The 60948-nt window shown below is 35.7% G+C and overlaps 1 long non-coding RNA gene across 1 annotated transcript; it reads left to right on the top strand.

Annotated features, from left to right (window-relative positions):
* The first annotated feature begins 22012 nt into the window (after window positions 1-22012).
* On the top strand, window positions 22013-29916 carry LOC145740159 (uncharacterized). Its single transcript, XR_014181361.1, has 2 exons — window positions 22013-22120; window positions 29313-29916. It is a non-coding gene; the product is annotated as an uncharacterized LOC145740159 (long non-coding RNA).
* The last annotated feature ends 31032 nt before the right edge of the window (window positions 29917-60948 follow it).

Below are 60948 nucleotides of genomic sequence, written 5' to 3'. Positions count from 1 at the left end.
TTTACAGGTGCATTACGACACTTTGTTGTTTTTTTTCTCTCCCTTGCATGTATAAGTGAGCATTGTTTCCTATTAAAACGAACACTTTGAGCAGAGTAATTTCGGAATAAAGCGTTTTTTTTTTTAATTCAGTTCAGCCCCGCTAATTTCATTACAAAGGAATAGCTCCGGTTCTTCCTCTAATTACCGGGGTTAATTTATATTTTAATTACCGGCAGTACGTACGTGCTAAAAATGTGGCCTCAACTAGACCGAGATAATTTATAGGGCTGCCTGGGTTTATCAAAATTACGGCCGACAATTAAGGTGTCACTGGTTTTGTTTCTGTTTTATTCCAAAGCTAAATTCTCGTTTTTTTCTGCCGCTAATTAACTGCCAGTGAATAAACGCGCTTTTGAAGCTGTAAATAGGATTGTTTTCTTCTTTTTAGTGACTCAGAATGCTTGACTATGTTCGCAAGTTTGGTTTTTTGCGTAATTGTCTTCAATTTCCAATTTTGTAACCACAGCAGATATAGGCTCAAGAATGAAGATTTAACAATTTTAAGGTTCCAGTTCAACTTTTATGTTCCAATCAAAAAGTAAATCAGCAAGAGAAAGTTGTATGTTTTGATGTTGCAAAAGTCTTTGGATTCTTCTTGTAGAGTCAGAAAAGCAGTACCCTTTGGTGGTCTTTGAGGTCTTAATCCAAAGGTCTTTATCTAGTGTTACCTTTGCTGTTGTCAGATCCACTTTAACATCCTTTGTCTTTTATGCTTTATCTGGTCTGCAACCAAAAATGCAAGTAAAAATTAACGAAGATACGAAAACAAACAAAATCAAATTAAATCGAGGAGTAAGTCAAGGGAATACAATATCGCCAAAGCTTTTCACTTTGGTTCTGGAAGACGGAAAAATTTAAAAACATTCCAAAACACTATAGAAACTCCAAATTGACTTCCTGGGAAGGAAAAAGTAGGTCAAAGCTGGTTCCGGATAGCACAAGACCGGCAGAAGTGGAAGAGACACGGAGAGGCCTATGTCCAAAAACAGATGGAAGAAAGCTGAAGAAGAAGAAGAACAAGAAAACGCTTTATTTGGGATAGTTAGTGCTGTCTTACCCGGAAACATAAACAAAGTTCTTCTCTAGTGGTTTTTATTAAGGAAACTGGGCTACTGTCGCAATCACAATAAAGAGCAATAGCGTTATCGCAAGTAACAACACCATCATCATCAAGGTATCTTACATATAACCTTTAAAATATTTTAATGTTTTTTGAATCTATTAAAATATGTAGTTATTACAAGTTTGGCTTTTTTCAGGATTTATCATCTCAAGTCAAGCTTTTATTCTACCTGACCCTAATTATTATGTTGTAAACGAAAAAATTGTAGACAAAAAAAACGACGGCATGAATGAATAATAATTGATCTAACTGAGAGGATATGTGTCCAATTACAGGTATTACAGAATATTGACTAATAGTGTCGTTGTCCACGACATCTCTTTTTCAATAATACAAGTTTTTTGTAACTTTGACTAAAAGAAAGAACAGTGATGTACTTTATGGTTTCTGGAAAGGACTGTCCTTAAAGGAGTACTGATTAAAACAGTTTTACTCCATTACCACATGAGACTGAATTATTTGAGTTATCGACTGAATGATGGAATGGGGAGACGGGAAAAGTGAAGAAGTAAAAAAAGAGGAAGACGATTTTAGAAATATTTTGTGATGAAAGTAGTTACGTCAACGTTGTGTAAGGAAAATCATTCCAAGTGAAAAGTTCAAAAAGAACCAACAGCAAAGAATGAGAAACACCAAAATAGAAAAAGTTGGTTCTGCACAAAAAGTACTACAACTTAAGTGAAAAATGTTTTGATAATCAAAGAGTAGAAAAGCATTTTCAGGTATGATTTAACTTCCCAATTTGATGTATTTAAAATCTATTGTATTGGATTAGGAGTCATTAATGAACCAGTGAAGGAAAAATCAGTGGTTAAGGAAGTTGTTGTATTGTGTAACTTATCCAAATGTGAAGAAATTGTAATTTTTAATAGTTGAATCTGTGGATGAAGTCACTGAAACTGATAAAAAAAATATCGGTCAAGATGTAGAAAGTGCATCTCTGATTGAATCTCTTCCTGACTGTATACTGACTGTTCATATTTTACTCAATAGCTCTCTAACTATCTAACTCTGTTAATTTTCATCGGATAGTTTAAATTAGAATTTTCCTATACTGTAATTCTAACAATTTTTGTCAGTTTTAGCGTCAGAATGCCACTTTTGACACAGTTAGTTAGATGAACGACGTAAAGCGGAGTTCGGATAAGCTTTAAGTGCGGAAAAACTATTTTGCGCACGTGTTAGGAACAATATTTTTTCTACGGATAAAATAACTATATATTTTGTTTTTAATTTTAAATCTTTATTGACAATTTAAAGTGTGCGCAAAATAGCTTCTAACTACTAAACTAAAATAACTGCAATTTTCATGATACTTGATTGTTTTTCAACGTTTTGACCTGGTAATTTAACTAGATTAACTGAAAATGGTCCAGTAAGCAAATTTTCATTACATTTTACTTTTTTCAATTATATTACGTAAATAAAATCGAGTAGAATGACTGCAAACGGTCTAGTAAGTCAATTATCATAAAATTTTACTGTTTTTCAAGGTTTTAGCCTTGCTACTGTCAATAAATTGCCGGTTAAATCAATTTTTAATATATTTGAATTTTTTTTTAGCCTTTTCACGTTGAAAATTGACTCGTACGACTGAAAACAACAAGTTTTCAGTCATTTGAGGTCGATTTTCATGATATTTGGCTGTTTTTTTCACGTTTTGATCTTAAAAATTTACTAGAATGACTGGAAATAGAACATTAAATCATTGTTCATAACATTGGACAAATTTCTTTAATGTGTTTTGTAGCATTAAAACAATTTTTACAAGTGATTGACATATCCAGTCAATTTTCAAAATACTGCATATTTGATAATTTAAACTATGCTGTCGGGCCAAATTTGACAGAGGCAGCTATTGAGAAATATATAAATCACAGAGTTTCAGAAAAGTACGTTTTCCACTAAACATTCGATTATTGTCTTTGAGAAATGTTTGAGATCGTCAAAGAAAAAGAAATAATGAAGAAGAAGGACCCAAATTGTAATTTAATTATTGCCTGTTAATTGAACTAGATACCGATAAAACCGATTTCAGTACTACATTATGGAAGAGGAGAAATCGGGAAACTGGAACTAGTAATAATTTAAGTTTCTCCATTACAACTTCCACGAAAAGAAGTAATAAATAATTTTTGCAGATCAACAACCTGTATAGTTGATTTCACTTTTAGCTTTCCTTAGTTAGCAGTGAATCAAGATTAATGGTAAGATACATAAAAATCAATAAATTACCCAGACTTGAAACCACTTATAACTTAAACCACTATTTTAATGGGTTTTGCCATAGGAATTGAGCATAGTTTAATATAAAAATTAACCAAAACGACATCTTTGTTACTAAACAAATCAAAAAAACTACGCATGTAATTATTCCTAATTGCACAAATACTAAACAAATTCCAACACATACTATGGCAGTAAAATTAAACGTAAGCATGAAATAATTGAATCAATCGCGCTACTTGGCAACTTAGCAGGTGTTGGCAAATTTAATTTATAACATATCCGAGTTGATTACATTTACAACTTTTTCCATGACATTATGTTTGATAGGAAATCCATCCAGGCTATTTCCATAACGGCCGGAGCACGAAACTAATTTGTAAAATCGTATTAATAATCCTGGACGTTTTACAAAAATGAAACTGTTCCCGACAATTTGTCATTCCATACAAAATGGTTCATTTGCCGGTGTCGCGCTTCAGTGTATAGACAAACATACACTCGAAGATTTAATTGCAAATAAAAAATGATTTATTACGTTTACGGGGAGGTAGGAACAGCTGTTGAAACATGTAAAACAATGCCAAAAAGGGGAGACATTAAAGTGAACACAGTGTCTTGATCTGTTTCGTTTTCGGCGACTAAAATTGTTGCGGGATTAGCAGTCATCTCGTAATCACTGCGTGACTAATTGAGACATCCTGTACAAGTCTGGTGTGAAGTAAAAAAAACGCTATATCAAAGGCGACGTGCTTACAACGAAAGTCGTGACTTAAGCCTTGAAATTTTGTCCCCATTTATAGACTGGTACACAAACACGTGTTATTAAGGATTCAAACTCAATTTTCTGAGGGTGTATAAAATATGCATTCGACTGCACCAGAAATTTTAAAATGATATTATGCTCCCCCTTTTCCCCGGTGGGGGTAGAGAGGGTCATTAGCGCGACATTCCCTCATAAAAAAGGGGGACCATATCAGGCTAACGACCATATTATTGCGCCTATCTGCACGCGTTTGGGGTTGGAGATAATAAAAAAAATGGATAACGGGATTAAGCAGAGCACCCTCTCTCTGCCCAGATATAACGGTCCTATGGGCATTTTCAAGGCGTAAGTAGTTTTAAAAGATCATTATTATAATGAAACACTTCTGATGTGTTAGTTCTTCTTCATATACTGTCTTCCATGATCAAGGTTGGCGATCAGTTCCCCAAACGCTTTCCTATCTCTTGCAACAGAACAGCTGATCAACACTGAGGTTTATCCATTCTCTGATGTTCCTCTGCCAAGTATTCTTTTTTCTTGCTGTGCTATTAATGCTATCTTAATTAACTACCATAATTGCTGTATCGTCTGCAAACCTTATGTTATTTTGTCCCTCCAGGGCTCTCACTTTTGCTTATCCACAGTGCTTTCTGAAATATTATAGCTACTAAACTGTAGTGAGGTTCTTAGAATTAAACAAAGTTCAAGAGATGATGTTATTTATTAGACGTTTCGAGGCTGACCTCCTGCGAAGTTCTCTTCTTTTATAACCCTTAAATCATCAGTAGCATTGTCTCGTTTCAGCCGGGATCTCTACAGATTCTCGAAACTGTAAAACCTTGTGTTTGGTATAAGAGTGAATGAGGAGAGGTCTAAGGGTGGGGAGGGAGAGAAAGGTTTGAGTTGTACCTCAAACGCTTCTACCAGACATTCCACTCAGGTTTCCCAAAAGAGGATGCAGGTTTCGCGCCAAAAGGTTTGTTTTCCAGAACTTCTAGAGATGCCTGTTGAAACGAGGCAATGCTGCTGACAGTATAAGAGCTATAAAAGGAGAGAAAGTCGCAGGGTATTCTGGCTTTTCTATGTTGCACTACTGATAAAGAGGCCTCTCGGCCTCAAAATGTCTAATAAATAACATCATCTCTTCAACTTTGTTTAATTGTGGACCACATCCCAAGAGCCACACTGCAGTTTCAAATAACGGGTCCAACGTACCAAACGTAGCACATATTAGCTGTTAATACACACTGGACAATTGTGAAGACAGCACCCAGCCTTGTCTAACTCTTCTTTGAATTTCTATCGGGTTTGCAAGATAATGCTCCTAAGTAATGTAGTTCTTCATTGTTCCAGGAGATAATCGAAAAATTTCCCAAAGGAACAAGTGTTGTTTTGAAGCAGCTTTTTGGATTTAGTATAAGTTTTTGATCAGACTAATATCTTTGGGATCTAGGTTTATGCTTTTTAGTGCTTGGATCAGCTTACCGTGTAGAAAGCTTCTTGGTAATCTATTTAACATATGAATACTCTTTTATTACATTTTCTTGTGTAATATAACCGTCATTGCAAACAATTTTAGTAAATAATTTGCTTATAGACACTTTTTATCATCCGTTATTTTCATTAGTTCAGCTGGACTTTCATCTGACCCCGTAACTCTACCACTTTTGGAATTTTAAAATAATTTTTGAATCTTGATTTCAGTATTTCTGTATGAGTTGGCGCAATTTACAAGTATTTTCGTCTCTATTATCTGCAAATAAGTCTTTTATGTATTCTTCTCGTGTTCTTCTTTTGTCTTCTTCTGATAACTAAAGTTCTCCATTTAAATTTCTGATTAACAGTCATTTTGGCAACGTCGAAAAGCTCAAGAAGTTTTTAATTCTTGTGGTTAGAAAAACTTGGACCACTTTGACAAGCTGAACTAGCTATGACGTTTAATGACAGGCTTAGAGTCACCTGACAACTGTTGACAAAACGCAGTGCCGTAAAACTGACAAAAACTGGTTCCATGAAGCTTACAGTGCAACTTCTCAAATAAGCACATCTATTTGGCATTCTATACTTACTACTCAGCTTACTGGTGAGTGCGTCTTGACAGTTATGACATCTGTCACCTGAGTCAACTGTCAAATTTGGCTATATGGAGCTTTAACCAAAACTTCCAGTAATTCCTCAAATCATCAACTATTTCTAATTTTATAGTTTCAGGTCACTGGTGAACGAGTTTTGACAGTTATGACAGGAGTCACGTGACGTAAGAAAAGTAAAAAAGTGTTTTTTAAAGTCAGAACTATCAACTTTGGCTCCATGAAGCTGTAAAAACTATACACTGTGGTTCCTCCAAGAAATACATTTGCTTGGCATTTTATAATTTTGAGAGAGTCAAAATTCCATTGCCTGAATTGTTGTTTTTGATGTGCATTTATTAGCATTTTCGTCATCATTCTCCTAAAAATTCCTTAATTGGCATTTTCTCGAAAAATAAATGTCTGAGAATCCCCCAGCTGTGCTTACATAAACTTTTTTCTTCCGGCTCCAAGGACCATGTTTACCCTGTGGTTAAGAAATAGCATAACTTAAAAAACATCTTAAGATAGTGTTTAGACCTAACCATAGAGGGTCAAACATATTGGGTTAATAACATATTACTTCTAGAAGAAGAGAATTATAGAGGAAGTATGATCACTAAATATGGGATACCGAATGGGACAGAATAAAAGAATCAGCATGGTATGCTACGCCGATGACGTAGCTATTTTCGCGGAAACGGAGGACGATCTACAGAGACAACTACACAAATTCTGCCACGTCTACCTTTGCTAAAGATCCCGTAAGATGTAAGCTGGTAGTTCAGGACAAAATTATCGAGCAAGTCTCACAATTCAAATATCTGGGTATGGATCTGTCGAGTTATCACGACCCAGTGAAGGACCTAAGAAGCCATATCAACAAAGCGACTGCCATGTCAGGCTGCTTAAGGCAGATAATATGGGCGAACGAATACATGCGAAAGGATAGCAAGGTCAGGATGTATAAGACTTACTTCTTAGATCAGCCCAATCATGACATACGGAATAGGAACAAGAGAAGACACCAACAAAACGAAAAGAATGCTTCGAGTAGCCGAAATGAAAACGCTCAGGACTATAATGGGAAAAACAAGAATAGTCCGAATTAGGAACACTGACATTAGTGAACAATGTGGAGTGCAAGACATCGTAAGATGGGGGAGACAAAGAAAAAGATATTGGTATGATCACGTGAGAAGAATGGAGGAGGGAAGACTGCCACGCATCGCACTTGAAGGGAAATCAATAGAGAAAAGAGCACCCGGAAGACCACCTAAGATATAGGAAGGACAGCTGGCAGTCCACCTCCCAGGAACTGATCCAGAGGAACGTGCAAAACTAACAGATCGCGAGATCTTAAATATGAATAAGAAGAACAACTTCTAGAAGTTTGAAACCTTTTTAGAAGTTTTAAAGATTTTTGGTATGTAGGCATTTATTTCTATAATTTCTAATCAAATTCTAACAGGTACTCCTTCTGTATTAGTCGAATTTATTGCAAAGAACAACAAAATTAATTTAAAATGAAAACTTCACTTGCCACCCGGTAATTAATAGGTGTCCAATTAAAAATTATTATTGTCCTATAAACCTAGGGAACAACATCATCATTTAGATGTACGGTAACAGGCAAACTATGTGAAGTAATAATTTTGCAACCCTTTTTCTACGTAACTTATCCCTGTTGCGTGCGTTTACAACGCACGCGAAACGACCGCGGCCGTATATCACGGGCGCCGTTTACACCTTCAGGTGACCGGTTGTCAAATAGATAATATTTTGATAAATTGGTCCCACTTACGGCGTTAAATTCGATCATGCATTTCGTGAGGTGTTGCGAAAAGATCGGCGCAACGCGTTTATACCGAGTAATCGAAACCATCAGTCATACGGTCAATCTATTTGGGTCGGTCGCCTTAACGGAAAATATTTTAATTAGGGTTTTGTCGGTGATGTAAGGTGAGGCAGTAGCCTCGATGACGAGGCCTAAAACTGTTGCCTTTTGTTTCCAAAGTTGGTGAAGCCAAGTGTAACCCGTAAGCGTTTTAACCTCTAATCTAGTCAAAGATGCTGACGACCAGCAGCTTTGATCGGCTGCTTTTAAAAGATAGATTCTAAAAAAGGTATTTTTATATTTTTGACAAACTATCCGACTAGCTTCCTACTGGTATTATAATTAATGGCCAAGTTCTCAATAAGTTGGAATACGCTGACGACACAGCCATTATTGCAGACAGCCCAGAAGCACTACAGCGATTAATAAATACCGAAAGACCCTTCCCTATGAAAGAAAGGTAATGGTAATAAGCAAAATCTCCAAAAAGTATGATAAACTCATCCAACAGGTTTCCAAATTCAGATACCTGGGAAGCTGGATAATCAAATATGGAGGTTATATCTGCTATGCGAAATCTAATATGTAATCAAAGCTTCAAGTTTAAAAATGCGGTATCGTTTTGTAAAAGGGTACGTCTTTTCTGTGCTGTTATATGGTGTCCAGATATGGACATCTTCAATAAACTGGAAGCCTTAGAGATGTGGGTTTATAGAATATTTCTTAAAATACCTGGAACGGATCACATCAACAACAACGAAGAACCAGAGACAGAAAACTTGTACAAATCATTTAGGGTAGAAATGCCTCCTACCTTAAGTATATTTTTCGCAATGTCAAGTATATTTCTGAAGCTAATAATGGAAGGCTAGAGAGAGTGGAAAAGAGACAGGGACAAAAAAAACACTCATGGCTTCAGAATATTAGAGATTGGACTGGCCTAGATGCTCACACACTATTTAGTTCAAGATCCAGATGAGTTTGCCAGGATTGTTGCCATCATCCATTCCTAATCACAACTAGTGATAAAACAGACTATAGTTACATCTCTCTCTAATCGTTTAATTCATCGGTTGAAGTGTCGTGATATTATGTATATCGTCTATGTTATGGTGATTGTGATTTCTTTCCATTTATATTTGTCTGTAATGCACGTCATGTTGCCCTGCAGTGAATTTCCTGTTAAAATGCTTCACGTCCATCCATCGCCTCCTAGGTCTCGTGCCTGTCCTTTTTCAAAATTGTCATCCTTTCTCCTGCTCACATCACAAGTTCGTCTAATGTTCCTCTAGTTATTGCATTATTGTTAATAATTATATGTATTTTTCAAAATAATGATGAATATTGATACAACAAAAGCCTAAAGTCACTTTCTAGAGCTGGGAACTTATATATCCCGACGCGTGCCCCCCAGAGGGCTTAAAGCACCCCCAAACGCGAATTAAAACAGAATAAACACGGGTTAAGGGACTAAATTGCCGCGAGCTAAACATACAGCTTACCGAGCAAATCTCTTCTATTCGAAGGCGACATGTAGTTTTAGATATTGCTCGTATACACTGCTCTCGCCCTGACTTGCCTTATCATAACTTTCCATCATCACAAAATTACCACCAAAATCCTTCTCCGCATCCTTTCTAACTACAAACAACATCAAACCGTCCTCAATCCGAAGGACTTATGGACAATCCAAGCCGGAGGGATGATTTCAGTCGGTGTGGAGTGTAGGTGCAAACTACACACATTGCAGAATAATGTGGGGTTAAAGTTAATCAAAGCAAATTACGTTTCGAATTTAAGCCTCAAAGGCCCGGAGCGTTATGGAGTTTTCGGGTTCAATCTGTGTGTGTGTGCGGCTTTGGGAGGAAACTTTGTTAATAAATTATTGTTTTTTCGGAGGGGACAAAAATAGAGTATTGGGAACTTTAGTTGTTAAATTGGATCAATATGCTGCAGTGCGGATGATTTGTTTTATTCATCCGTCCGAGTGTACGAAAACAGTGTAACCGTAACCGCGGAATAATGTTCTTATTTTCAACTAAAACCTGTAGAGGTACAAAAAGCCAAACTAAACATATCATCCAGAAAAGGTCTGGGAGATTTTTTTTTGATACACTAAAGACGGTTTTGTCTCTGGAGTATACAACAATGAAATAATCAAAATAACATTTGCTAAACAGAGAGGCTTGCAATGAAAAATCTGATAAAAGAATTGAACTAACTTCTTCTGTAGAACAAAGATTTGGTCAAAACCACACTGTCCACAAGAGTCTCAGCAATACCTAAATGCCACCCAACCAAAGCATAATAAGCAGATTTCAGTAGTCAAAATGACCCACCCAGCTTGGACAGCGAAACAAACAATTGAGGAAGTTCTTAAACGCGTTAACAGATTCTTTGAAATCGTCAAAAAGATGAAAATGGCATATCTAGGGCACATCATACGAAGTGACAGATACTGGTTCTTCTGTGGAAAGAAGAGGAATTGGAAGAACGAAAATGATATGGCTGCGAAATATGAGACAGTGGACAGAGATACATGATGTGCAGTCGCAGATACACCGTAAGAACAGAAAAGCGATGGAAAATGTTCATTGGAAACATCCATTAGTGGATCTGTATTGGAAGAAGAAGAATAAAGTGTATGCTCATATTACAAAACAGAAGCCAGAGTTATGTTTGCCGCTTACATACAAATTCCAGACAATTCAAAATCTCTACCTCAATTAAAAAAGCTTTCTACATTTCTCTTTTCCATGTTTGACAATGCTCATACACCTTGATAAGTTTATGGTCGATGAGAAAATAAAGATTTGCAGTTCTAGGTTTCTTGCAAAAAGGGAGTTATTATTCTTGACCTTCTTTGTTGTTTAAACTACTTAATCATGCACATAGATGATCAGCAAACAACTAGTACAGTTTGGGCAATTACTCAAGCTTTTAAAGGTCAAAGTGCACCTACTGCCAGGAGACTACTTCAAACATATCCTACAGGTAATAGGAAAGTCAGCAGTCAATTTCTCATCGTACTCATTACGAACTGACATTCGACTAATAATTACCCCTAGGTTAATCGACTCGGCTACTTAACTACCGCAGAAATTAGACCGGTCCCGATTAACTTAAGAAAAGACGAAGAGATAAGATCCATTTCCTGCAACTTCTCATCTTTCATAGCCGACGTAACCGCAGCAAGTAATCCCGAAGGAGGAATTCAATAGCTCCGAACGGTTGCGGGGCAAATAAATCATCCATACGCTCTCACTAACACTGAACAGTAACATCGAACCTATATTTAGGCAAATACCCTAGGGCCTGCCTAATATAAGACGATTAACCAGTTATGGCAGCATCAAATTCGCCCCGTCTTAATATTTTACAAACTATTTGGTGGCTGCCCGAGGGCTTCCAGTTAATCTAATAGGGAGCTCGAAAGCGTTTAGGGGGAGTTTTCGAACTCACAATTTGGATCTGTTTCAGGAATACGATAGACTATTCAATGATTTTTAATATTAGTATCAATTGGAAACTGTCAAAAACGAATAGAAATACTAGAGAACATAATTTGTCTTGCGTGCGAAAAACTGGATTGAATTAAACATTTATAGAAATCTAAAGAAACCTTTGTCTAAAATCTGCTGGACATTTCCATTTCTGGACAATGATTGTGATTTCAGTAGAGGAAAGATGCAAAGTTGGTAAATTTGATTCCGCAAAGAAAGCTCGTGTGTAGCAAATAGTTGTGTGTTGGAAGGTTATCCAGAATTCCTATATCACAGAGGATGGATGCTTGGTGAACTTCAATAGTAATTCATCCAGGAACCTTGTATTAACCAACTGCTGGATTGAAAACCCCAAACTTTTCAGTTGATTTCTGTTGATCAAAGAAGTCTACCATCTGCAACTGCCAAAGATTTTACCTGTTAAATCTAGTAAAACTAGTAAGGGAAGAAACTTATTGCCCATGAAAAGATGTATGTGGGTAATGTAGCTGGAAAGCCGAAGAAGTAGTTTTCCTAACTTATTCTGCTCACAAAAGAGGCATAAATAAAGTTTAGTGCTGGTAAAATGAGCAATTCGATTTTACTGAGGAAAATAATAACAAGACGAAGAGCCAGACTGCAGATCTCACTGAAACTTCAACTTTTGGTCACTGAAACTGAAACAAAACTTGTTCTGACTTTGAGACACTTTCCAAAGATTACAAATCTATAATTTTTTGCAACAATCTCATATCGTGATATATAGTTATTATTCTTCGCCGGCGGCCAAATATCGAAATAAGAGGTCAGAAAGCTAATTTACTTGTCTCCTTGGCCATAATGGATTTTCGATTTGCAAGGGTTCCTCATTTATTTTTCGATTAAACTATTGATATTTTACCTTGGTACCTGCACGAGATCGTATTACAGATTAAATTAGGTTTTGCGTAATCTGAACAAACAGTTTTTTTTCCATCGTTACCTAATATTACGTTGAGTGGATTTTTCAGCGGAACAAAACCAAACGTAATATAAACCCAGGGGCATTTTTCCTTTTGAAGGAGATTTTTCATTGTCAATCGAATTTTGCCGGTAATACGTTCGCGTGCAATACACACACACGAGTGCAAATCCTAGAGGAACATCATATACGAGGAGGGAGAACGGAATTTCCATCATTTTCACGGGAAAAATGCATTAGGAAGTCGTTCCGTCGAGATAAAAAATGGATTACGTTTTCATCGAGGACGTACGGAATGTCGACGACAAGACGTGTTTGTTTTCTATTTTCCAACTTCGATTCGGCGACGGATTTGTTGTGCTTTTGAAGGCAGTCAACGTGAGGAATATTGAAAATAATTGCATGGATTTTCCAAGATACAGATTTATTTTATCAGCAGCTGACATATGTCAAACTTTACGAAAAATAGCAAATAGCTTTTATTTAAAACAAATTAATCATCATCATCAGAACCACAGAACCTCTGACTCTTCTCCAAGGTATTTGTAGGTTTAATTAAGTTACAAAAAAATGTTTATATTAACTTCCTTCTTATTAATCCTTGCTGTAGTTTGTCAAATTTTGGCTGGAAAGCCATATGATAACCTTCTCTCTACAGCTTCTTCACATTCAATATTATCCTCATCTCATGTGTTGGTTAGGAATTTCCGTGGTGAGAAATGTGTTCCTTCCAGGATTTGCTATAAAATTTGCTAATGGCAAAGAATGTGCTCACATTCTACATTAATTCAAATAACTTCCTCAAAGAAAATGGACATATTGGTAAATTTCCACTTTACTTATACTTTATGTACTCTAAAACATTCAATATCATTTCTGCATCAAACAAGCAGACCACAATTATTGTTCCATGTGTATTCACAGCTAATATTTTTTAGAAAGCACTATGGAGAAGAACGGAAGGTGTGAGCATTGATAAATAATATCAGGTTTGCAGACGATACAACCATTCTGGCAGAGACTATAGAAGAACTGCTATTCACAGCCATTACATTTTCTTCTTTATCCCAAGGAACACTTTTCATTTGAAAACTAACATTGGTCTTGTCAAGCCTTGCTCATTTCCATAAATTATTTAACTGCTAAGTATGATTTTATTTACAGCTATTTCAAGCATCTCCTTAGCTATCCTTATGATGATTTTTGATACCAACGAATCTTCTCTTCTTTTAGTTAAAAAAACACTGTTTTTAGTGTTAAATAAATGTAAAATACACAAAGACCAGTCAATTTTAAACCTCCGACAACAAATTAACAACTACATTAGCATAAAAGCGAACCGAAAACAATTTTTCCGTCAACGGATTCATTATCTTGTGCAGCCATTCGTCGGCAAGTTTTCTTCGTTTCTTCTTGCCACGAATGTTCACCGGGCTTCGCCTCGGAATTTACGGCCAACAACAAAAACCTCATAGTCGGAATAACAATTATATAAAATAATTATACGTTTGCTAAGCCGGTATTTTATTTAATCTTCGCCAGCACCAAGATCGCCCGTAGATAAAGCGGTCTTGCTGTTGGGGCATTGCACAGATAAATCAATGGGGACTTGCTAAAGAAGCGTATGTAACTATATTAAATAAATCCAATTTAATCTTTGCTGATAAAGATAGAGGCAGAGGCTTTTCTAGAATATTCTTGAATAATTATGTTGATATTTTCAGTTTTATAGTTAGTAAAACTTGTTTAAAACGTCATACATATTAGTTTTCCATGCATTTCGTGTATGATGTTTGCAGTGAAGATAATAGGAAAACAAAATTAAAACCAACAAAATCAAGAGAATATAAATGTTTGACAGAAAAAGATAAATAACTAATATGTTAGCACAAATTCTTGTGAAACTGTAGTAATTCGGTATAATTTTCCATAAAGGTTAACTTTCCCTAAAATTACATAGAAACTTGGCATAAGACGGTTACTTCTTGCGTTTACGTGACCATGCAAAACCATTACTAGTTACGATCTTTAAGTATATATTTTCAATGAAAGGTAGACAGTTTTGTAGTACTTTTAGGATGGACTGTGTCAGAAGAGTCACAAATTTGTTGTACAAACAAGAGTATAAGAAGAAAATGTATAAATATACTTAAAACTAGACTGCGAGCCTATAAGTATGATGAATACCTTTTTAAAACACAGGATGTTTCCAAAATATATAAGGCATATAAGTCACTTTTTGTATGAACAAACTTTGTGACGAAGAGAGAATGGTTTTAGCGGTATTGTGGGATTTCACAAAGCCATTTGACTGCGTGAATTGCTACATGATGTGCGGGGTATTATATTCGAACAAACTTGACAAAGAGACTGCAAAGCAAAGCTTCTCAGGAGGAGGAAACTGCTGATGAGAATGCCAAATAGGTTTCTAACTATCTTAGCTCAAAGCTCTAACAATCTAATACTGAAGTTGGAAACGATTTTGGTTTTTGAAGGTCTTGCAGTATTTTTTCTGAATCTCTACAACCGTCTTAATTTAATTTACCAAATTTACAAAGGTGTCGTTGTCGTGTTGTTGTGTCAACTGGCTTTTCGTGTTGCAAGCTCAGAATTGCATTACAAATGTCACGTGAAGTGTATTCTACAATTTCAGCATTTACAACTGTTTAAATTCAATTTACCAAATGTTCAAGTTTTAAACTACTTTTGAAAAGTCACGTGACTAATTTTGACAGGTGTCAACTGGCCTTTACAGTGTTGCAAGCTCAGAATTGCATTACAAATGTCACGTGAAGTGTATTTTACAATTTCAGCATTTACAACTGTTTAAATTCAATTTACCAAATGTTCAAGTTTTAAACTACTTTTGAAAAGTCACGTGACTAATTTTGACAGGTGTCAACTGGCCTTTACAGTGTTGCAAGCTCAGAATTGCATTACCAAAGTCACGTAAAGTGTATTTTACTATTTCAGCTTTTACAACTGTTTAAATTCAATTTACCAAATGTTTAACTTTTAAACTACTTTTGAAAAGTCACGTGACTTATTTTGACAGGTGTCAACTAGTCGTTACAGTGTTGCAAGTCCAAAATTGCTTTGTCAAAGTTACTTGACGTGTATCTTTCCATTTCAGCTTTTACAGCTGTCTAAATTTTATTTACCATATTTTCAATGTTCAAACTAATTTTAAAAGTCACGTGACTGATTTGGACAGGTGTCAGTTGGCCTTTACGGTGTTGCAAACTCAGAATTGCATTATCAATGTCACGTGAAGTGTATTTTACAATTTCAGCTTTTACAACTCTTTAAATTCATTTTACCAATTGATCAACTTTTAAACTACTTTTGAAAAGTCACGTGACTAATTTTGACAGGTGTCAACTGGCCGTTACAATGTTGCAAATCCAAAATTGCTTTGTCAAAGTTACTTGACGTGTATCTTTCAACTTCAGCTTTTGCAACTGTCTAAATTTTATTTACCAGATTTTCAACGTTCAAACTAATTTTAAAAGTCACGTGACTGATTTGGACAGGTGTCAGCGGGACTTTACAGTGTTGCAAACTCAGAATTTCATTCACGTAAAGTGTATTTGACAATTTCAGCTTTTACAACTCTTTAACTTCATTTTACAAATTGTTTAATGTTTAAACAAGTTTTGAAAAGTCACGTGACTAATTTTGACAGGTGTCAACTGGCCGTTACAGTGTTGCAAGTCCAAAATTGCTTTGTCAAAGTTTCTTGACGTGTATCTTTCAATTTCAGCTATTACAACTGTCTACATTTAATTTACGACATTTTCAACGTTGAAACTACATTTCAAAAGTCACATGACTGATTTGGACAGGTGTCAATTGGCCTTTACGGTGTTGCAAGCTTAGATTTGCGCTACTAATGTCACGTGAAGTGTATTTTACAATTTCAGTTTTTACAACTGTCTACATTTAATTTACTACATTTTCAACGTTGAAACTACATTTCAGAAGTCAGATGTGATTTGGACAGGTGTCAATTGGCCTTTACAATGTTGCAAGCTCAGGATTTTATTATCAATGTCACGTGACGTGTATTTTATAATTTCAGCTTTTACAACTACTGTCTATATTAATTATTATTTTTTTGTGGTCATGTGGTGGTTTTGTCAGGTGTCAACTGGCCTTTACAGTGTTGCAAGTTCAAAATTGATTTTTGTTTTTTTACAGAACTGACTGCTTTTAGGGCCAGTGATCCAATTTAGATGTTTGGAGTCTTCTTATTGTGAGTATGATGCATGACAAGTTGGACAAGTACAATGACAAATTTGACAGTAGTAATGACAAGTTTGACTACTAAAAAAAATCTACTTTTATTGTCAGGAAAAATTTTCATTTATGGAGTAATTTTTTGGTAAATTTCCAAGAATGCAACGCAAATGTCAAAAACATTAATTGACAAGTAACATGTAATATGTGTAAGACAACAGTAATGCCAAGTCCACAAAAACCATGCAATTATTAAGACTACAAACTTGCTTGAAGTCATTTGAAACTTATAATTACCTTATTTTTCAGTATTAAAGTGTCTCAAAAATTAAAATTAGGATCTTTTAACATTTATGCAATGTATGAGACAAATATATAAGACTTTAGGGACACTAATTGGTTAATTTTTGCCTTCCTATCTTACGAAGTTAAGAAGGAGGGTTCTTAAGACTTCTCTCTACTATAACCTACAATAATTACAACCTCAAAAGTTACACTTTGAAACTTTAATCAGCCGCTTCCAACGCTAAACAAAGACCATCAGAACGAGTATGCAAGGCGCCCACATCAATTGGAGCCCTTAATAGCCTTCTTGGGTGATTCTCCATGTTTCGGTTTCACATTACCGACTAATCACATAAGATAAAATATAGGAGAACCACCCCTCGAACTATTTAGATAACAAGTGCTCCCAAGCAACAAGCCCACTTATATTTTCTTGGAGCTTCTTGAGCCCTCATTAGGGACGTTTCATTTTGCCTAAGAGTCTTGTTTCCCTTATGGCAAATTTAAGGACACTGAAAAGAGGAAAAATACCATTTTGATTAGCGTAAATTTCATATTAAAATTCATTTTGCATGTATAACGTAACCGGTTCGATGCAATTAACAATGTTTACGTGGGTGACATTATCTCGTTGTAGGATCGGGACAAAAGGGGCTTTCCCTTTTTTAAAGCTGGTTGAGTGTGTGCATTATTTTACTTTGCAAGACCGGTTAAAATGGATTGTTATGACACCGGTGAAGTGTTAAGGAATTTTTCTGCAGACAAAAAACAACCAAAAAAACCACCAAGTTAATCAGTATTCCGAATACAGAAAAATAAACAAAGCACCTGTACTGTTGTATTATTCAAACTAGGCGTGTGCCCCCTGTCTAATCACATTAACATCCTTACAATTATACTGGGTGGTCTGTGAAAAAATTCGGGTTTACTGACTTGCAGCATTAGCTTGCGGCTAGACTAACCACCCTGTATCTTCGAATGCTAATGACCCTTTTCAAAGGTAAACAGGTCTCCTCCCATATAATTGCATTGTCCGAGGAGTTATTCCGTCCAGAAAGCAATTATTAATATATTATTATTGGTATCAGTGATACATTATTCACACGACGGCCATTGTATGGTAATAACACGGGAACTGTCGATGCGCAATCGAGATTTTTTATGACTATGCTTATAAAGTGGTTTTTTCCAACTTTTGACTGTAGAATCACGTCCACCACATGATCAAATTTAGTAGAACTAAATTCAAAGTGTTTATAAGTTATTTTCTTCAATTATTCTATTGTAACCTAATATTCAATGAATTTTAGTCACTTGTCAACCATATGTTTTAATTAAACAATTTTTGTTCGTATTGATCGATTTCCATTTTATTTACATACAAGTACAAAGGAAATATCTGTCAAGTTATGTAAAAAGTTTTGATAGAAACTATTGCACTAATATACAGGGTGTTTTCAATTTCAAAGATTACTTACTTTTTAACATCCTGTGTAAGAATTAAAGTGTTCCGTAACGTCCCAACTGTCAAATTTGGCTCTATGGAGCTTCAAACACAACTTACAATGCAATTTCTCAAACAAACACATCTATTTGACATTTTATACTTTCAGGTCACTGCTGAGTAAGTTTTGACAGTTATGACAGTTGTAACGTGACGCAAGCAAAGTATTAAAGTGTTCCGTAACATGCCAACTGTCAAATTCGGCTCTATGGAGCTTTAAATACCACTTCCAGTCAAATTCCTCAAAGAAACACATCTATTTGACATTTTATACTTTCAGGACACTGCTGAGTGAGTTTTGACAGTTATGACAGCTAAAACGTGACGCAAACTGTCTATTAAAATGTTCCGTAACGTCCCAACTGTCAAATTTGGCTCTATGGAGTCTTAAACACAACTTACAATGCAGTTCCTCAAAGAAACACATTTATTTGACATTTTATACTTTCAGGTCACTGCTGAGTGAGATTTGGTAGTTATGACAGCTATAACGTGACGCAAGCTATCTATTAAAGTGTTCCGTAACGTCCCAACTGTCAAATTTGGCTCTATGGAGCTTCAAACACAACTTACAATGCAATTTCTCAAACAAACACATCTATTTGACATTTTATACTGTCAGGTCACTGCTGAGTGAGGTTTGACAGTTATGACAGTTGTAACGTGACGCAAGCAAAGTATTAAAGTGTTCCGTAACATGCCAACTGTCAAATTTGGCTATATAAAACTTTTTAAACACAACTTACAATGCAATTCCTCAAAGAAACACATCTATTTGACATTTTATACTTTTAGGTCACTGCTGAGTGAGTTTTGACAGTTATGACAGGTGAAACGTGACGCAAGCAAATTATTAAACTGTTCCGTAACATGCCAACTGTCAAATTTGGCTTTATAAAGCAGTAAACACAACTTACAATGCAATTCCTCAAAGAAGCACTTCTTTTTGACATTTTATACTTTTAGGTCCCTGCTGAGTGAGTTTTGACAATTATGACAGCTGTAATGTTAAAAAAAACACCCTGTATATATACTAAAATTTTGATAATTTTTCCTTTTAAAGTATTTTGTCGTGAAATAAATGAATGCCAAGAATGAAACCTAGTGAAGCAATTAAGATTTCTTTGCAGTAAGTTTTGGCTTATCTTCTTAGTAAACAAGGACTAACAAAAGTAAGTAAGTTGTCCATATAACAACAGATATAATAATAAAACTTATATTCTTGAAAATTGATTTTTGATTAATAAACTCTTTTAAATTTAGAAAAAAGTTTTCTTATTAACATAACTCTAGTAAAAAGTATATAAATGATGTTTTAGATTAATATCTATCCATTGTTCTAATTAATAAATGGTTGTTTCCATCAGGGTCTGACTAGCCAAAACTAGTAAACATGTTAGACATGTTGTACTATGAAAAACTTATTAAAAGTTAACAAAAAGTTTACATTACTCTGGAAAAAAGAGAAAATAACTCCGAAACCCTTTGAGGACCAACTAAAAATAGTCTAAAATGTGTAAAGAACACCTTTCATAAACCGCTTAAAAGGTGAACATTTTTAGACTTTCTCTAACATCTTTAGACCCTGTGCAACATTTTTTGACTTTCCAAATCATTTCCAAAATATTAGCACAAAGTCTTAGTATACAACAACAATTCAAGTTTTAATTTCAATCCTTATGCTTTTAATGCTTTTTGGAGTTAAAATTGTCGCCCCAGATCGGTTTTTTTCGAAAATATCCTGACGTTTTCACTTGACAAATACTTCTTTTATGTACGTAACCAGCTTTTAGATTGCTGCTTTTTCTTGACCAATCTAGACTACGAAACAGGGCTCAAAATTAAATTTGTTTCAATCACATATTAGTTCCAAACATTTTTATTATACAATTTATCATTCGGCACTTCTCTAGGATATTAACAACTTTACGACACACAAATAATCTGGACGTTTATCGTCCGTCTTTATTTATGCATCTGGAGATATTCCAAGTGGTGTATCATTAAGGTGAGAGGCGAGAATGTGTCGGATTTATTGGAGTTTAAAATTACAAATTTTGAAGTCGGGTTTCTCCGAGTTATTTGGCAATATTCCACTTTTCAGCGTGTGCTAAAATGTGTGTTATTTGCCGCTTTGCCTGAATTTATAATCGTTGAATGTTTTTATAGTACAAACAGGAGTTTGTTACTTGTTGACTGTAGAAAAGTTTACAGGTAAATACACACATATTATTGTTCAATAAATTAAGTTTGTTTATGCATTATAAGACAGAACATAACTTTACAAAGCATATATCGTCTGACGGCCTAAACATGAAAACTAATCAAATCCCTGTGGATCCCCGCAAATAAAGCAAGGTTAATCATGCAGGATGTGGAGTTAGTACATAATGAAACAATGTTCCTAATGGATTACAGATAAACGTATCCAAATCCCGTCAAATATCAGGTAAATTCCATGTCTAAAGGCTGATGGTTAAGCTGCTAGTGAACAGCAACTACTCTAGTTTTAAATGACAATCTAAAATCTTTTCACGTAGTTTCCGGCAAAGGGCCAAGATCATATTTTTACGTGGCGTATCAATTTACCGGACTGACCTGGGGGGAATTTCAAGTATCCGAAAACTTCGATTCCGGTTTATCAAAACCGGACTAAAGCCCGGAGCGTATGAATGTTAAACGAGTTTTACATGCGTTGCGCGGTTTCTCGAGTAAATCAATTCGGGTTTTATTGCATCGCGGACAACATAGATTCGGAATAATTGATATTTGAAAAGCTCCACCGTATTGCGGAACGACGCACAATGGAACCGAGTAAATAAATTTTACTGGTCGGCTAGATTTAAACGACTCGATAGCTAATCGAATGAGGAAAAGTCGCCTTTTGTGATTGTCGACAGTCGTTATTTACAAAACGGATCTCCTGATTGGCCTGCAATAATATTTTACAAGGTTTTGAATGTAAAAAATATTATATAGGTAATATAGAAGTAGCTGAATTTCTTATCAGTTTGGAAATGTAATAGAAGTTAGTATGGTTACTTATCATCCACGTAGGTATACAGCATTCCCAGGAAGCACATCATACAAACTGTACTGTGACCTTTAATTTGACGTTAATTATTATTAACAAAAAGTGTCTAATTTGAAAAATCTCTAAAGTCTGTCTCGTTTGAAAAATAATCTATTTTTGAAAATATTGAGAAATCGTTTTAATGGATTTTAATTACTATATCCCTCATCCATTGAAACTACAGTACAATTTTCACTTGCACTCCTAAGTGAAAATTGCAACCATATTGTTAAAGTTACTATGTACAAATTAAAACAAAATTTGATAATAAATATTTGATAAATGATAATAATAAAACAACAAAATTTGTATTTGAATGAAAAAATATTTCTGAAAACATTAACAAAAGTGTATTGACGTATTAACACAATAAGGTTGGAGTCGTACATTTGGAAAGAGTTTAGCAGCTTTTGTAAAATAACTATATTAACAAATTTATACAATCTGAAGAAAGTTGAACGTTTTGTGTACAAATTTTGAGAACCTCACTGTTAGAAGGACAGCTTCAAGACCGTAAGTAACAAGGTTAACTAACTCAATTTTGACTATCCCTGGTTCATAAGAAAGCTTTAAAACAGTTTTTAACTTCACACTTTGACAATCTCACGAATATTGAAAGATTTGAGCAACAGTTTTAACAATAAAAAAGCTTTAAGACAGTAGAAAGTTAATTTCGATAATCTGGTACAATACGAAAGCTTCAATTAGAGAGCAACAAAGCTTATTAACTCATTTTTGATTGTCCCCAGATTATAAGAAAGCTCCGACAGTAAGAAGGCTTCCAATATAAAATAAGAGTACAAAGTTTTGTTATTACATTTTGACAATCTTAAGTTAGTAAGGAACTTCAAGAGAGTAAAAATGCCTGTATTATCAAAATTTGTACAATCTGAAGCGAGTAGTCGCATAGTCAGGAAGAAAGCTTCAAGACAGTAAAAAGGCTTACTAACTCAATTTTGACTATCCCCAGGCAATAAGAAAGCTCCAAGATAGTAAGAAGGCTTTCAAAAATACATTTTAACAACATATATTCAGTAAGAAAGCTTCATGGCTCCAATAAAGCTGTTTGAAATTTAATATCTCGGAAACGTGAAAAGCTAGATATTTCAGTTTTGGCTCATTTTGTATTATTTTTCGAGCTCTTTCTAATGGCGGGGCAATAAAATTGATAGGAATTTAAGTAAAAGAGGAAGGACCCTTCAAAAAGTAAAAAAAATGCACATTTTCTCAAAACTGCAATATTGGCAATTTTTTATTTTGCTCCAGAAGGTTTCCATTGTATAACCATCGGCACATTTAGACCGAAAAAAACTTATATTAAATGAAATAATCCGAAAACAGCACTGAAAATGTTTTATTTGACAATCTAGAAAGTAAAAAAAGTGAAAAAAAAATGTAAATGATCGACTTATTCAAGATTGAACGAAAAAATGCTCCAAAAAAGTGATGAAAAAATTCTTTTTTCACTTTTTCACTTTTGCCCTCTAGTGGCCAAACGGGACCATTAACCTATCGACTTTTATACGTCAATGGAAAGCCCAATTCATTGGCTGTCCATCAACATATAAAAGTATATACAAAGTGTTACAAATACGCGTGCTATTTACGGTTTAGTGACAGGGTGTCCCAGAAACATTTTTCACTGGTTTAGGTCTAATTTGACCCTGGAAACTTAGGAGTGAATTTTAGGAGTTATTTGACAATAAAGACAGTTTTGATTGAATTTGACAGCTACTGCTATAACCTTCAATAACTGGGTTATTTCGACAACTACAGGGTGGTTCAATAAATCAATTTAAAGAATGATTTTTTTTAAAAAGTGACCTACAAATAGAGAATCAGACAAAGTTATAAGAATAAGGAGTATTCTTTCTTTCTTTCTATTCTTTCTGTCCTTTTTTAGAACTGATTTTTTGTATTACTTACGTTTTCTGCACCCACTTTTGGAACAAACCTTGTTTAACACGACAAAACACCAAATGATATGTGAAAATTGGTAAATATTTCAGAAACGAATACAGATAGGTGTATGACATTAATAAATACCCGTAATATGTCTAGAATTTGAGGTAGAATCCAAAATTGCAAAAATATACTGGGTGTCCCATTTAAAATAAGCAGTAGATGATATCGACTTCCGGTTAAATCGTTGCATGCATTTTTCTTATTTTTCCAACTAACCACAACCTGAATTGAAGGTTGAATTTTAGGTAAGGAATACTTACTTTTGACCAAATTCTACCTTTGACATTTTAAAGGCAATGGTCAAGCTTAACTTAAATTTGTCATCTTGATTAGACCACAACAGTCTCCAAAGACATTATTTTGATTAAAAATATGAAATATGACAAATGTTCAGTTATAATAATGAAGTAATTTTTGACCTGTCCAAATGCCCCCTAAAGTCTGGTTTACGAAAAGTTGTATTTAAGGTAAAAATGAGGCTATGTTCAACTACGGTCATAGTTTATATGTTTTATTTGTCAAATTTGAGTAAAATTTTACCAATTAAGTAAATTTGCCTTTCTGCTACGTTATTATAACCAAAAATGTTTGTTGGTAGGTTAGGTTAGTTATTGAGAATTAATAGAAATTACTGGGCATAACAAAACATTTTTTGACATTATTGGCATATTAGAAATTATGCTAATATGCCAAGGATACTCATTGTGAACGGTTTTTCTTGACAATGCGGGTACAGATGCGAGTTTGATGTAAAAAGAAACAAAATTAGAAACCATTCCTTAAGATCATCTCTGGCAAAAAATGTCGTAGAAGAAGAGCAATTGATGAAGATTGACGAGAACAAATCTCTTATGATATTCTTCATGATACACATTAAGTAAAATACTGACAATTCTGGTAATCTCTTCTTATTGTCCTTAGTTCTAAGAATCAATGAACAAAATTTATTTAGCGTTAAATATGTTCTACTTTTATTCACTTACTAGTTAATGCTTTCAGTTAAAAAGTCCTTAAAATCATCACAGTTTGGCTTACTGAACTTTAAATCCGTAGCGCGGTTTGATGGAATCGCCAATCAGCCACGTTAACATCGAACTGATAATCGCATTAAAAACTCTTTGATCTGTACGCCTAACGGTCATTTTAATTAAAACTAACGAAAGTGCCAATTGGACTAATACCGTCGAGGATTTAAGCCGAACCGGCCTCTAAACTAATGCAATGATAAATTCATCTGGCCGTTTAATTAAAATCCAATTCGGATTTCTGGTGCATTATTAATGAATGGTCCACCGCGATACCGCAACAAATTATAACCAGGTCGTTTCGCGTTTTGTTTTTGTTCAAATATTGGGTTAGGAAGTTTGGGCGAAACGGTCCCTCAAATTACAGATTTACCCAAACTCTAGAGTATTTGGATTCGGTCCCGGAATAGTTAAGTAGGTACAGGGATTTCCGAATAAAAGTAAACAAATCCTTTTATTTTGCTGCTTGCCAGTGAAGAAATAAAAAAATTATTAGGAATACTAGCGCATTGATTTTACCCGTTATTTCAAATATTAGTTAAACATTTTTAGATCTACATACTTGGTATAACATAAGTTGGCTAATGACGCAATCCTCCGCAATTTTTGGGGTTTTATCATCGACTGTATAAAGTTCAAAATGTTCGTACTGAACTGCTTTTTTACCTAATGCTTCAAGTATTTTTGGGTTTTAAAATTTCACCTGGCACTCGTGTTTTAATTACACGTTTTCTGGAGGCAGAAATTACGTCCTACGTGGCCGATATTATCCAAATCTCGATCGAAATGCACTCAAGGACTAAATAAAAGGTCAAATAGACAGGTGTGCAAGAAGCAATCTCCTTTATAGATTGGTTATCGCGTATCTTAAATAGATTCAATGCGAACGCCTTGCAGAAAAATTACTTTTACCTAGAAGCGGATTGGCATTATTACCATATGGGACATTCTCAGGTTGTGGTTTCAGTTTAAGTGAGGTTTAGTACGGAAAATTGTATTGGAATGACCCAACTTTAGGCTAGGACACCAAACTGGTTATTGGTTAAATCGATAATGATTTGTTGCGACAAAAGATCAGAGCAGCACACCCTGAAATAACATTCGATTATAAAATGCCGGGCAATTGATATTTCCGCAGCCGATTATGTCAGTCATTCGATCATTTTAATCGTTTTTCTGTCGGATTTCGTATCGAGGTCCTGATCCAATCAAATTTGTCCTAGTTTCTAATTATCATTAATTATGCCAGTAGTTGCAATGCTTTTGTGTGTTTTAATCTCGTTGGCTAAATAATGCAAAATGTCCTTGTCTTGTCAATTATGTAGGATTCCGCTGAATTTAATGCCACTAATAAACGGACAGAGAAACTGGGAACACTTTACCGAATTTCAGAAGAAGCAAGTATTCATGGTTCCTATTTTACCTCTTCTGTTATTTTTATTCTTTCTGTGTTCTCGTTTTTTTGTGGAATTATAAACACTCTGTATGATATATTATCATTATAAATTTATTTTTCTTTTTGTTTATTTTTAGATCTACTGTTCTTTAACCGATTATTCTACCGCTATTAAATACTGCCAACACTGATCAACACCATAATTACAAAGATGTAATCAATTGCCATCATCAGACCTAACTGGAAACTTTACTCTGTCACTAACTCTTCATTTTGAAAAAGGAATGAAAGTTTGATAAGGGAATTGAGGAATTCCTCTACACAAACATGGGTGAATTAGCAACCGTTGACGGCAATTACGGTTCCCCAATAGCAAATACGACTAAACCGTAATCTTAAATCATCCAAATGAAAGCAAACCTGCCCGCCGCACATGACGAGGGTCCGCGGCATTAATAACTCACGATACCATCTTACTTCCGACCGTCAGTTATGAAACAATAAACAACTTTCCAAAACTGGGGACCGTGTGAGTTTTCGGTTTACCGTGGAGTAAGTTTCAATTAAACTTGCCACGATTCGGACGTTTTAATCCTATGAACGGGAGCGAACGACAAATTACCCCTTTTCGCAGTCATACACAAGTGGACCGCACTAATCAAGTCATAGCAATCGTACACAGGAGGAAATTAAACATTGAGTTGCTAGAAGGTAAATGACCTCCAATGTGGTGGTAAAGAGTAAGAGAATACAAATATCAGGGCAAAACCATTAATGAAAATAATGATAGCTTCCAAGAAGTACGATTCAGATTGGAACAGGCCAGAAGTACATCTGGAAGAATTAAAATGCTATCCAGATCCAAACCTTCTTGATGAGTTACTATTTCAATAATTTACGAACCCGGTGCGGGTTGCACAATTCGGGACGACTACATTATGTGGCACGAGACGGAGTATTTCGCCTGTCTTCTACCGTCTGCCTTACTAACGGATGTCGAGCGTTATTTATACCAAATTGGTTCAGTGATGAAATCTATCGTTCGTTGCTTGTTTTCATATTCCTGCATAGCAACGGAGATGACTTGTCACCCGCGAAAAATAGGTAAGATGCACTACGTGCATTCTGCTCGCAACCTTGCGTCGTGCATTTATTATTTTACCATCCTCGAATATTTTCATATTTTAAGTCAATCCATTATACAGGAAAAAATCCAAGGAAAGAGATCCATAGGAAGGAGACAAAAATCATGGCTGACCTTAGAAAGTGGCAATGCAGTAACAACTAACTTTGAAAACCTATTTACTAGTTAACACTACCCTACTTCAGTAAGACTGGTTCTATCAAAACAAGACCATGTTTCATTCTTTAGAAATGATTCTTTTCCATATCCAATTGCAGTTAACCATTTAGTTTATCTGCTCCTGTTGTGGCTTCTTAATAGGTTAAAAGTAGTTTTTTAGTTTTTGAGGTTCGGTCACTTCTAGTTTGGGTTACTCTTGACGTCTCTTCTTTTTCTCGATTGTCTTGTGCAAGGGCTGTCTAGGTTTATGGTCTAATACTTCATTCACAAAATCTTATCCTCTTGTTCTAATTTAAAGTCTTCCTCCTTCCTAGATTTTGTGGTCAATTTGCTGGCTACACACCAAATTTTAGGGCCGTTACCCTCAAAAGTATGACTGAAATTGTGTTTCATTGCATTTTAATTGATAATCCTTCTTTTTGATGATATTTATCACAGTTTGAGTAAAGTAGAGGTTGTTCATGGAAAAGTGCATTACGTCCCTGGATTTTAAGGTTAATTTACTGTCTACACAACAAATTTCAGGGCCGTGACTCCCAATTTTCGAAAATACTGACAGAAATTGGGTTTCATTGCATTTTAACTGACATTCTTTTATTTCTTGATGGTAATGGTCACGGTTTCCGTAAAGTAAGGTTTGTTTATAGAAAAAGTACAGTACGTCTATGGATTATAAGGTCAATTTACTGGTTACAGAGCAAATTCAATGCCGTAACCACCAGATTTCGAAAATACAGACTGAAATGGCCTTTCATTACATTTCTGACTTTACTTCATTTATAAAAGGATTTACCATAGTTTGAGTGAAGGAAAGATTGTTTAAGAAAAAAGTGCATAACGTCCCTGGATTTCAAGGTTAATTTGCTGCCTACACAACAAATTTCAGGGCCGTAAGTCCCAGTTTTCGAAAATACTAACTGAAATTGGATTTCATTGCATTTTAACTGACTTTCTTTTATTTTTTAATGGTAATGGTCACGGTTTCCGTAAAGTAAGGTTTGTTTATAGAAAAAGTACAGTACGTCTATGGATTATAAGGTCAATTTACTGGTTCCAGAGCAAATTCAGTGTCGTAAACCCCAGATTTCGAAAATACTGACTGAAATGGCGTTTCATTGCCTTTCTGACTTTATTTTCAAAAGTATTAGATATAGTTTAGGGAGCATTAGAAAAAATTTGGTATGTAAAACAGAGATTTTTTTTTCAAAATTGTAGAGGTTTAACTGCAAATATCTCGAAAACTATAAAAGATATCGAAAAACTTAGTAGGAAAATTAATCAGTTATTTTGTATAGAATGGTCATGTCGGTAAAATACATAGTTTTTGAAATCTAATTAAACATCCGAAAAATGAGATTTTCAAAACCTTTCCTCCCCTCTGGCTTAAGGGCTACTGTTGATATGTTCACCTTCTAACTAGTCTAAACAAAGTTACAAAGCCAAAAATTGGGTTCCAAACATTTCCCTCAATACTTTTTCTTGAGCATTTGTTGCCTGTACTATCTTCTTTTATCACTAAATCCATTTCGGGAAAATACTAACAAAAATTTTTATTTTCCTCTTTAAATTTGAAATAAAATAAAATGAAAATTAACTGCGCTACTATTTCTGTAACATGCTCTCCTTTAAATTCACCAAATACAAAAACTACTTTAGTGACTTTTTGCAACACAATTATAAACACTATTCCGAACAATGAAACCATCAAAACCTACAACATTGTTGTTAAAACTCAAACGAGTGTACGCTTGCCTTAATATTTGTAGTGGGATTGTTCATGTTAGTTCAGTCAGTTAACCGAGAAAAAAGCTATCAAATTTTCGCCAATTCGTTGGTGGAAAAGCGACGAAAATTAATCCCAGAGAGGAAAAAAGTCCTATTAAAATCCGTAAACGAGTTCTCTTCAAGCCGTTGTTTCATCACAAACAATGAACATCGACTTTTATCTCCCACTTCAAAGTCGGATTTTATTGTCTGTATTTTTTTAATAAAACTGGGATTTTGTTTATTTTTCAGTTTCAATTCCGCAGTGGAAACGCGATTTATTTAAGCGCTACGCAGCAGAGAAACAATGGTCAAACGCTAATATGATCGACGTAACCGGTCACATTCAAAATAAATAACCATCGGACAGTTCGGACCTATTATATGGAGCATTAGCATGATTGGACAAAGCTAGGACAACAAACAAGTAATAAACGATTAAATAACCCCGTCCAATTAACGGATGGTTTGGCCTATAACTCAACCATTTGGTAAACGAACGTTTACTCGACATGTTTGTTTGGTTTCTAGGATTACATCGGCTACCGCAAATAACACCAAAATACTAGGTTAGCCACAGTATAAAATTATTGGGCAGATTCACAATTTAGTAATTTCAGTGTGTGATTCTGGTAAAATTACTTTACAGCAAGATTTTCGTGTTCTTAAAGAAAGTTTTACTTTACCAAAGAGAAAAGGTGTTGAACCTTATCAGTTTGCTGTTACTTCCTGAAGCTATCATTTACTAGACAGAACTTTCTAAATTATTACCTTTTATATCTCTAAACCTATATAGCCCAATGCTTTTAAAAAGAGATGTTTAAGTAATTTGATTAAATCCTCATTTGACATCGTTTTTAATGATTTTCTTTTTTTTTGTGCTTAATTTAGTTTTTTTTGCTTATTTGCTGCTATTTTTTGTATGGTTTTATTTTATATAGGTTAATTTAAAATTGTAATAGCTATATTGAGGCTTCTGAGAGACAAAAACATACCAATTATCTCATCAATCAATTTACAAGTTTAAACTGACAAATAATGTCCAAATGCTTTTGAAGTAGTCTAAAAAATGTAAAAACATTCCAAAACACTATAGAAGCTCCAAAATGCCTTGCGCTTACAAAACAGCCTAGACGCTTCCAAAAGCTTTTAGAGCAGTTTAACATTTTCCAAAAGTTTCTAGAACTGTCTACAAGGTTTCAAATACCTTAAAAGCAGTCCAGAAAACTGTTCAAACACTTTCTAAATGCTCCTCAGCAGTCGAAAGCTTTCAAAAGCTTTTCTCCTCTCTTCTTCTTCTCAGCCCGTATTTATCCACTTCTGGATGTAGGCCTCTTCCAAATCCCTCCACGCCTTTCTATTTCTAGCAGTCCGGGTCCAATTCCTTCCTGCAACATTCTGGATATCGTCTCTCCATCGTCTCTGGGACCTACCAATGCTCCGTTTGGTCTCTCTTGGGCGCCAAACTAGTATCCTATGTGCCCACCTGTGGTGGTCCTGCCTTGCCATATGACCATCCCATCTCCATTTCAGTTGTGCCACAAGCCTTAGAACATCTGTCACTTTAGTTCTTTTACGAATTTCCTCGTTACGGATTCTATACCTTAGAGTGATTCCTATCATAGCCCTCTCCATTGCTCGTTAGGTGGTTTGCAGTTTATTGGCAAATTTGCGGATAATTGCCATTGTCTTTAGTCCATATGTGAGAACCGGCATCACGCAGGCATCAAACACTCTCCTTTTCAAATTTATAGGAAATTCACTAGATTTAAGGATAAATCCTAGTCTGCCAAAGGCTGCCTATTCTTCTTGTGATTTCAGAAGATTGATTTTCTTTGCCAAGTTGACTTTTGTGTCCTAAGTAAACATATTCCGAGGCAACCTTCAGGGGTTGGTCGTTAACGGTCACCTGGATGTCTTCTGTACTCATGATCTTTGTTTTGTTCAAGTTCATTTCTGAGAGAGCGATGCTCGATGAAGCTTCCGAAGCATGTTTTTCATCTCTTCACCTGTGCTGGCAACGACCACCATATCGTCGGCAAATCGTAAATGATTTAGACGCACACCACCGATATTAATCCCGTTCTCTAACCAGTCAAGCTTTTTGAAGACATTCTCCTGGGCAATGGTAAAAAGTTTTGATCTGATGGTGTCTCCTTGCTTACCAGAGAATATTGGAAATTTCCTGGGTGGATATGGACTATGCATAAGGACAGAGAAATAATTCCAACAATACAGAGAAGGAAATTGGAATCTTTAGGACCTGCCGTGAGTGGAGAGAAACATTGAATATTACAATCCATTATACAGGAAAAAATCCAAGGAAAGAGATCCATAGGAAGGAGACAAAATTCATGGCTGACCTTAGTTAGTTTTGATCTGATGGTGTCTCCTTGCTTTACTCCTCTTTTGATTGGAATACTGTCGGTTTTGGAACACTGTCGGTTTTTCTAAAAGCTTTTAGAACATTCTAAAGGCTTCCAAATAATAATGAACTAGTCTAGAAGCTCTCAAAAAATTTCAGGGCCGTCTAAAAGCTTCCGTATGCTTCTAAAGAAGTTTAAAAGCTTCCCTAAGTTTTCAGATGCTTTAAATGCCAAAACCTTCAATGATTTTTAAACTCCCCTGAAACCTTCCAAATGCTCCTAAAGTAGTCTAAAAAGATTTCAAAACAGTACAGAAACTCCAAAATGCTTTTGAAGCAGTCGGAAGCCTTTCAAAACAATCTAGAAGCTTCTAGAAGCCAAAAGATTCCAAATGCTCTTCAACTAGTCTAGAAGTTCCAAAAAGATTTAAAAACCGTCTAAAGCTTCCAAAAAATTCTAGAACAGTCTAAGAAGTTTCCAAATACCTAGCATTCCTAAACCTTCAATATGCTCTTTAAACTGTACAAAAACCTCCCAAATACTCCTCAAGTAGTTTAAAAAGGTTATAAAACACAACGGGAACTCCAAAATGCTTCCCAAGCTGTCGAAAGCCTTCCAACAGTCTAAAAATTTCAAATGCTCTTCAACTAGTCTAGAAGCTCTCAAAAGATATCAAAACAGTCTAGAAGCTTCCAAAAAATTCTAGAACCGTATACAAATGCGTAGTAATTTAGTTCTTAGTAAATAGTAAAAATAAGGTTGTTTGGTTTTCAGCGTTGACTACTAACACCCACCAGTTACTATTACTAGATTCCATGTAAAATTTAGCACTCCATTTAAATTTTTTAATTCGGATATTGTATCGATATATTGACAAAATTTAAATTCAGAGGATTAATTCGCGAATATCCCTAAAATATACGTTTTCCCCACAACCCTTGCAATGGATATTTCAGAATGATAAACCAGGCACATCCGCAAGTCGACCCGAATAGACAATTTCATGACAATTCATTCGAATTTTTTATATAAATGTAAATTCAACCCTTCCAACTTGGATACGACGTTGCTTGTACAATATTCATTAAAAAAAGGAAAAGACGCACATGGTGCGGAAGAAAAACAATCGATTTTCGGGTCCGATTAATGTAATATGTAATCAAATCCGCGCGAAAAGGTGTAAATATTGTGTGCGGCCAGCACAAAAGGGCCTGCCCACGTGTGCGGATTTAATTATAAGTCCCGGACCTTTGTGAAGTGACGATGCGGCTTTAATATGCCATGCCGTATTATATTTTTAATCTACCCCGGCAAACACGTGGGAAACTATTCGCGACGCAACGGTCTTAATTATGCCGCTACGACGCCCACCACTTTCACCCATCTTCAATTATTTTATATTCGGTTATAATGTAGAAACACCCAGACATCTAGCTAGAAGCAATTCATAACTACAAAATGTAGATAAAGTTGATTATCATTTGGATATAGTATTTGATAAGTAATGGTAGAACGATTAACAAACCTTAGGTATGCTGATGATACAGCGATAATAGCTGATAGTCCAGAAGCCCTGCAGCTTTTGTTAAACCAACTTCCAAATCTTTGGAATATTAAAAGCCCCAGAACCAATTACAGACTTGGTTTGCTTTTGTCACTAATAACTGAAACAAGGTGATGGTGAGCATGTCAAAAATATGTTCCATTAACCTATATACAGTGTGACCCATTTAGAATGGAAACACCCCTAAAAAATTTTAGGATATTAACCGATTTCAATGATTTTTTTTTTAAATAATTAGGAATGAAATGTCTATTACGGGAGAAAATTTTAAATATTTATTTCAGTTTTCAGGTCATATTACGATACTTTTTCTTGATAGAAAATGGAGAATTTTTATTAGCGATTTTTTTATTGAAAAAATTACTACGCCACTGGATCTATAGTGTTTTCAAATAGCTGTGACCAAAATTTCATAAAAATCCATTCATTAATAACAAAGTTATGACAAATTAAAATTCAAAAATCCTCTAAGCTAACGGTCACAAAAGAACACCCTGCATCAACTGTTGCCATAGAAATGGTGTTATTATTTACTTGTTTATTATTAATTATTAATTGATTAATTTAATAAAAAAAAAATAAAAAAAAAATAAATAAAAAAAAAATTAATTAAAAAAAAAATTAAAAAAAAAAAAAAATTAAAAATTATTTTTTTAATTTTGGTCACAGCTATTTGAAAGCACTATAGATCCAGTATCCGTAGTAATTTTTTCAATAAAAAAATCGCTAATAAAAATTCTCCATTTTCTATCAAAAAAAAGTATCGTAATATGACCTGAAAACTGAAATAAATATTTAAAATTTTCTCCCGTAATAGACATTTCATTCCTAATTATTTCAAAAAAAAAATCATTGAAATCGGTTAATAACTTAAAATGTTATAGGGGTGTTTCCATTCTAAATGGGTCACACTGTATATCTATTGGGTGTAAATATCTCAAAAGCACTAGGAGCAATAATAGAAAAAAACTACTCTTGACAAAACCGTAGGTATCTAAAACTCAGACTTTAGGTTGGTAGGTTTTGCGAAGTGTACATTCAGTCAGTGGACTTTGAAGGTTTAGCGTCATTAATAGAATAGAATCCCTTAAGATGTGGATTTTTGAAGATATCTTAGATGAAGCATGTCACGAAATTAGACACAAACGAGAAGACGCTAAAACAAGCACAGTGCAAAAAAGTGCGTGGAAGTAAATATGAGCTCTTAAAATTAAGAAAGGAAGATAGAGGCATGGATAGGAAGAAGCATTCTTGGTTAAAGTACATTATAGACTAAATTGATGTTCATGCCCTGTTTCAAAGTGCCTAGGATCGTTGGATCTTCGCCGGAGAGGAAGTTCGAGGAAGAATATTATCTAATGAATACTTCTTCTGCTATACATAAAGCTTATTGATAAGCTATCAACGTCTTCAGAGGGTTTCTTGCTATTTCTCCTGATCAGATATGTAAATTATTTGCTGTGACGGTAGTACTTCCAAGCTAATATTTGACTCTCTCTGAAACACATCTTCTGCTTCTAATGTTTTCCTTGTGAAGTGCTCACTCATTTTTGCTGATCATTACTGTTTTTTCTCGCATTGCCAAAGGATTTGAGAAATATTCGTCTCACTGTGGTTGATAGTGTATCCTTAACGTCTTCCTAGCTCTTCCAATATCGACAAGTCTACGTTTTGTTGTTGGAGTTATATGCTTCTTTCTCCAAATTTTATTCAATTTGTTCATGGCAATTTTGGCAAGAACTATTCTCCTTTTAATCTCTATCTTTTTTTTGGCAATTTACTTTCGTTGTCTTCCTATTCTTTCAATAAGTTTCCTGTTCGTTTATTGCTATGAGTGTGGTGTCATCGGCGTAGCGTAGGTTATTCACTCTTCTAGAGGTAATATTTATACTTCCTTTCCATCCCTCCAAGACATTCCAAATAATGTAATGCTGAAGGAAGAGTTTGTGGTCCAATATAACCACTACAGTACTATTTGCGTATAAGCGCTTGAGCAAACAGAACCAAGTGATGAGGGTTTCCAATGTCAAAAGGAGTTTTCCAGAGTTTTTGCTAATTAACGTTGTCAAAAGCCTTGCTGTAATCGAGTAAACACAGATAAGTTGGTTTCCCGAATTATCTTGCTTTTTAGTGATTTGTTCATTGGTTCTTTCAACATTGGTTCTTTTGTTCATTTGCCACTGACGAAGCCAGCGTGTTCTTCTGGAAGCTGCCTTTCCAGAAAATATGTACAGATTTTTAACATGACTTTGCTAAAATGTGTTATAATGCAATAGATCTATAGTTATTACATTTTTGAAATGATCCTTTCTTATGATTCTTCTCCGTTTTCGTCTTTGCGAAAGGCATAAGGCTTGTTTTACTTATTGCTCCTCCTGGAATGGCGAAGACCAGCTGTCCTTCCTCCTCTTGGGAGGCCTTCTGTGGTTCTCATTTCTGGAAATGTGCTCGTTTCAGTAGCGTCCTTCTAACCACGTCCTGCATTCTTTCCTAATTTCGTTGCTCCTTCTTTGATCCCTAGCTATGTTTCCTGTGATCATTCTTAGTTTTGCATTCTTATATAATGGGATGTTACATATTTTCCATAAAACATTAACAAACATTTGTGTTGTTTTCGCCTTTGCTTTTATTAATTGTTAGGTAGCAAATGGCTTGCTCCCTCCAAATATCATTTTTACGCTCCACATCCCAAATGGAAGAAAACTTCCTCAGTTTTTCGTCATAATGTTCGTTAGAGATTCTCACAGTACTGCAGTAATTACTTTGCCATTTCCTTTTTATATTTTCCAAGTTTTTGTCATGAATTATCTGGTGATTTCTTTAATTATTTGGATAAAATTTCGTCCTTTCCTGATGTAGATACTCCATCTTCTGTTCTTCACTCTGACTTTGTTACTACAGCTTTAATAAGCAATTACAATGTTTTCCCTATTTGCTCTCAATTGTGTTCTTTTCAAATTATAACCTACCCTACACTAATATACCAAAATCCATCTTGAACCTAAATTAATACAACAAAAACCGTTTTTCCTCGAAAAAGAATGATGGAAAAGCAAACAGATGGGCCTCGCGACAAAAAACATTGTGATATATTTGGGGATTGTTCCAGGAGCTAATGAAGCGTGCAGGACTGATCTGAATTGCAAATTCCGGATGTTTGGAGAGCGCGACGAGGTGCTTCGCACCTAAGAAGAAGGATAAGGAGGACTGTATTATGGAGATTTCCTGTCGAAAGGGGAGGATAAACAGGCTCGTTTTAGTTTAGTTTTGCGGTCGGCGAGATGGAGTTGATGGAAAGCTCTTAATAGCTTGGATAACCTGGTAAAAGTTAGTTTATTGTTACCGTTAATTAATTTGCCTGGAAAGACCAGTTAAAAGAACGATTTTGTTAAACGAATGAGTATTTGCAGTCCAATTTGGATGAGATGTGTAACTCCCTGGATTGTTTGTTATTCCATATTTTTGCTAGTTTTTTAAGTTAGTCCTGTTTCTCCCTTACAAGCTTCTAGACTTATCAACTACAATTTTATTCTTACATAATACATTAACTTATTATTTTGCTAGAGATGTTCTCTTACAGGGTTTTCCCACGTGCGTTATAATAGATGTAACAAAAACCCAGAAGCTTATCTTGACCAGGAAAACAAACTATCAAACACTGAAAGTAGTGGATATTTCAAACAGCATTTCAACAACATAGAAGAGGACCACTCGTAACAAAAATCAACAAATTACCCATTCGACATGCTCGCATCATCGAGGACCGTCATTAACGTCCGTACCTACCTCGAAGCCCTATTTACACTGGACGTTAAGTACGCAAACTGTGTAATTTGGCCCTCACTGTTGACTAACCGTATCCACTTCAGCATGCAAAACCTTCAAATAATTGATTACTTTCCGAAATGTCGTTAGTTGATACTCTAATCCCTTAAGGGTTTAAAACACCAGAATTTTTCTTGCGTTAACTTTTAGTATTACGATATCCAGGAAGAGTGCAAGCGGAAACTTTATATACATGTGCATATTTTATGGAACACGTGCCCGGTCTAATGAAACATGACTCCCTTCATGTCTGAATCTGCATAACTTCTGTCATGTTCGATTTTTCCTGTTCCGTGCACCGCTCCGGCTGCTGTACCGTAGGTTAATTTAATGCATATTCGATTCGAGTTTATCTCCTGCGGTTGTCTTTGTGGGAATTTTGTTGTTGTTTTGTCGATCAAACCAAAAATATTTTCAGTATCTTGATGGTGAATAACGAAAGAATAGCTATTTATGCAACCAGCTACAAAAATGTGTAGTGAATGAGTTGTTCTATGTACAGGAAGTATTCTAATTTTTAGGAAAAGTAGTGTATGAATCAAATTTTATAGGTTAGGTCATCGGAGTACTTCTACATTCAGGAAATTCTCACGTTGTCATTTTGACCAAATAATTAAAATTTGTTTAAACTAACTTCAATTCGACTGAGCGTAGCTCCGTTATTTGTGGAGTTACAAAAAAGTGAGAGTCATCCTCTACAAGAATGTATCAATGTGTTTTTGCCATTAAGAGACTCCTTAAGGAGTTACAAGGCAAAAAGTGACACGGTGCACCAAGTTCAATAAATACTGCAATACTTGATGAGTTTGTTGGTGAATAGTGACGATACTTCAAGTCAAAAACCCGAGTCTGAAAAAAATTGCTTCTTAAAAAAAATACAAAAAACCCGCCTTAAAAGATGATTTAAAGAAAACAACTGAAAAAGCTATTGAAGACTTTGGTTAAATTTCGAGAGGCCATAATGCAGATTGAGAGTATATCAACTAGATGGGATCATTATCTGGAATAGGTTGAGATGCAGAAGATGTTATTGAGAATGTTCATCCTAGAAAATTAGTGAAGATGTCACACTAACCGGTGAGAAACTGAAGAAACAAACAACCTAAAAGTTCCAAAAACACTTAAATGAAGCAACAGCACTAGTTTTTACAGCAGTTTACAAAGAAAAAACATTTAAGAAGTCGAGATGACCTACAAATCTGTAGGAATTCCAGATAGGAAGAACTATTTTTTTCATCATCAGAAGATTTACAAGGTGATCAAAGTAATGATACTCAAGATAAGATTTTCTGAGTAAATTGATAAATAAATAGCACAACCAAATGTGTGATGAAGCAGTTGAATAATCGGTTTATAACGTTCTGCGTCGTCATTCGATACCCAATCTTCAGGTGTGTCATCCATTGATCGTTCTTCAGACCTATGGCTCTAATTTCTTCATCGATGCCATCTCGCTAACTTTTCCTTGGTCTTCCCAAGGAAACCCACCCACCATTCTCTGCACGTGACCATACCATCTGTCCAATCTGGATAGTTCGGCCGCTCGCCTCCAGAAGAATTTCAGTGGGGAGTGGTGCTCTCTGGGAGGTTTTTTTAAGTCGCCATACTTGGGAAATATAGATAACTATACTCCTAATAATATAAATAAGCCTTTCGTTTTGTATGTAGATACACTTTGATCCCACAGAATTGAATTTAGAAGAGAGATCGCACGTCTGCCTTGTATGTCCCGTTCTTTAATGGCTTGATCCATTGTTTCATACTGTGTAATCGTCATCCCCAAATATTTATAGTCCGTGCAGTGTTTGATATGCTGATCATCTTCCAGAGCATGGTCTAGTAACAGTTCTCATTAAATGAAAAACCTGTTGATGCTCCAGATGTCCCATTATAGATTCACTTCAGTTCTTATTAAATGAGCAGTATTTTACATTTGATCTATTGTGTGACCTTTCATTCTATTTTAGCGGCTTATAGACAGTAATTAATCTTTCAACGATATGGACGAAATCACCCATAAAAAAACTGAGCAAAAACGCTTGCTGACAAACGGCCCTCGGGCTAATATTAAGGGCCAGAGGCATAAAAAGAGCAGTTTCCGTTAATGATATTAGATAGCCTAAGTCCCTTCGGGCGATCCGCCATTAAGTCTTAACGCTACATTAAAAATACTTATAACGAGCTTGATATAGCCCTATTGCCACGCAAACTTTTTGTGTGACTTAATTCAAAGAGAATTGCATTAAAATAAAACTCTTTCTCTGCGGACGACTTTACAAATGAAATGGCTGGGCTAACAAAGACTTTAAATATCGAAAGCCACGACCGTTGGTTAAATAAATTACTAGAGAGTTCCACGATTTTACAAGTTCAGAATGTCTAAATTTCCTGCTTAAAAATGGTGTAAAAGCAACTTTAGTAGTACCTAAGCTTCCAGAAGAAGCAACTAAATTTTACCTCCCAGCGCTGTGACCAAAACACCTCTAAACTCCAGTAATTGTGGAGAAATAAGCAGATACGTGTTGGTGTGAATTCTAAGGGTGGCAGCTCGTTGATTCCCCAGCACACAGAGAAAAGTCAGGCAAAACAACTAAAAAAAGCGACGGTCTCAATGAATCGGGCTCCCTAGGGATTAATTACTACTAGAACTTGCTAAAGGAACAAACGGGATTTCTGTTCTACTTCTAAGAGTCCGTTTGCTCTGGATTTACTTTTTCGGTTTCGCTTTTGTAAGTTTTCGTGTTTAACTCGGAAAAAATCGACAGCCATAGCGGCCACGTTTACATCCTGACAAATCGTAAAAACTTTTTGACGCACAAGCTTATTAGAGCAACTTTTGCCATTTAGTATAACGCGAAGTTTACGACTTCCCGATTGCGGTAAATTAATTTATAAATCCCGGCAGTGCCGTTAATAATGTGAAAAGTCGAGCTTTGGATGGGTGAGGCTTTTATTAACCTGAAGTATTTCAACAGTGGCGTAGATTAGTCCAAGTTTTGGATAATGTGACATCGTTATCGTCGTTAATCATCGTTAAGGGTGGATGACTTGATTACAAGAATGGGAGGGGCAATAGAGGAAACAGTTGAATGGTTTTCCAAAATTGACTCACTCTCAAGTATAAGACAACCTGTATTCCCTTTAAAAATAATAGGTTTTCTGTACATATTAGAACACAAATTCAATCGGGAACAGTTAGGTTAGGTTAGAGGACAAGAGAGTAGAGAACCCCAGCCTGGGCCCTACTCTTTGGCTGATATGCATGAGTGAGTGGCTCGACATAGTAATTGGAGAGGATGAAAGGGGAGGAGTACACGGCTAGGTATTTGTAGACGACCAAGTCGTGTTGGTCGAAGGGGAAAAGAGAAGAAGAAGTAGAAAAGTATGGGAATATGCTGGTGTGGAAGATATGTAAATGGTGGAAACCAAAGGGAGGATGGGCTATAATGAAAGCAATACTAATGTTCATTCTTGCACAAGTTGGTGGAGATGGTGAGAAATAAGGTGGGAATCTTGACGGGAATGGGACACAGACTGGGCTTACATTGGTAGAGTGGAAAGAAATATTTTAAACCTACTAGGTTAAGGAAATCTTATGTTAGGCTAAGCTTTTTGGGAAAATAAAGCAAACAGGAGATCTTTCTCCGCTGTTTGGAGAGTGTAGGTTATTGGGGTTCTTTCAAGAGTGGTTTCGCTGGTTACGAACAAGGTTTAAGCCCCACACAGGGTTTAGGTTACGACCGATCCCAGGCATGTATGTACATATTCTTCAAAATGCGGAAACAAACACAACATAGTTACAAAACTGGATGATACAACTAAGTGTTTGTGTGTTGTAATGGATCAAGCTATATATCTTTGGACTATGTTATAATGAGAACTTGTTCGGATTATCAACCGCAGAGCACATACTCCAGAAGAGTATATAATCTTACCTAAACATAACCACCCTCAATATGGTTCTATATCTTTGGTAACTCTAAGAATAACCGATTTAAGGCGTGAGAAAATTGAAAAATTCAGGTGATTATTGAAACTGGCACATAAAGAATCCGCAACATGAAACGCGAGCCAGAAAACTGCGGAACAATTTCCCATGAAAAATGTTCGCGTACATTCGTCCTAATATCGCGACGTTTCATCTAAAAGCGTCGTAAATACCGTTTATGTAAACGCAAACTGGAGGGATGCACTTTAATCAAAACAATTTTTAACGAAAGATGAATCACACACATCCCGCCCCCCATTTATATAACTCAATGGCGTGCGGTGTCAACTACGTTTGATATTGTTCGCTGCCATCTACTGTCCGGATGATGAATTAATGTGGCAGTTTTTTCGATGGCAACCAGCCAGTATTGGGATATAGAATAGGACTGATACAGCGTCGTGTCGCTATAGAATAGGATTTCGGTAAATGAAGCTCGTTTATGCTAATGCGGCCTATCGCTAAATACAATTACGCACGGGTTCGGTTAATGAAACCGAATATTTGGCCGTAATGAAATTAGCGGCATCGATGTGGACAAATCACCTGTTAATGGCCAAACCAGCGTCATAATTCAGCCTATTTAGTCAATACGTATTATCCCTCCATTTCGGATAAATTTTAGTTTGGCTAATGTCCAGTTCAATTCGTGTAACGGACGTTTTGCGATATTATTTTCTTATCGTTCGCCTCATCTGATGAATGAATTCCGAAAGATCGTTAAAACCGTTCTACCGTATCGATAAGTCGGCGGTAACGATAATCATCGATGGCGAAAAGAAAATAATTGTGCAACAAGTTAAAATGGACGCGTTATTAGCCGTTCGCGATTCTTAGATGATGATTATTCCCATTTGCTTGCGTTTATTTTATGTTGTCGATCGAATTGATCTTGATTTTAATGGATTGGCCAGTGGCGCAGCTACCATAAAGTCAGTAGTCTTCGTTATTTTTGGATCTGAGATATCTCGAGAAAAACGTATTTGGTGTAGAGTATATACAATACCTCTGTTTTACTTAGTAGATCACACTTATATACTAGTCTTAACGAGCTAATTCTGCTTCTTGAAACTTTAAAGCAAAAGCGCTTTGCATTTTATTCCATTTTCGAATTCTTCAAAGACCCTTTTTGATTTGTGATTTTTCTTTTCAAATAAAGACCGTAGTTGTATGTGCATTTAGAAAATATGTAACAGTCTTACTTGTAGCATATCCTTACTCTCTATTAAGCTTTTCTTTGGTATTTACAAAAAGAAATGGAAAATGGTCAGAAATTTATTTTTGGAGAAAATGCCAGCATAATATAACCACAAAAAGAGAATGATGAAGAAAATCCTAATAAATGCACATCAAAAGCAACAATTCAGACAATGGACCATTTGGAGATTATAAAATGCCAAGCAGAAGTGTTTCTTGGAGGAACCGCACTGCCAGTGGTCTTTACAGTTCCAACTAAATTTGACAGTTATGACGTGCTATGAATACTTTTTTTACGTCACGTGACACCTGTCATAACTGTCGAAACCCGTTCACCAGCACCTGAAACTATAAAATCACAAATAGTGGCTTATTTGAAGAGTTACACTGGCAGTTGTGTTTAGAGATCCATGGAAGCAAATTTGAGAGTTAACACGTTAAGGGCACACTTTAATACGTTGCATGCGTCACGTGACAGCTGTCATAACTGTCAAAACCCAATCACCAGTGGCCTAATGGTATAAAATGCCAAATATATGTGTGTCTTAATCAATTGCAGTGTAAGTTGTGTTTACAGCTCCTTGGAGAAAAATTGGTTAGTTCTGACGTTAAGAAATACTATGATACTCACGTCACTTAACGTCATAACTGTCAAATTTCACTCCATAGAGCTATAAATACAATGTGCAAAGTGATTCATCCATCCAAACGAAGATGAGTTAGTAATTTCGCGTTAGAGCTGCCAGGTGAAGTTGTATTTATAACTCTATGGAGCTATAAATACAACTAATCTGCGTATTCCAGTGGTATATTAGCACTGAATAAGTGTTGACAGTTGACTGCTCTGCCAGGTGACGTAAGAAGCATACCAAATTGTCACTCAACAAACGTCAAATTTGGGGCTCTATTGAAGTGTAAATACAAGCTACAACAGTTTTGCATTTGACAGTTTCATGGCACTGCTGAATGAATTTGAATAGTTATAAGAATGGTGACCTGACTATAAGCCACGCTGTGAGGTGTTATAACTGTTAAATTTAAGGTCTCAAACTGTCGTTTAACGTTAAGCTTTTCGTCATCAAAAGTACAGAATCACTAGTTTTGGGTTTGGCAACGTAGATTTTAATATTATTTTGAAGCTTTTCTACATGGAAAAGGTGTTTTAGAGTCTGAAGATCTAAAGTTTGCTTTGGTTTGCCGTGAGAACCCCATTAAGGCCCACAGTAGGGGTTAGAAGTAGTAAATAAATTTCAATCCAGTAACTTTACTTAAAATCCGTAGGAAAATGGTTGGTTCTCTTATTTCAACTCATCTTCTTTAGTTCGAAGGTACGACACAGCAAAAAATTCGCACTGTGTTCACAATTTCATCATGATTCTCAGCTTTTTTCGGTTCATTTTTGGATATACACTTCTCCAAGCTGTTCTCATCCGGTCAGCAGTTCAGGATATCGTTCTTCCCCCTAGTCTTTGGTCTTCCTGGGTTTCTACTGCATCTTCTTGGTCGTCATTTTATTGTGTTCCACTGCATCCTCTTGGTTTACAATTTAGGTTTGCTTATTAGTAAGTCCATGTTGCTAAAACAGAAAATTCTGTTTTTTCAACAAATTTTACAACGAGACAAAAATATATTGTTTTAAGATCATCTTTTATATTTTGATACTTAAAAACAAACCGTTAGGATGTACCTGCAGCCAGGTGCAACCAACAGTCAAACAAATTGATTTGTTAAACCAATCATTGTCTTCAATACATTTGCTTCATCATTAACATTGCAACGATATTATTAGACAAACATTAATGCAGAAGTACTTGTCATCTAAATTTTTAGTCTGAATAAAACTTGATGAAAAAAACGTGCTATGTGATCATCCATGTTACTTTCAAATTGATGAGCGTGATTGCACAGTAGTTTAGTATGAAGTCATTTCGTTTGGGCTTTCAATTTTTCACAGCATTTAGAATAAATTTTAATGAAAATTAAACTCTTTAAATTACCCCTTAATAATACAAAAGTCCTAGTGAAAGTATTTGTCCTTCAAGTGAAAAGGAATTCAGTCCAATTAAACGACATTAGACCACTAATTACCTAACACCAAAAAAACTAGAACTGACGTAACATGTCATGATTGGTACGTCTAGATCTGGGACAGTAGTGCATGTAACGCGCCAGTACCAACCTGAAAATACGCCGATTGGCCCGATAAATTTCGTAACAAAGCTCCAGTTTGGTTACATATTATCGAAATGCGGTTCTTCAGATCGGCGACATGAACCCGATAAGCTTAATGGGTTTATGTGCATTGTGGCCGTCCGTAAATCCTGAGATGTTTTCCATTGATTAATTGTTACATGGCTGGTTACGTGATCGGAGGACTTGCCTTTCGCTATAGATATATATTTCTTCCCGAGTGTCAATGCACTATGACTGTGGGCTGTTTCATGTGTCTTATCATCTAGTGAAGTCGGATTATGTCAATGGGAGAGTATTTCCTCTCTGTTACAAGTCCAAAACGAAGTACTTTCTAATGATACATTCTGTATATTTTATGGTAATAATGTGGATTGTTTTGGGGCAGCAAAAATGATTTGCAATTCCCGATAATTAAACTCAACATTGGAGATATAAATTCAACCAAAACACACGAACGTGTTTAGAGGACTCTGGGGTGGTTCAACTAATTTCCATGCGGGGGTAAAGAACATGGAGGCGTTGACCGAGGGGCAAAAAGTGGCCCGAAACTGGATGGGGCTGCAAAAAGTCACCCTGTTATTCCCGGCTTTAATACCAGTTAATTGTGGTTTAGGATCGCCTCTTAATTAGGAGCACGGAATGTGTCGGATGTGGGTCTTTTTACCCTAATTCTCCTGCAGAACTATACAGGATGTCCCACGACGAAAGACATCGATTGATATTGGAAAAAGTATAAATAGGAGAGTTTTGAAAATTTGGCAGGATACTGACGTGGGCATGCCCAATCTAACTAAAATATTTTCAAGATAGTTGCACTTCCGTTTATACTGGAAGTCGATCACAACTTTCTTATTTTAAATAGAACACCCTATATATTATTACATATTTGGATTCCTCACAAAATTCTGACCAACTTTTGTGTACAATGCCCTATGCCTATCTCTAGCCGTTTTTGAAATATTTGATGTTTTTCCAAAAAAGTGACAGTTGCAACGCTCAACATATTTTTGTACTCTGTCAAAACCGTATTTCATTTTGCAATGAAACTTTCGGTTATTGTAAATAAAGGATCGTTTTATTAAACTGAGGGTGCGTAATGACTCATTTGTATACAGACTCGTCAAAAAAAAATCATAAACCTGCCACTAAAAAAAAATGAAAAATTTCAAGTTTTTTAAATAGAAACCCACATTTTTTTTCAAAAATTACTATACGTTTCAATTTACTTGCCTATACCTAAATCCAACCCATTTCGTTTTATTTGAGAATAAACATTTTTTTATTAGGCTGCATGGTTGCACCAAAAGCGGTCAAGCAAATAATTGAAAATTTTAAAAATACGGGATCTGTGAAGATAAAAGCTATTAAAACAAAACCGATCCTTAATAATACAAATGTAGAAATTGCAATTTTGGGCTATTTTGTTGCAAATCCAACTTCGTCAATAAGACCAGTTTCTGTAGAATCAGGCATATCCTAAAGCTCAATTCAAAGGATCCTGAAGAAACATAAATTTCACCCTTTTTCATTTAAATTAGTGCAACACTTAAAAGAGGTTGAACTTCCGAAGAGAGTGGTTTTTAGTGAGTTTTTGCTGACTAGTCACTATGGAGAAGAATTGTTTTTGAATAATATTATTTAGAGCGACGAGGCCAAATTCACTAAAAATGTTCAATAGACATAATTCACACTACTGGTGTGACATAAATCCACACGTAATTAGAGAGAGAAATTTTCAAGAAATCTCGAGTTTTAATAATAAAAAATGTTTATTCTCAAATAAAACGAAATGGGTTGGATTTAGGTATAGGCAAGTAAATTGAAACGTATTGTAATTTTTAATGCTCAAAATGATTCCGTTATAAAAAATGTGGGTTTCTATTTAAAAAACTTGAAAATTTTCATTTTTTTTAGTGGCAGGTTTATGATTTTTTTTTTGACGACCCTGTATACAAATGAGCCATTACGCACCCTCAGTTTAATAAAACGATCCTTTATTTACAATAACCCAAAGTTTCATTGCAAAATGAAATACGGTTTTGACAGAGTACAAAAATATGTTGAGCGTTGCAACTGTCACTTTTTTGGAAAAACATCAAATATTTCAAAAACGGCTAGAGATAGTCATACGGCATTGTACACAAAGGTTGGTCAAAATTTTGTGAGGAATCCAAATATGTAATAATATATAGGGTGTTCTATTTAAAATAAGAAAGCTGTGATCGACTTCCGGTATAAACGGAAGTGCAACCATCTTGAAAATATTTTAGTTAGATTGGGCATGCCCACATCAGTATCCTGCCAAATTTTCAAAACTCTCCTATTTATACTTTTTTCAATATACATCGATGTTTTTCGTCGTGGGACACCCTGTATACAAAAAAAATGAGTGTTTGTCCACCTGGTCAAGGTTTTCAACAGGGTTACATACTCTACCAACTTGCTTCATCACTAAATTGAATAAATTTACAACAATATTTGATTGTAATGGTGACAAGTTTGGTGCTGCCCATTAATTAACTGGTCGAGCTAAATAGTAGGTCAATCGATTTTTTTTTCGTATCTACCTACTTGAATAATATTGGTTCTGAAGGTTTTGTTGCAGTTATTGAATTCAGCAGGCAATTTATGAAAGAATTTTAATAATATATGCAACAGTCGTGTAGGTAATAAGAGATCTGTTTATGCGATTCTGCTGGAGAACTAGGTCGCAACCAAAATGTCAATCGAGATGGTTTTGCCACATTGCGGTTGGGATCGTGATAGGGCTTTTCTTAATTAAGTTTTTTTGTTATGTAGCTAGTGCTGCTGATTATCATTACCCGTAAAAAAAGCCTGAGAATAGTTCAAAAACCCTGATAATCATAAATTTAAAAGCAATATTTTGTTAACAATTACCAAGATTGTGTGCAAATTGCGTTGCATCTGGCCAAGTTAAGTTAATTTCAGGGTGCGTATTCTTGAAATGATGGAAAGGAGTTACCAAAAGAAAAGCAGAATCTGACAAAAACCTGCTCTTTCTGTCACATTCTATTAAAACTTCTCTTGAGATTCCTGCTCCCTGTTTTCAAGAATTAGACCCTGGAGTTGATTTTGACAGTCAACAGTTGACAATTGCAGAGAAAGGGTATTGCAGCCTATAGTAGATAATCGTTTTTCTAATAAGAAGTTAGAACTTTGTTGTGGTTATGGAGAAAACCAACGATTTGTATAACCAAACAATCTTGAGTACTGTTTATACAGGCATTATCTATCTTGCCCAGTGAATAAAGAGATATGTGTTAAGAATGCTGGAACATATTGGAATTAATGCCAATTTGATAGGGATGTCTAGATTCCGAATAATGTGGGTTTTGTAGAAGCATCTTTGTCAGATACCATGCTTCGGTCTAAAATAAAAAATTATTACACATTTTCAGGACATTTTTAAGTCCTCAACTAATTCTAAATTAATAAAACGTTACTTTGGAATAAAATAGGCGCAGATTTGGCTACTCTGGTGTAGCTTTAAATTCTCCCATAAACAATACGAGAGAGAGTCAGATAACAGTTTTTCATTAACATTTTCCTCTTGACTCTATTAAGTTCAAAACTACACTTGTCAGTTAAAATTGTGATTTTAAATTTGAGCATCCTGTAACTCGGTTATTTTTGGGAGTTCAGGGAGGTTAAACCACCCAAAATAACCGTCTTGAGTTCTTTTTTCCAGTCGTGCAAAGCATACAATTTTATCTCAAAAGTTGCGTACATGGTGACCAAAAACAGTCAATCACCATAATTTTCATGCACACCCTGTATACTGAAAGCAAAAACGGTTCTAAAAACTTACGCCGCTGAATTGGGGAGTTGATTAGGAACATTTTTGGTTTCTTGCAAGTTTTTCGTAACTTTCACCGTTTTCGAGTTATTTAGCAAAAACCGGTTTGACGCAACAAATTTTCAATTCAGTTGAAATTGAACACCCTGTAACTCAGTTAGTTTTAGGAGTTCAGGGTGGTTCAACCACTTAATAAAACCGTTTTGAGACCCTCTTTCCAGTGGTGTAAAGCAAAAAATTCTATCTTAAAAATTCCATACAGGGTGTCTAAAAAATCTGAATCACTACAATTTTCTTGCACCCCCTATATAGTAGCTGCACTGACGGGCTCTAAATCTTCCAGTGATTAGTTTAGCAGTTCTTTACAAGAATGTTTGCCCTGATAGTTGTGTGCAACATCTGGTGACATCTGTACTCAACTCTATGAGTTAGAAAGTACAGATGGCGTTCCAAAATCTAGGAACAGCACCATTAATGCCGCATCATTCGGTAAACACCGATCTGATTGGTTGAAAATGGTGAGGTTTTGTTTTTTGTTTATCAATCCCAATCCTCTGACCGGTTTCGCCGTATTACGGCTCATCAGAGAGGCTATAGGGCTTGATAATCAAAGAACAAAACCTTCGTTCCAGTATAGTCAACTGGATGCCAGAAATGATAGTTGTTTCTAACTCATAGAGTTGAGTACAGATGTCACCAGATGTTGCACACAACTATCATTTCTGGCATCCAGTTGACTATACTGGAACGAAGGTTTTGTTCTTTGATTATCAAGCCCTATAGCCTCTCTGATGAGCCGTAATACGGCGAAACCGGTCAGAGGATTGGGATTGATAAACAAAAAACAAAACCTCACCATTTTCAATGTTTGCCCTCTTTCAAATTTTTCGTAACCTTCATCGTTTCTGAGTTATTTAGGAAAAACTGGTTTGATGCAACAAATTTTTAAATCAGTTGAAACTGTGATTTGAAATTTGAACAGCCGGTAACTCAGTTAGTTTTAGGAGACCAGGGTGGTTCAACCACTTAATAAAACCGTTTTGAGACCCTCTTTCCAGTGGTGTAAAGCAAAAAATTCTATCTTAAAAATTCCATACAGGGTGGCTAAAAAATCTGAATCACTACAATTTTCTTGCACCCCCTATATAGTAGCTGCACTGACGGGCTCTAAATCTTCCAGTGATAATTGAGCAGTTCTTTACAAGAATGTTTGGCCTCTTTCAAATTTTTCGTAACCTTCATCGTTTCTGAGTTATTTAGGAAAAACTGGTTTGATGCAACAAATTTTCAAATCAGTTGAAATTGTGATTTGAAATTTGTACACCCTGTAACTCAGTTAGTTTTAGGAGTTCAGGGTGGTTCAACCACTTAATAAAACCGTTTTGAGACCCTCTTTCCAGCGGTGTAGAGTAAAAAATTCTATCTTAAAAATTGCCTACAGGGTGACAAAAATAGTGAACCACCATACTTTTCTTGCACACTCTGTATACTGAAAGCAAAAACGGTCCTGTAAACTTACGGTGTTGGGTTAAGAAGTTGATTAAGGAACCTTTTTGGACTCTGGCAGTTTTTTTGTAACTTCCACCGTTTTCGAGTTATTTAGGAAAAACTGGTTTGGTGCACCAAATATATCAGTTGAAATTGTGGTCTGAAACGTACAGTTTTACAGTTTACTTAACAGTTTAGATAGCAGTCAGGGACAAAATCAACTGTAAAACCCACTTGGAGTAAGAAAATGACTGTTTTAAGCACATTTTTGAAATCCTCATAAAATTTCCTATTCCATAACCTAAAAAAAAACACTACAAAATTTGATATAGTCAGGGAGAAAATTTGAACTGCCAGAAACACAGTATTTGTAATTTACCGGTCAAATCTTCCTGGTACATAAAGTAAAATATTTAATTTAGTGGCAATTTACTCGCCACTAGTTTAAACCGATAGGAATGCAATATTATTCAAGAAATCTAAATAAATAATTATTGAAAGTAACTTCAAAATTGGACGGACATGAACCAGAAATCCAACGATTGTGCCTGCAGAAAAACTAACAAACAAGTATATTAACAACGCTTATTTGTAAGAAGATCTTAATCGGTAAAAAAGAACTTTATTACAAAGCTAATGCAAGAAAGTCTGTGAAGTCGGGTGATGATAATCCCAGCAAAGAACCCGGACAAAAAAAAATTGCTCGAAAACTTCTCAATGTCTAGCCGGCGGCTTATTTCGGTTGGCGGCACGCAAATCCCCCCTTTTTCCGAAAATTGGAGGGATGACACCCCCGAAATGTAATATTAATTAAGTCCTCGTGCGAAAATTCATCATCCGCCCCATATGTTAAAGCCACCGCAGCCTTTAAACTCTCTCAACTCGTTCGTTCTCTAGTTTGACAATGTTCTGATCGATCAGAGCCGGATTTAGTCTTAAAACATCATTGTCATTAACGTTACGCCAGATGCAGAATTGCCGCTTAAAAGTTGACTAACTCTTGGTGTGTGCAATTGATGGCTGGACCAGATAAACGGTGTCATCAGCGAATATGTCATTCAGGTCAACCAGAAACAGATTAGATGAAATTCGACTCTGTGTTTCGTGGATCAACACAACCGAAACTAATTCTCCGTCCTAATGCGACATGCGGCCCTTTGCATCAGTTACATCCCTTATTTACATTCGGCCTGGGCCGTGAAAGAGTGTATCCGAGCGAAATATTCTATTTCCAATATCGCTTCGTAGCTTTGTTGCCCGTCCAAATAACGGATGAGGAGATCCATTGTTCCGTTTTGTCGGTCGCCACATATTGAAATGTTCATCTGATAGGTGCGAATTTAAATTATATATTATGACACACACAGTCGGCATATGCGCTTTTCAGGCCTGATTTTGTCGCCAGAATGGCAAGTGAGTTGTAAGATTTGATGTTTGCAAAATTATTTGGTACGCCACTGTAACTGTCGAAGGGTTGTCGGAACTTTGCTGGTTCTTTAAAGCGTCATCAGGCGAAGGGAAGAAATCGAGAGTACTCGACCTAACAAACGAGCCAGGATGGGGTCGTGTTTTGCTTCTCGACTTTGGGGATGTTGAAAGCAAATTGCTCAAGTTTAGAATGTGACCACCAACTTCAATGTTAACGGGAAAGACATTTTTGTATGGGAGTTTTATATGTCAGCGGGTTTAAGAAAGTTCTATTGAGAAAAAAGATTTTTCTAAGAATGTTAAGTGAATACTTACTAGAATAACATAAATAATTGGAGTTTTGTCACTCCTATTTTTTTGGTTCATAAAAGGATATTTAAAAGAGTAAAGTAGTAAATGATAGCATCCCGAGAAGATGATTATATAGCCTTTAATAGTAAGAGTATTTTGCGCAGAGCAGTTTGGGTTTCTGCCTTGGAGGTCAACTGGGCAAGCGTAGCGCGCTGTTGTATTTGGCGTTGTTGAGGGACTTGAAAGGGGTGATCAAGTGCGGTTATCTCTTTATGACGTTTCAAAAGCATTTGCTTGCGTTGACTACACCATCCTGTTGGAGAAACTAGATCGGTTTTGACTCTGCTTCTCTGAGGTTGTTCGAGTCTTATCTGCTGCTTCAGTGTGTCGAAGCAAATGGAAGACTCTCCTCTGTTTTGCCACTAAAGCGAAGTGTTCTGCAGGGATCAGTTTTGGTTCCTCTTCTTTTTATAATCTACATTAATGATTTTTCAGAGTTTGAAAATTATTGTCTGTTTGCTGATGACACAACCGTTATGTCTGGCGGGACAACACTCTCGCAGCTATTGTTTCGTTCTGGGGAGGTGCAAACGAGAGTCGAATCTTGGTTTTCTATTAATAAATTAGTCTTAAATGACATTAAAACTCGAGAGTTGATTCTTTCTATACATACCTAAAACTATATTAATGTTTTAGCTCTCAAGCTTAGAAGGAAACAACATTTTTCGTATAAATGGATTTAGCACATCTCTTATATTGATCTCTTCCAAGGCGATGATAGAGAGGTTATATCCAAGAACGACTTACATGTAGAGAATAATTGATCTAGAGAGACAAAGTAGAGAATATCGGAGAATTTATGAAATTATGTTTTAAATAACTTGCTTCTTAGACACTTTGAGGAAATTGAACACCACTTTTGACTCCTCAGAGAGTCTAGTCTGGAAAAGAGTAACATTCTTCCAGGTTAAAAGTTCTTCAGTGTTTCACGTTAAGACCTGTGCTTAGCATGAAAAGGAATTATCTATTTATGAATTTAAATGACGAAAATTTTCAAAACATTATCTACCAATGGCACAAACTCTGCCTATGAGGACAACTGTGCAAGCGTAGAGCGCTGTTATATCTGGCGTTGTTGAGGGACTTGAAAGGGGCGATCAAGTGCGGTTATCTCTTTATGACGTTTCAAAAGCATTTGATTGCGTTGACCACACCATCCTGTTGGATAAACTGGCAAAGTTCGGTTTTGGCTCTGCTTCTCTGAGGTTGTTCGGGTCTTATCTGCTGGACCACTCTCAGTGTGTCGAAGCAAATGGAAGACTGTCCTCTGTCTTGCCACAAAAGCAAAGTGTTCTGCAGGAATCAGATTTGGTTTCTCTTCTTTTTATAATCTACATTAATGATTTTTCAGAGTTTGAAAATTATTATCTGTTCGCTGATGACACAACCGTTATGTCTAGCGGGGCTACACTCTCGCAGCTATTGTTTCGTTCTGGGGAGGTGCAAACGAAAGTCGAATCTTGGTTTTCTAATAATAAATTAGTCTTAAATGACATTAAAACTCAAGAGTTGATTCTTTCTACTTCTGACAACGTGTCAAGGGTAATATCGTCAGCTTCTTGAGAGTGACTATTGATGATCGTATAGCTGAAATGCGCATATTGACTATATTGACACATTAGAACTAAAAGTCCTAAGAACTGCATATTTTGCATTGTTCCATTCGAAAATTCAGTATGGTATAACACTTTGGGATGGCTCCGCTCATTTTATTCGAATCTTCCGGCTCCAAAAGAAAGTGATCCGAACCATGTTGAGGCTTGGACCTAGAGTTATACATGCCTAAAATTATATTAATGTTTTAGCTCTCAAGCATAGAAGGAAACAACATTGTTCTTATAAGTGGATTTAGCACATTTCTTATATTGATCTCTTCCAAGGCGATGATAGAGAGGTTATATCCAAGAACGACTTACATATAGAGAATAATTGATCTAGAGGGACAAAGTAGAGAATATCGGAGAATTTATGAAATTATGTTTTAAAGAACTTGCTTCTTAGACACTTTGAGGAAATTGAACATCACTTTTGACTCCTCAGAGAGTCTAGTCTGGAAAAGAGTAACATTCTTCGCTTAGCATAAAAAGAAATTATCAATCTATTTATGAATTTAAATGACGAAAATTTTCAAAACATTATCTACCAATGGCACAAACTCAATACCAGATATAATATTTTGTCTACAAACCCTGTGAAACTCCCTTTAAAACAAATATTATCAGATCAATATAATATCAGATCACCTTACTAACATTGACCCATTTTCTTGTTATTTTTTTACAAACAACTTATCAATTTTTTTAAAAACCGTCAACTTAATCATCAAAATCCAAAATGACAAATGTGAGAGAAAGAAGTCTTATGTCATGGTTTGAAGGGTGACAAAGAAATAATATTTCCGAATGGCCTAAAATCCATAGAAGTCGATCTAAGCAGCTAGAAGCAGCAGTTAGTTGTTATTGCTGATTAAAGTGATTCTTCTATGCAAAATTGTATTATGTGGTATATTTCTTCTTGAAATCGCTCATCCAAGAGTCAACGAGTTTGACATTGCAACTGAAAAGGAAGGCCGTAGAATTATTTGCAGTAATTTGGTTTGTTTACTTAAAGATCAATATTCATTTTAACGACCTGTTTGATCTCGAGGCATATTTTAGCCAGTAGATAAATAACCGTCGAAAATAATGGTTGTACTTCTCGTTAATAGATCCAAAACGACCAATAACAAGCTATTGTGTACAAGAAACGGGATCTCGAGCCTGACCCCGGGCTATTCCTGATACAATAATTCAGTTTGATGTATAATTGGCAGCGTTGTGCATGTTTTCCCAGCGTCCGCCGTAATTCAATTAGTCGTCGATTGCATCTAAATATTTTAGCTCCGATCAGTGCTCGATTGTAATTCTCCACGTCCGACTAACGACCAGACGAACTAGGTTATGCGTGAAATTATCTCAGAAACTGTTCGTAGACGGCAGTATCCGGTTCGTCCAGCGTCCACTTTGTAAATCCATCGAACATGTCCGATCGGCTAATATAAATTTTAAATATTTTCGACAAACTGGGTAGTATCGGCGGTACTCGACGATTTTACATCATTATCGTATATCTGAAAGACGCGTTTACATCATTCGCGAACGTTTGACTTAAGCGACAGTCAGTTAACTGTAAAAACGAAAAGACGCTTGTTTTTTCTGAAGTTTATCGTTGACAAGTCCGGTAGTACTGCAGTATTTGCCCGGCCATTAAATTGGAATTTATTGCCACTTTTCGGTACTGCCTACAACTCACAAGTTTAGTGACTTAACATATCCTGTCCCAAGTTTAACCAATTAAATTATCCCAAAACCTCTTATTCATCACAACTCCAAAATATCAATTACAAGTTTGTAGTACAATGTGTTTGAAAGCAAAGTTTATTGTTGTTCCATTCTCTTCTCTGTTAATTCTGTGCTTTTTGTGAAGTTAAGCATTGTTTTGTCTAATTGTTAAGCTTTTCTAGTATGATGCTGTATCTGCAGCTTCTCTAGTTGAAAAGCCCGGAGTTGCTGCAGCAGCAGAAGATGGTGTAGAGCTTGGCATTAGAGTAGAACATTGTATACTACACATTGTAAATTCAGAAGCAATTGTATCATTTCAAAACGACATTAGGGCAAAAAAACATTGCTTGAATCACTTGGAGTGTAATTGCCCTTGAATCTATCTTGGAGATTGGAGGAATCTCCAAGATAGATTGGAGACTTGGTTGAAAAATACATACAAGGTAATTAATTAGTTGATCCAATTTGAACGTCATCCAATCCAATGTTTATCTCAAACCTTACGAGGAGTAGATCGTACCATAACCCAACCTACCCTAACCTTAGTACTTGACAAATAGAAAATAGAATGTTTGTATCAAATATGAACATAGATTATACTAGTCAACAAATGTCACCATAAATCAGGGAGTACTACAAGGTTCCAGTATGAGTTCATTACTTTTAAGCAAATGATTATGGGAAAATGTGTCAATATGCAGATGATACTGCAATTGTCTGTAGACGGTCCATTGGTCAACTGTCCACTGATTCCTACCAAATAGCCAGAGATATGTGTAAATACTTCTTAAAAGAATAAAAGACATCACTTAAAGTATTCAAAATGTAGGTACTTTGAATCTGTTCAGTCAGATTTAATATATGGGTTTTTCTTCAAATGTTCCTCCTCCTCTTTCCATTATCCTCCAAAGGATGTAGTGACAGTCTGATGCTTGCCTATCCTGTGCAATCTTTTCGGCATCATGCAGTCTCATGTTTATTAAGGGTTTTGTTTGGTCTACCCATCTAGTTGGAGATCTGCCTCTTGAGCGTTTTCCTTCTTCTTTCCCATGATTAGTCGTTCCATTGTTCCATCTTCTAGCTATATGCCCAAGGTACTGCAGATACATGCGGTTTATTTTGCTTAGCAGCCTTCAACGTGGACCAATTTCTTGTAATACGTATACGTTGGTTTGGTGTTCTGTCCACGATACTCTTAAGAGTCGTCTATAAACCCACATTTCGAAAGCCTCTAAAGCTTATCTTGTTGATAATTTATTCTGCCTTACCCTGTACAACAAAATCGTATATTCAAACAAAACGTTTCAAAACTGTGTCTCAAATTAGAAACGGTTCTAATATCACCGCAGTTTATTCTGTTGCTGAGACACCCTGTATATTTAAAATTACATGTTTGATGATCTCAAAAAAAAAACGCAGATTTTATCGATAAATCATCGAAAGTGTTTATAAAGTTTGGCAGGCGTTTTTTGCGCTTGCCACGACCGCTTTTTCCCTCGCGATTAAAGCCCATTCTTCACGAAGATTGAGATGGCCGGTGTTTAGTTACTGCCACAGTTAACAAATTACCCGTCCCAAGCCTAATTTGTCTACTATCGAATTAATCTTTCCACAAATGCGTGGAATGCGCAAGCAACAACCTATTAACTGTAAAACTTTTGAGGCCTCGAGGTGTTTAAACAATAAAAGCCGGTCACGGTTATAAAGATATTTGGGTAATTTCCATGCCGCTAACTAATTACAATGTCAAAAATCCCGAAGATACCGCTCTTTTACTAAATATAAATTTTTTTTAATTATAGCTTGATGGTGATCTACGGTGCTGGGGGCCGAAAGACCGCTCACATTCGGTGTTAATTAAGTAATTATCTCGAAATTGCGTCGTAGTACCAGTTGTTTCGGTCATGTATAACATAAATTTTCAAAGAAAGTTTAATAGATGAGTGCGCAACGCATAATTAGACTTGTGAAGCACTTGGAGGGTCAAGCAGGTTAAGTGGAAGACACAAGGAAACACACTATCACCAATATTAGTCAGACAAGATTTAAACATGTTAACACATTTAACAGAACTAAGTGTTAGTTGTGTGTGTTGTTTTTTTTTAGAACTAAGTGTATTACAAATTAAACTCACTTTTACGTAATTTTAACACCCTGTAAGTAGTCAACTTGGAAATTATATTACGGTTACAGCACACGAGAAATTGTTTAAAATTATTAGATCTCAGTGTAATTTTTTTCTAAGAGGCTTTGGTTTGAAGACTGGTTGTAAGTAATTATACACATAGTAAACTTCAGACATATTCTTGGATACCATTAAGCTAAACCCACTAACCGAACATAGATCAACTAAATTATATTGCACTGGACCTTGAGGACTATTTTGCTTCTCGTTCTCTTCCTTCACCTTCAATGATTTAATAGAGTCCATCAGCTGAACAGGTTTACAGGAGAAATCCTCATCACTGCTCATGCTGCTACAGAAGAAGTTGATTCTTATGTTAGAGACTGCGACCGACATTCACAAAGCAGGTTTTTCAGGATTTCTTTCCTTATCCCCACAGAATCTGCAGTCTCGCTGTCTTTCTAGACCTATCGGCTAGAGGTGTGCAGGTTTCCAGCGAACGACCTATTTAGAGGAAAAAAATGGAGTTTTCTTTAGTTTCATCCTTCAAATTTTTGTTCTTTCCCCAATTGTAACCTACAAAACACTTGTTGGTGTTCGCCAATTCCATCAAACTTCAGTCAACTTGACTTTGTATTAAGCCACAGAAGATGTCCGGTCCTGTAAAAAGAGTTCTGGTACCTTTTCTATCCAGAATATTGGTGGTCCTCTGCGTTTTGAGATATTTTCCAATTGACTCAGCATATTTGATTTTTGATCCAAACACCCCTGCTTCTGTTTTTTTGTGTATCTTGGTCTCTTCATACCATTTGATTTGGTGTAAGCTAGACGATTCCTCCACTGGTCCACATGTTCTTATGGCTTCTCTTATGCATAAGCAGACAATTTCAGTATTTTTATCAAATGTATTCCTTGCAGTATTATAGGTGTAATCATGGTGATGTATATCAATTTCAGAATGCTGAGACACAAGCCCAAGTTTTCCTGCTTCTGTAACCTATATGGTTTTTGCAGCGTTACTGACATTTTTCTGAAACCTAAATTCTTGCTTGAAGTAGAAACAAAAACGTGCAAATATAGGTATCCTGAATAATCACTGCACATTGTATAAACTCAGCTTTTCTGACGACCAGATCGTTATGACACTAGATTATGATGATGTTGACATTGAAGAGTACGAGAAGTGGAGACTCGAAGCAAACATTGCAAAAACAGAATACATGAGTGTGGAAGGAACCCGAATTTGAAAAATGTCCCAAGAATAAAAACCTGATAAAAGTACAAATATCTAAGCGTGTACCTTGAAAGCGACAAAAATGATTTTTTTGAGGCGTTTGGAAGACAGGTCAAAGCTTGAGAGAATCCACACTGATCGAATATGAGAGATTATGGGAGTTTGGCACAGTATTGTAGTTGACATAAAGAGGAAACAAGTGAAATGGTACGGCCATGTCCAGAGAATGATATACAACCGACTGCCAAAACAGTTAGTGACGTGGATTCCAGCAGGAAGAAGACGGAGAAGAAGACCAAAGAGAATCTAAAAAAGAAAGAATAGAGGAGGAAATTAGAGATAGTGGCTTGGAAGAAGACTTTTGGAATGATCAAGAGCGGAAGACGTCGGAGAGATAAACCCGACTTTAGGGTGTTTAAAAGAGACATTGGAGCAAATTATACAATAGCAATTATTTTTAAAAAACTTTCACACCTTGGATATGATTAACCATAGGTCTAAGAACAAATTCTTCTCCAAAGAGTCTGAAACTAAGGAAAGGTAAAGCATATGGTCTATCTATCTTTCATAAACAGTTATGTTGGCGATAAGGGAAATCGACTTTTTTAGGAATGCAGTTTCTTAGACGAATAAGCAAAGATTAGAATTCTATTGGAAATAAACAGAAGCTCTAATTTGAACACTGCATAAGTTTTTTACTACTTATTTCTGGAGTATGAAGATCGATTGAATTCAGTTGAGAATGCATAGTGTCAGTAGATCTGCCTGCCCTATAAGCGTGCTGATGTAGATGTAAAGGTACTTTCTCTAGAATCTCCATTGTAAAGTAGTTGGGAACTACTTTTTCTATTGCTTTGAGCAGAAACGACGTTTGGCTATTAGGTCGGAACGATTTGGGCTCAGTCCCATTTTCCTTTACTGTTTTTGGTATAAAATTTACCTTGAAAATGTATCCTGGCGCTAATTGTTTTTTCATAATGCTGAGTAGATTAGCAGTTCCTATTTTCATTCCTTCCAAAAGGCAAAAAGATTTTATTTTTCAGAAGCTGAATCCGTTCTTCCTCATCCTCACCCTTAGTGTAACTTCCATCTTGTTTTGTAAGTGCCATTACTCGGTTTATTTCTGTTTTTCGAAAAAGTTTAGAAGAGTCTTTTCTAATTTTTGTTCTTTTTTGCTCGATTGAAGAAGCAACAGACATAGATTTAACAAGTATGTATTTCACCAAAGGAAATCTTTTTTTCGTTTGCTAAGGATTATTTACACATCTGTATTTGAAATCATATTGATCTTGTAAGAGTTCTAATCGAAAAGTATGTTAAAGCGATGACTGTGATGGAAAACCAAGATGAACTTGTGCTGGAGATCATAATTGAAATTAAATCACTAGCTTAATTATTATTGCTTTTTTTTTGAAAATGCAAGGTTTAGAGTATTTCCTGTCTGGTGTCCTATATTAGCTTTTTGTTTCGCCAGTCTTTCCATGTAACGTTTATACATCCGCGGTTCTTATATTAATTATAGTCCCAGCTGTTATCTAACAAAAATAACCTTGCAATTACAGTAGAGACATTCCTGGCATGATGCAAGTTTTTACCTGAGCAACATTTTTCATGTTCTTCTCAATCATAGCAGAGTTAGTGGAAGGAACAGTTCATCATTTACTCCAGTTTTTTTTCTCTAATTCCTCCGCACCACTTCCACAAAAAGTACTGATAAAGTCCAGATGTTTCAGGGTTTTCTATTATATAGCATCTCTCTCGCTGTCCTTGTGATTACATCTTGAAGTGGTATTTCTTCTGAGGTAGTGTGGGAGCTTGATTTCGAGTTCTCCTCCTTCTCCTCGGTTTTCCATTGTACCTCTTACGGTCCTAAAGCCTTCGCAAAATTTGGCGTTAATTCCAGTAGTAAAAACTTAAACGTGTCCTTCTTCTCTATAGTGCCCAGAACTGTCCAAGAGTCAGCTGGATATTGGTGTATATCTGGCTGAACTTTAGTAAACCACATTTCTTCGATTAATGTTACTATTGATTTACCTTTACTACTTTACCTTTTGCTTTTGATAAAAAATATATTACTACGTTTTTTGTTATTCTTTAGCAGCAAATTTAAACTGGAAAACATTGGTTGAAACTCAAATTTGCTGTGAAAGTTAAAACAAAAGCGTTTGACCGAACAGTTTTGCATTTATAAAAACACAACGAATCAACCTAGAACCTAATTACGCAGCAAACTTCCGGTTTTACTATTAAATGTACATAATTTCCCACAACTTTGGTGCTTATTGTTAGCGACAACTCCAACTTTTCAAATTTAAATTTGTTTTCCTGTTGCTCGACATGGTTAATGTCTCGTCCAGAGTAGATTGTTGTGTTCACGCGATAACTCGTAAAAACAAAATTTTTGAAAGGGCAACGTTATTTTTATAGTGTAAGCGAGTAATTCCTTAAAAGCCAACGGCAAGAAAATAAAAAGGCGATGAAATTTTCGTCTGGAAATTCTAACGTTGCCTCTTAAAAGGGCAGGCATTATATTTCATTTCAAGCGGCCGGGAATAAATAGTAATAATATAAGGGAAATACTCTTTGTATGCATTTTGAACCTTAGCGAGTCGGCACCGCGCCCTTATTCGCATATTAAGGGATTATTAAAAGAAGGAAACGCGCCGGAGCAAATACCCCGTTCGTTGCAATTTAAAGCACTGAAAACGCGGTCCGTGAAACGAATATGTAAATTCGGAATAATCTTTTGTAATAGGCTAAAGATAAGCTCCTGGCAGTTCTAAAAGAATGGTGAAAAAACGTGCTTTTTGATACTCTCGAGCAATTTTTGGCTAGTTGAAACGAAGTAGAAAAAAACGTGGTTCCAATTTGAAGGGTGGACGACTCCATATCGTGAGGACAAAAGGGAATCTACGACCCTGTCCAGCTTGTTATCCCTTTTACGCAATTTCGTGCGGAAAACGTCAGACATTTTCGCTTTATAACAAGGTTT

This window comes from Ips typographus, linkage group LG1 (assembly GCF_016097725.1).
Source record: "Ips typographus isolate SLU linkage group LG1, UJ_Ityp_2.0, whole genome shotgun sequence".
Classification (NCBI taxonomy): domain Eukaryota; kingdom Metazoa; phylum Arthropoda; class Insecta; order Coleoptera; family Curculionidae; genus Ips; species Ips typographus.
The sequence above is the reverse complement of the archived record's forward strand: the minus strand, read 5'-3'. Positions and strand labels throughout refer to the sequence as shown.